This window comes from Magnolia sinica, chromosome 19 (genome assembly GCF_029962835.1).
Source record: "Magnolia sinica isolate HGM2019 chromosome 19, MsV1, whole genome shotgun sequence".
Classification (NCBI taxonomy): Eukaryota; Viridiplantae; Streptophyta; class Magnoliopsida; order Magnoliales; family Magnoliaceae; genus Magnolia; species Magnolia sinica.
This window is the reverse complement of record NC_080591.1, coordinates 50,968,679-51,040,767: the sequence shown is the minus strand read 5'-3', so window position 1 is coordinate 51,040,767 and position 72,089 is coordinate 50,968,679. Positions and strand designations below refer to the sequence as shown.

General features: G+C 38.8%; 2 protein-coding genes and 1 long non-coding RNA gene across 5 annotated transcripts; 1 reads left to right on the top strand and 2 right to left on the bottom strand.

The window, feature by feature from the left end:
- Window positions 1-37,102: 37,102 nt before the first annotated feature.
- On the bottom strand, window positions 37,103-38,011 carry LOC131234614 (uncharacterized). The gene is made up of 2 exons (XM_058231546.1): window positions 37,918-38,011; window positions 37,103-37,620 (listed from the first exon to the last, which is right to left on the bottom strand). The coding sequence occupies exons 1-2, from the start codon at window positions 38,009-38,011 to the stop codon at window positions 37,103-37,105; spliced, it is 612 nt and encodes a 203-aa protein (XP_058087529.1).
- A 2,073-nt stretch (window positions 38,012-40,084) lies between these two features.
- On the top strand, window positions 40,085-43,435 carry LOC131235441 (uncharacterized). 3 transcript variants are annotated; one of them, XR_009166132.1, is made up of 4 exons: window positions 40,085-40,300; window positions 41,288-41,366; window positions 41,593-41,764; window positions 43,221-43,435. It is a non-coding gene; the product is annotated as an uncharacterized LOC131235441 (long non-coding RNA). The 3 variants fall into 3 exon arrangements; XR_009166131.1 differs by having other exon boundaries at window positions 40,085-40,443; XR_009166130.1 differs by lacking the exon at window positions 40,085-40,300 and having other exon boundaries at window positions 40,477-41,366; window positions 41,519-41,764.
- Window positions 43,436-45,287: 1,852 nt separating this feature from the next.
- On the bottom strand, window positions 45,288-49,148 carry LOC131235497 (secoisolariciresinol dehydrogenase-like). Its single transcript, XM_058232683.1, has 2 exons — window positions 49,063-49,148; window positions 45,288-46,293 (listed from the first exon to the last, which is right to left on the bottom strand). The coding sequence occupies exons 1-2, from the start codon at window positions 49,098-49,100 to the stop codon at window positions 45,498-45,500; spliced, it is 834 nt and encodes a 277-aa protein (XP_058088666.1). The 5' UTR covers window positions 49,101-49,148; the 3' UTR covers window positions 45,288-45,497.
- Between the last annotated feature and the right edge of the window lie 22,941 nt (window positions 49,149-72,089).

Here is a 72,089-nt window from a genome sequence, read left to right as displayed (position 1 = left end):
GGCCCATTTGATTCGACCCATTGATTTGGCCTATTTGATCGACCCATTTAATTCGGCACATTGATTCAGCCCATTTGATCGGCCCATTTGATTCAGCACATTTGTTCGACCCATTTGATTCGGCCCATTGGTGCGGCTCATATGATGTGGCCCATTTGATGTATATGAGGCCCAATGAGGCGTATGTGAGGCCTTTGTGTGGGGCCAAATCTGATGTATGTGAGGCCCATTGGGATGTGAGATTCCACCATGATGTATGTGATGATGTTTTTGGCGGTCATGCCTTGGGAGCAATGATGGTTTGACGTCCACATTATAAGAGCAATGATGGTTAAATGTCCACATTGTAACTCTCCCTAGAGCCCATCATTAGGCCCATACTTGTAGTGTGTAGGCCATCTAGGCCCATCTTCATTATGAACAGAATCCATCACCATATAACATGTTTAGTATAGTTCCATAATTCATGCTCATACGCATCATATGTATGCTTGATATGAGGAGTTGTAAATGCTATGGTCTCATGCTCCTTTGGTTGTCAAATTTTGTGGTGTCAAAACCTCTATATGTGTCTTGTGTAGTTTGTTGTTGTATAGATGTTTAAGACACTACATCAATGCTTCAAGTCAAGTACGGTGATCTACTTCAGAAATGCAAGGTCATGTACTTGATCCTCTTCTGTAAGCTTCAATGTTCAGAACTACGTCAATCAGAAGAGTGCTTGTTCAAGTCGAAAGATGATGTTAAAAAATGGAGTACATTCTAAGAAGATAAATTCAAGCTGTAGAAGGATCTCAAGCTTCATAAGGTTCAAAGGTCAACCTTCATCTAATTGAATGAAGTTTCAATGTTCATACTTCATGTCTCAAGTATGATAGACCTTAGATTGACCTTAGGGTAGGTTATTTTGAATACATAATTCATATTGAATCACTTTATAAGTATTTGGTCTGTTCTAAGACTAGTCTTGGACCTTGTTCAACTAGTCCTAGCGCTGGTTCGACCAGTCCTAGAAAATCCATGACCAGTCCTAAGTTTGTTGCAATTGTTCAGAATTTTCTGTTCATCTACGACCAGTCCTAGACTCTGTTCAACCGATCATGTGAACAGTGTCGACTAGTCATCCGACCAGTACTAGTTCTTCGATTCAAACTACAGCAACGAATCCTTGAGTCCTACGACCAGTCATGGGTTTTCTATGACCAGTCGTAGACACCTTACGACTGGTCGTGTAACCGTCTGTTTCAATCCCGCTTGAAAATTCAAAAATTCATTTCATCTATGACCAGTCGTGGAGTACTCAGGGCTAGTCGTAGGTGTGATTTTTGCATCTATAAATAGACAACGAATTTCAGAGATTGATAACTCAATTCAAGTAAAATCAAAGCATCACTCTAAGATAAGTTTGTGTTTATTTTTAAGCTACATTGTGCTTATTTAATATTCTCTTTTGTTAGCTTATTTAATTTGATTTTGTTTTTATATTCCAATCTAAATTGAAAAGATGAATTGTTGTATTCCTTCTTCTTGGAATCAAAATCAAATATAGCTAGCCCAACTGGTTTAATTTAAAATCAATTAGAACTTAGAACCATATCAAAGTGAGTATTGGACATTGAACTTCACATTTGAACTTCTACTCCGATTGGTTCTTTCGGGCTACAACAAAAGGAGAAATCCAGGTATTTTACATTTATTATAAATTCAATTATTTTGATTTTGTTTAAGGTTAAGCCAAAAAAATCTCATTGTGTTGGTTATCTGAGGAGAGCTAGAAAATCAGAAAGTGGGACTCAGAAAGTCCAAATCCTCACAACCAAATTTGAAGAAATTCATATGGAGAAAAATGAAATGTTTATGGACTTCTACACTAGATTAAATGACATTGTGAACTCTATATGGGGTCTTGGTGATAAAATCCCAAAAAGTAAAGTGTGTATAAAGATACTGCGCTCACTTCCTGAACGGTACAATTCTAAGGTAACCGCGATCTAGGAACTTCGTGATACGGACAATATGAGGGTAGAGGAATTAGTTGGCTCTTTATAGACTTATGAGTTAACTTTTAAAGCTCTAAAAGGAAAATTGATTGCTTTTAAATCTTCTAAAAATAGTTTTCAAGAAAATTCTGATTTAGAAAACTCTAAAGATGATATAGCTCTTTTGGCGAAAAAGTTTTACAAAATTTTCAAAAGTAAAAAGAAGGTTGATTTTCAAAAAGCAAATGATAAGAAAAGATCTAAACCTGAATCTAAATCTTGGAAATCATTAAAAGACAGTCAGTGTTACAACTGCCAAGAATATGGGCATTTGGCAAACAAGTGTCCTAAAAAGGATAAACCCAAAAAGAAGGGTATGTTGGCTACTTGGGATGAATCCTTTGATTCTAAAGCCTCTTCTGAATCAGAAGATTCTGAAACCGAGTCGGGCAGTGAAGTTAAAGCTCTTATGACTCTAGCCAAATTCACATTTTCAGATAATGATGATTTAACAAGTGAAGAAAATCTGAATAGTGATTGTGAAAATGAAGATGATCTTCAAGATGCTTACAATGCCATATACAAGGAAAGTTGTAAAATTGCTGTCAAACTTAAACTTCAAAAAGAAAAATTTTCAAAGCTTAAAGAAAATTATGAGTTTCTTGTTTTAGAAAAATCCCATATTTCAGATTGTTTTGAAAAGACTAAATGTGATTTAGAATTCAAAACCTCCCTGATTGAAAATCTTAAATCTGAAAATGACAAACTTAAACTTGAAAACTCTTCACTTTTGAGTTTAAAGGATACATGGAGGTATGCCCAAGGAGATTCAAAGTTTGAAAAACTCTTATTCGGATCTAGAAAATGTGGTGACAGATCCAGGTTGGGTTATGATAAGAATATACCTTCTAAACAAAAGAATACTCCTCCTAAGTTTGTGAAAGGAGAAACCTCTAACTTAAAAGAGAAAAGTACTATTTAAGGTTTTTCTAAAAATGCTTTTCAAAAAACTAAAAGCAACTTTGTCAACTATAAAAATCAGAATCAAAATGCTTTAGCCGAAAAAATAGTTGATTTGCTTAAGGAGCTTTTAAAATCTAACTCAATAGGTCATTCTTACAACAACAGACAGAAGAAGACCAACTATTCTCCTAAACCCAAAACTGTTATGAAATAGTTTCCTAAGGTTACTTGCTTGGTTGCCCACACTGCTTTCAAAGCTATAAGTCATTTAAAGTGGTACCTAGATAATAGATGCTCCAGGCATATGACAGGCGACAAGACTTTATTTACCTATCTTAAAGATATGACTGATAGGTCAGTCACATTTGGTGATGGTAGCAACTGCAAGATTATTGGCCAAGGTACAGTTCAACTCTATAATCTTCCCTTATTTAAGAATGTTTTATATGTTGAGGGACTAAAATGCAACCTGTTAAGCATATCTCAAATATGCGATAATAATCATAGTGTGAAATTTTCAAATCAAGGTTGTGAAATCTTAAACAACAAGGGTTTTGTAATATTAACTGGTCACAGGACTTCTGAAAACTGCTATATTGTATGCGATGGTAGCTCATCTAATCAATTGTGTTACATGGTCCACACCAATGAAACAGAATTATGGCATAAACGCCTTGGACATGTACACTACCGTAATCTATATAGATTGAGCAAAAGAGAACTAATAAGAGGTCTACCTAAAATACAGAAAGTAGACAAAATATGTGGCGAATGCCAGATTGTCAAACAAACAAGGAGCCCTCACAAGAAAGTGAACTCCAATGCCACATCAAGACCACTCGAACTTCTTTATATGGATCTTATAGGACCAACTACGTCGGAGAGTCGAGGTGGCAAAAAATACATTCTAGTGATCATGGATGATTATACCAGATTCACATGGGTAGCCTTCTTAAGGGATAAATCAGAAACCCTTGATGAAGTAAAAAGAGTGCTCAAGCGGATTCAAACTGAAAAAGGTTCTCAAGTCAGTAAAATTCGTAGTGATCATGGATCTGAATTTGAGAATAGCAGTTTTGAGAAATTCTATAGCGATCTGGGAATATCGAATCAAAATGTAATTATGGAGAGGAAAAATAGAGTGCTTCAAGAAATGGGAAATGTAATGTTGAATAGTATAAAGCTCCCTAGAAATCTTTGAGCTGAAGCCGTAAATATTGCATGCTATATTATTAACCGAGTTTATACATGTAAATCTAATAATAAAACTACTTATGAACTTTGGTTTGATAAGAAGCCTACTGTCAAATACTTTCGAGTTTTTGGCAGCAAATGTTATATTTTACGTGACCGTGAAAATCTGAGAAAATTTGACACAAAAAGTGATGAAGGAATCTTTTTAGGATATTCTTTAAATAGTCATGCATATCGCGTACTGAACAAAAGGACTGGTGTGATTCAAGAATTTATAAATGTGGTCATAGACGATCATTTGAATACACCTGCCCCAAGTTCAGAAAATGATGTTCTTTTAATGACAAACCAGATACTTCATCAAATCAAACTAATACTGAACAGAGGTCTGTTAAAGATCATCCAACTACTCAAATTCTTGGAAACCCTCTCACTGGTGTGTACACTCATAGACAACTAGAAGACATGTAATTACATGTGCTTCACATCCCAGATAGAACTGGCTAATGTAAAAGAAGCTCTTTCTGACGAAACCTGGATAGTTGCGATGCAAGAAGAGCTTAACCAATTTGTGAGAAATGATGTTTGGTATCTAATTCCTCCTAGAGTTAAAGATAAATACATTATAGGAACTAAGTGGATTTTCAAAAATAAGTCTGATGAACTTGGTAATATTATTTGAAACAAGGCTAGACTGGTTGTACAAGGGTACACTTAAATAGAAGGCATTGATTATGATGAAACCTTTGCCCCAGTAGCTCGTCTTGAGTCAATCAAACTTTTTATATCCATTGCATGCTCTAGGAAGTTTAAATTTTATTAAATGGATGTAAAGAGTGCCTTCTTAAATGGTGGTCTACATGAAGAAGTGTATGTGGAACAACCAATGGGTTTTGAAGACCCTAAGAACATTGATCATATGTATCGCCCTAAAAAGGCTCTCTACGGTTTAAAACAAGCTCCCAGGGCATGGTATGAAAAATTTACTAAGTTTTTACTAAGTCATAATTTTAAAATGGGTAGTGTCGATAAGACGCTCTTTGTTAAGAAACATAATGATGATATCTTAATGGTTCAAATCTATGTTGATGATATTATTTATGGATCAACATGTACTAACATGACTGTTGAGTTTGCAGATTTAATGAAATCTAAGTTCGAAATGAGCATGGTTGGGGAATTAAACTATTTCCTAGGGTTGCAAGTAAAACAACAACCTGATGGTATTTTTATTTCTCAAACCAAGTATGCCTTGAACTTGATTAAAAGCTTCGGATTTGAGAATGGTAAGAACTTTGATACTCCTATGAGTACAACTTTAAGACTTTCAAAGGACTCTACAGGTAAAGATGTGGATCCTAGACTGTATAGAAGTATGATTAGTTGTCTACTTTATTTAACTACTAGTAGACCTGATATTGCTTTAAGTGTTGGTATTTGCGCTAGATATCAGTCTAACCCTAAAGAGTCACATTTGACTGCGGTCAAGTGGATTATGAGATATGTTACACGTACTATTAAATTGGGTCTCTGGTATCCATATGATACTAGTATTCAATTGGCTGGGTACTCTGATGCTGATTGGGCTGGTAATATCGATGATAGGAAATCAACCAGTGGTGGTTATTTTTATATTAGAAATTATTTAGTTTCTTGGTTCAGCAAGAAATAAAGTTCTATATTGCTCTCAACTGCTAAGGCTAAATACATCGCAGTAGGAAATGCATGTACTCAGCTTGTTTGGATGAAACGTATGTTAAGCGATTATGGAATTGCATAGGAATCAATGATATTATATTGTGATAATTCCAGTGCGATAAATATTTCAAAAAATCCAATTCAAAATTCACATACCAAGCACATTGACATTAGATATCATTATATTCATGAATTAGTGGAAGAAAAAATAATATCTTTAAAATATATTCCGACTGAGACTTAACTTGCTGACATTTTCACTAAATCGCTCAACAAAAGTAGGTTTAATAAATTAAAATTTGATCTTGGTATGTGCATTCAAAATTGATTATTCATGCATGTATGTATCATAGTGTATGTATATATATATATATATATATATATATATATATATATATATATATATATATTTGATACTTTATGTGGTTAAATTATAAATTTTTATGAAAAAAATACATATTTTTTCCTGTACACGACCAGTCGTGGTTATACTCGACCGGTCATGGTACGACTAGTTGAGGATGGCTCAAGACCGGTCGTGGAGCGCGTTGGGTCTTTTATAATTTGGGAAAAAATCTCATCTTCCTCATTTCCTATTCCCTCTCTAACGAGCCAACGCCCAATCAGTCGAAGCCACCGACCTAGATCTTCAAGGTTAGTGCATTATTTGCATTTTTCTTATAGATTCTAGTCTATAATACTTCATTTTCACTCTTGGAGTAATATATTTGATCTTTCATTGTAATTTTAGAATTTTATTTTGAAAAATCTGATCTAGCAAAACCCCACTCTATATCCTTTGTATCTTTTTGTTTCCTTGAGTTTCTTGTTACAAATGGGCTCCAGAGGAAAAAAGAAAATAACACGTGGTGCTTCCTCTTCTAGGTCGAATTTAACTCGGTGACATCTTCGGTTTCCCGAAGATGATCTCTCATATGTGCGGGATTTGCGTATGCGTAATGTCATTGTTGAATGTCCAGTTAATCATAATCATATTGATCAATTTGGTATCCTACCTCTACTCCAAGCTGTAGGATGGGATAACATCTTACATTGGGGTGGGCCAGCATTCCAATTTATTGCACAGGCCATGTTTGCATGTCTTTTTGACTTTTCTACTGAAAATTTATCATTTAAGATTGATGCTAGAGAAGGGCCATTTGATGTAGATCGTCATTTGATATCTGACCTTATGGATATTCCTATTAATGATGAGGGTATTCCTATTCATACTTTAACTGAAAAACCCTCTGAATCAGAGAAACGTATGCTAACTAGAGATCTATGCATTATGAATGTGCAATGGACGCATAAAGGGAATGCGCTCCCCGCAAATTATTTGTTACCCAGATACAAGGTGCTCCATAGAATTTTTATTTCAAATATGTATCCTCGTTCAGGTAACAAAACTGAACTAACTTCTTTTATGGTTCGGGTCTTACATTCTATCATTTTTGGTACTAAAGTTTGTCTGCCTTCCTTGATATGTCATTCAATTATTCAGTTTCGTCTCCATCCAGGTCATAGTGATATTCCGTTTGCATATCTTATGATTGTTTTAGCTAATCATATGCTAGTGGCTATGCCTGTTGGAGAGGCTCCTATCCATCACCTCATTTTCAACAACTCTAATATAAACAAGATAAAATTGGGATTAGATCCTGGCTTAATGGATGTTGGTGGAAGTGGAGCTGAAGCTGGGAATGAAGAATATGTTAGTGATCTTCCTCCTAATGATATTAACATAGATGACATTTTTGATGAGATAGAATCTAACTCTGGAAATGATCTTGATTATGAGCCATTTGAGTTTGATGAGCGTTTACATGCTTTGGAAGAAAAGGTAGAAAATATGAATGTTGCCCACGATTTAAGGTTTAAATATATGTGCAAGTATCTCAGGCGTATAAATAAGGGCCTTCATCAATTTGATCCTTCTATTCCTGCTCCTTCTTTAGGATCTGATTAAGTGATTATATTGGTCTGTATTAACTTTATTACTTTTTACTTTTGGTGGTGTATGAACCTTAAGTAACTATTTTTTTGTTTGAACTAGCTTATGGTGTGTGGACTTTTTAACTTGCTTATATCTTGACTAGTTCATCCATTACTTACTCTCCTGCTAATTATCCTTTTATTTCTTCCTTTGTCATATTATGACAAAAGGGGAGAGAATTTATTGGGTATATAGATTAATATTTGTGGAAGTAGTAGCATAAGCATTTCTTTTCTTTTTGATTTATATGTGCTACTCAGGGGGAGTAATATTTATGCTTGTTAACAACTTGTGCATAATTCATTAACCAGGATATAATATTTGTACTTGTTAATAACCGGTGCATAATTCATTAACCAGGCTATAATATTTGTGCTTATTAACAACTGGTGCATGATTCATTCAGTTAACAACGAGTGCATGATTCTTTAATCAGGCTGTAACTGGTTCTTTTATATATGAGTTGTGCTTTTCTTCTTTGGAGTGTTTTGTCACAAATTTGACAAAGGGAGAGATTGTAAGTGCTATGGTCTCATGCTCCTTTGGTTGTCAAATTTTGTGGTGCCAAAACTTCTATATGTGTCTTGTGTAGTTTGTTGTTGTATGGATGTTCAAGACACTACATCAATGCTTCAAGTCAAGTACGGTGATCTACTTCAAAAAATGCAAGGTCATATACTTGATCCTCTTCTGTAAGCTTCAATGTTTAGAACTATGTCAATCAGAAGAGCGCTTGTTCAAGTCTAAAGATGATGTTAAAAAATGAAGTACATTCTAAGAAGACAAATTCAAGCTGTAGAAGATCTCAAGATCAAGCTACATCAAGTAGAGATCTCAAGCTTTATAAGGTTCAAAGGTCAACCTTCATCTAATCGAATGAAGTTTCAATGTTCATTCTTCATGTCCCAGGTATGATAGACCTTAGATTGACCTTAGGATAGGTCATTTTGAATACATAATTCATATTGAATCACTTTATAAGTATTTGGTCTGTTCTAAGACTAGTCCTGGACCTTGTTCGACTAGTCCTAGCACTGGTTCAACCAGTCCTAGAAAATCCAGGACCAGTCCTAAGTTTATTGCAATTGTTCAGAATTTTCTGTTCATCTATGACCAGTCCTGGACTCTGTTCGACCGGTCATGTGAACAGTGTCGACTAGTCATCTGACCAGTCCTAGTTCTTCGACTCAAACTACATAGACACCCTATGACCGGTCGTGTAACCGTCTGTTTCAATCCCGCTTGAAAATTCAAAAATTTGTTTCATCTACAACCAGTCGTGGAGTACTCAGGACCAGTCGTAGGCGTGATTTTTGTATCTATAAATAGACGACAAATTTAAAAGATTGATAACTCAATTCAAGTAAAATCAAGGCATCACTCTGAGATAAGTTTGTGTTTATTTTTAAGCTACATTGTGCTTATTTAATATTCTCTTTTGTTAGCTTATATAATTTGATTTTGTTTTTATATTCCAATCTAAATTGAAAAGAGGAATTGTTGTATTCCTTCTTCTTGGAATCAAAATCAAATATAGCTAGCCCAAATGGTTTAATTTAAAATCAATTAGAACTTAAAACCATATCAAAGTGAGTATTGGACATTGAACTTCACATTCGAACTTCTACTCCAATTGGTTTTTCGGGCTATAACAAAAGGAGAAATCCAAGTATTTTACATTTATTGTAAATTCAATTATTTTGGTTTTGTTTAAGGTTAAGCCAGAAAAATCTCATTGTGTTAGTTATCTAAGTAGAGCCAGAAAACTCAGAAAGTGGGGTTTTTAATTTGTGTAAGCCTATATACAAGACACAATTGTGAAGGTTTTAGGTGAACCTGTGAAACCTATTTTGATAGTGAACGCTGATATCCCCTGTGTGAGGATATTAGGAGTGGAGTAGCTGTGTGGCTGTTATTTAATAGTTGGTGTACACATAGGCGAACCACTATAATTCTTTGTGTCTTGTGATTTGAATGTTCGTTTAATATTTCCTATCTTTTATCATTCAAAATTGTGGGATGTATGTGTGGATGTGAATGTTGTAATATTTACATTTCAATCATTGTGGGAATGTTGTAATAGTTTAGACTTTACTTTCTGCTATTTCCCTTTATTATTCCTCTTCAGTTTGGGATATTGATACTTATCGTTCTAGTAAGGTTGTTCTGTCATAAACCCTTGGTTTTTATGGTGCAAAGTTGTCCTTAGAACAACATTTGTATCAGCCTCTCAAGACTTTAATTTGAGGTTACTTTACATTTCTGTATTGTAATTTGTTTCATTTGTTGGCTATCATATTCTTTAGTTTCCGTTGTTAAAAGTTTAATTTGGCATAGTCCTATTCACCCCCCCTCTAGGACATATAGCTTGGCCTTTTCAGGAGTGAATGATCATAGCATATGCCTTTGGGCAAATTATTTATGGGCTCCCTGGTAGGTGGAGTTGTCTCGCATGAGCACACGGTATACGTAGGATTGATGCATGATTAGACTGTGTGACTCATACATCTCGCATTGTGTGATTATGATTACCATATGCCCAAGCGACATCAGGGTCGTAGCCTCCACAGGCATATCGTGGATGGCCAGATGGGACACTGAAAATCTGTTCTACATAGGGTGCTATAGATATCCCTGGGTGAAAGTCCCTAAACCCTCTTGGTTTTAGAGGTTGCTCCAACGTCCAGACCTAGTGGATGCATGAGCGCATTAGGGCCGTATACTGTTAGTCCACATCTCCCACTGTGTCGTGGTCGGTTGGAAGGGGGTGGGGCCTTACCTGCCCAAGAGGAGGGGGCAAAGCTAGGTTAAGTCTAACTAGCTCTGAGGAATGGGTCAGCTACGGACGAGCCGAGCCCGATATTAGCAGGCGGATAGTGAGGTCTCTTCCACTCACCTTATTGCACGCGACGGGGCGGCAATCTGGTTTAGAGTGTAGTAGACCCCGGTGATTCCCCTAGGGAGGAACCGTACTGATATATGGACTTATTAAGTAAGAATTGCATACTCATTTATTCATTCATTCACTATCTACTCGGGATGGTGGTGTGCAACTATACGTTACATGTACCTTCACATGGTCAGGATTTTGGTTGGGCGCGTGACTAACTTGAGATCAGGAGTTTACCACATTGAGTCTGACTATCCAAATTTAAGTATGGAACTAGTTTGCATAGAAGTCCCTTGTGATGGACTCCATAGCCTGTGATATTACGTACTATCATCCCCACTTCACACTCCAGCTTGGTCATTTCATTCGCATCGCATATTGCATCCGCAAGTATATGGCATTTTAGGTTGTTATGTTTTCTGTACTTATACAGCCTAGATGGACTTAACATGATTTACATATTGCATTATACCCTCGGCATCTGATATTTGGCACTCTATGATTCCGCATTTGTATAGCCGATCCGCATTGCTTACTTTGATATCGTATGATTCATGATCTTGCCAGCATTTTCGATATTGTATGATTATGGCATTGTATTGGATACTTAGCACATGCATCGCACACACTTACACCACCCTCTAAGCTTTCTATAAGCTTATACACGATAGATGCGTGCAGGGGGCATTAGGTTGTAACAGCATTGAGCTTGGAGCGTGCAGCAGTCTTCTGGAGCTTTGATTTTTGACATATGTATTTCCCTTTCAACATTGTATTCAAATGTTTATATATAGTAGATATGTGATGATAATGTTACCTTTTTTATTTAGATATACTTGTGGTTATGCTTATTACGAATTAAATGTATATTGAAAAATCCTCCTTATAGGATCCCAGGATCGGAATCTGGCGTATGGGTGCTGGGAGCCGAGAATGGGGTACTATCGAGGTTGTCGACACCGGATTTGGCGATCAAAAATTTTGTGATCCCGGTTTCCGAGTTTGGGGCGTGATAAGGTGGACCACTACAAACAAAAGATCTCAAGCCACCCTTTATCACATCTACCATGTGTAATAAATTTGGACCATGAGTAGTGTGCACGGTGAACTTGCTATAAAAAAAAAATAATAAATAAATAAATAAATAATTAGGCTACTATACTTAATTAGCCACACACATACAGTGAATTTGGACAGTTAATTTATTTTCTGTCTTCTTGTGTGTGTCTTGAGGGTATGCTGAGAGTGTAAACTAGCTGATGAACGGCTTCATCCAAGTGTTGGGAACTGGGCATGCACGGTGGCTCTGACGTGGGCCCATTCCAACCAACTCCCACATCAGATTTAGGGTTGTCAGTCCTTTTAAGCAATACTAGGACAGTTTGTACACCACTTTTATACTAATGGGTCCATGTTTCGCTGATCCAAACCATTAATATAGCTGGACCCACTTTCGGATTGCCTATGGGCTGATAATCTTCCACATGAAAAATTCCTGCCTCATTGATAAGCCAAATTAAAATATAAGGTTTGAATTTTGGCCTCAGGTGATAAAATCGAGGGGCTCACCTAATATACGAAGTGGATGTCACGATCAAACTCAGTGAGCCCACCGTGAGGTGCCTTACATCCAGTCCATCCATTAATTACCAAATCTCATGATAAGACCTCAGCCCCAAAACGTATCCATGATATATTAGTATCATGAAAGTAATCATTTAAGGTGAGCCATACATTTTTTTTTTGTTAGACAAACAAAATATATAATTCACGTGTTTTTTTATCATTAGATCTACATATACATATATGTGAATATAGTTTCCTTAATAATATTCTATTCACTATTGATGAGGAGATCATTAGTAATCGAAACGATCATCAATGATCAATGTTGATGATAGGATCCATCATCAACAATGATCATTACTGGTAATGATCGGATCAATCGCTAATGGTCAATCACTGGTGATAAAAGTACCCTCTTTATGGCTAAGCACTTCATATTTTTTATTAAAACCTAATGATAATGTTTAATATGTGTGACATAATTAGGCTTGATGTGATTAGATCTAAGCCCATTTTTCATTGGAAAATAGAAAACTTAGTGCTTGAATACTCCCTATATATAAAGGTTGTGCATAACCTGAGTGAGATTTTATTCTCCTCCACCAAATGATGTATGCAACCTGTAATGAAAGGTTGCACATTATACAAATATATTCTTATAAAAGTATCAATTTCATCTTAAAAAGAGAACTCGATTGATCTACACCGCCCATTTGGGTATGTGGACTTTTAGATCTACTTAAGATGTGTTGACTACTTTTATACTTTAAAATTTTGAATAACACGTAGAAATACTGATGATTAGTGTCAATGCCTTAAATCATAGCTAAATAGTGATACTTGATGCAATGTAAAGATGGCCACCAAAGCATTAATCATTGAATAGCTCAAAGGACAACAATTCGATAGTAACAACTACGAAGACTGGTCCCACGCAGTGTGAAGCTTTCTGAACGAGGACGACATATCACACACACTCAATGATGTTCAAGAGGAACCCATATTGGCTGAGAACAAAAATTTAGGAGAATATAAGGCTGCAATGAACCTCTACAATAAGTATCATAAACAGAATCATTCTGCCCGTAATGTCCTTATTAGCACTATGCACAAAGAACTCATATCAACGTATGAAGTGTATGATACTAGTAAAGGAATCTAGAAAGCACTGACAAATATCTATGGGCAGAAGTCAGATGCAAAAGTTTGGGCAACGGAATTAGAATTCTAGGAGTATAAGATGCCAGTCGGCTGCCCCATCAAAAATCATATCCGTAAAATGGAGCAGATGATAAGTGCCCTTAAGAATGTTGGGTGTAAATTGACTAAAAATCAAAAGATAATAGCAATGCACCGTTCCTTGCTTGAATCTTGGGCCACAATCCAAAGAATTCCGAACCATACTAATTCTATCACTACGTTCAGAGACTTTTGTAACCATTTGGTACGAGAGGTTGAAATGAATGCAATTTAGCCAGGTTCGGCGAATGCCTTTGCAGCAGAGACCCATAATCGAAAAGCTAACAAGAAACGGTTCAAAGTTTTCAAGAAGATGAAAGAGATTGACCAAGAATAGAAGTCCACAACACCTCCTCCAAATCTCAAGAATGGGAATGGAAAGAAGAAGCAGAAAAGACTAACATAATTTGCTTTGTCTGTGGAAATTCCAACCATTATGTCCGGCAGTGTGCTCTTAAAAAGATGGTAATTCCTAGGTCACTAGATATATACTTTGTCTGTAGGTGTTTGTTCTGAAATTCTTTCTATTGATACTATATCTAACAAGTAGATTTTGAATTCAGGCGCAATAAAGCACGTGACACGAAGTCATCGAGGACTCGAGGAATTCTAACCTGTAGCCAAGGGAAGTTATAAGGTGTATATGGAAAATAATGTCGTTGAAGACGTACTAAGGATTAGAGTTTACCATCTCTGTACGCGTATAAGGCGAACAATAATCCTCTGTGATACTCTTTATGCACCGAGCATACGTCGGAATTTAATTTCTATTTTTAGGTTATTATTTAATGGTTTTGGTATTCGTTTTTCTGGGATACGAGTTTCTTTAAGACTAAATAACCTCATGTTTGTATCAAAAAATTTAATTTCAGATTTATTTATTTTGGACATAAATAGTGATAATGCACATCTTGCTTTAGTTGTTATGTCGAATGAAATTGTAGTATCTGAATCTCTAAATGGCACGCGAGCTTAGGTCATATCGGAAAGGATCGTATAACAAGACTAATAGGTTCTGGCCTGTTCGATACTTTATCCAAAGTTGATTTGCCATTTTGTGAACATGTTGTTCAGGAAGACTTCGAAGAAATCATTTTCTAAAGTGGCTAGGTCCGGGCCCACTAGAGATAATCCATTCAGATATCTATGGACCCTTCAATGTACATGCCAGAAATGGATGTCAATACTTTGTCACTTTTATTGACGATTACTCGCGCTATGGATATGTGTATCTCATCTTACACAAATCTAAGGCTTTTGATTATTTTTTTAAATATAGAGCTGAGGTGGAAAATCATCTTGAGAAAAAGATTAAAATCCTTTAATCTAATAGAGGTAGTGAGTATACATCTGAAACATTCAAATCATATTGTGAAAACATTGGCATTGTTCGGAAGTATACAATGGCTTACACTCCATAACAAAATGGTGTTGCAGAGAGAAGGAATAGGAAACTATTAAACATGGCTAGATCAATGATAACACAAGCCAATCTCTCTACCACATTCTATGGAGACGCACTGTTAATAGTCGTCTACGTCCTTAATAGAGTCTCATCCAAATCCATTCCTAAGATCTCATATGAGATGTAGTTTGGGAGGATTCCTTCTCTAGTCAACTTACGCTTTTAGGGATCTTTGGGATATGTTTTGTTGCCTGCTCCTCATAGAGGTAAACTTGATAGTAAACTATGGAATGTGTGTTCATAAGGTACCTTATGCATTCTAAGGGATACGTTTTAGTTTATGAGGAATATGGACGATGGATTGAGATAGAATCTTGGGACGTGATCTTAGTTAAAGATAGATACCCTATCTGAATGAAGCAAAAGGTTCTAATAAAACTCTTTGAAATACCCGATGTATCTCAGGAGAGTGGAAATTCTACTTCTCAAAATGATGATGATCCTATAGTTTGTCAGGACAGTGGGAGAACATCTCAGCAGGCTTCTGAGTTGAGGGGCAGACAGTCTCATCCAAATCCATTCCTAAGATCCCATATGAGATGTAGTTTGGGAGGATTCATTCTCTAGCCAACTTACGCGCTTGGGGATCTTTGGGATATGTTTTGTTGCCTGCTTCGCATAGAGGTAAACTTAATAGTAAACCATTGAATGTGTGTTCATAAGGTACCATATGCATTCTAAGGGATACGTTCTAGTTTATGAGGAACATGGATGATGGATTGAGATAGAATCTCGGGACGTGATCTTAGTTGAAGATAGATACCCTATCCGAATGAAGCAAAAGGTTCTAATAAAACTCTTTGAAATACCCGATGTATCTCAGGAGAGTGGGAATTCTGCTTCTGAAAATGATGATGATCCTATAGTTTGTCAGGACAGTGGGAGAACATCTCAGCGGGCTTCTAAGTTACGTCAAAGTGAAAGAGGATTGATTCCCCGAAGATACTTCGATATTGAGGGGCAGACAGTCTCATCCAAATCCATTCCTAAGATCTCATATGAGATGTAGTTTGGGAGGATTCATTCTCTAGCCAACTTACGCCCTTGGGGATCTTTGGGATATGTTTTGTTGCCTGCTCCGCATAGAGGTAAACTTGATAGTAAACCATTGAATGTGTGTTCATAAGGTACCATATGCATTCTAAGGGATACGTTTTAGTTTATGAGGAACATGAACGGATAGAATCTCGGGACGTGATCTTAGTTGAAGATAGATACCCTAGCCAAATGAAGCAAAAGGTTCTAATAGAACTCTATGAAATATCCGATGTATCTCAGGAGAGTGGGAATTCTGCTTCTCAAAATGATGATGATCCTATAGTTTGTCAGGATAGTGGGAGAACATCTCAGCAGGCTTCTGAATTACGTCAAAGTAAAAGAGGATTGATTCCCCGAAGATACTTCGATATTGAGGGGCAGACATTCTCTTGCGTTACGATTGATGATGATGAACTTGATTCATATCAGGATGCATTATTATCTTCTGAATCGGCTGATTGGGTGACTGCTATGGACGAAGAGATCACTTCCATAGAGAAGAATAAAATCTGGGAACTTGTTGATTTGCCTTCCAATCGCAAAGCGATAAATAATAAGTGGGTACTAAAGGATAAAATAATAATAAAAAAGGCAGATGGTATAGTGGACAAGTACAAAACATGATTAGTTGCTAAAGGTTTCACATAGAAAGAAGGCATTGATTATGAGGAGACTTTTTCACCTGTTGCAAAGTTCTCCTCAATCCGCATGATCTTATCCATTGTCGCAAGTTTAAACTTAGAGTTATATTAAATGGATGTAAAGACCGCATTCTTAAATGGTGACTTAGATGAAGAGATATACATACAACAACTCATGGATTATGTGGACAAAAATCATCCAAAGAAAGTCTACAAGTTGTTAAAATCTATCTATGGGCTGAAGCAATCTTAAAGATAGTGGTACATAAGGTTCCACTTAGCCATCACTACTTTTGGAATCACAATGAGTGAAGAAGATCATTATGTATACATGAAACGGTCTGGAAGATCTTTTCTGATACTATCTATATATGTAAATGATATCCTGCTAGCCGGTAAAGACATACAATTATTGATATTGACTAAATATTGGCTATTCTCGAACTTTAAGATGAAAGATCTCAGTGAAGCCAACTTTATTCTTGGGGTAAAAATCATCAGGGATTGCCCTAAGAAATTTTTTAGGCTTGTCTCAAGCCACCTATATACAAAAGATCTTAGAGTGGTTCAGGATGAAAAATTCAAAAGCTGTTGGAGCCCATATGGATAAAGCTTCCAAGTTAGACAGAAAATTGTGTCCCTAGACGGAAGCCGAGAAATTGGTTATGTCCTCAGTACCTTATGCAAGCATAGTAGGAAGCTTAATGTATGCTATGCTTTGCACCAGACCAGATATTAACTATGCAGTTGGCATAGTTAGCCATTATCAGAGTAACTCAAGACAGTCTCATTGGCAAGCCGTCAAACGTATATTCTGTTATCTTAGAGGAACAAAAGACCTAATGTTATGTTATGAAGGCACAAGCCTCGAGCTCAAAAGATATTCTGATGTTGTTTGGGGTAATGACACCGATAATGGAAAGTCTACTTCAGGATATATATTCTTATTCGGATGAGGAGCTATCTCATGGTCGAGTAAGAAATAGACATCTACAGCTCTTTCATCTATGGAGGCCGAGTACATTGCATGTTATGCTATAGTTCAGGAGTGTGTATGGGTTCGTAGATTTCTACTAGGTTTGGGTAGTGTACCGAGCGTTCGTCAGCCTATATCACTGAAGATAGACAATACTTCTATCATTGACTTGGCAAAGGACCCTAAATAGCACCAGAAGTCTAAGCACAATGAGATCAAGTATCATTACGTCCGTGATCAAGTGAGAGATGAGAAGGTCGCCCTCAGCTATATTTCTACTAAGGAGATAATGACTGATCCTATGACGAAACATATAGCTAGAGATCTATTTTAGGTTCACGTCAAGCAGATGGGATTGAAGCAAACATGAGTGATATGCTTCTATTTAGTACCTTTGATCTTTCATCAATGATTAATACATTTCATTTATTCAGTATTGAATACTAATATAAACTAAGTAAGTAGATCATCTGCATTTACCTTGACAGTATGTAGGATTTCTATTTTTTGTCGGCAGGTCGGTTACCCACTCACACGAGTTGACCAACCTTGAATATACAAGAGAGGTACATTTGAGGCGATGTTCATACACTGAGATATGGACTTCTCTTTATTGTGAATAATAGATGATGATGATATGAGTGAATCGTATCCACCTACAATCTTAAAAGATTGAAAATGAGACTAATAAAGTCAAATAACATAATCGCATCATTCCTTTTCATGCGATCAATGTTATGTTCTGAATTGATAGTCAGGTTGTGAGATTATGAGATGAGTCGTACCTCATGTAGAATGACCTATGTTTTATAGACCCGACATACACTTAGTATTGTTTACTTTACGACGTGGATTGTAGCCACGTTGTGGGACCTATTACTTACAGATTACTTTGATTCGATCTAATCATTGCAACGTGCGAGTAGTCAGTCCTGTAAGTGACTCTCTGTGTCTTTAGCTACCTTCCTCTTACGTATAGGAGATGAGATTGAGTGTCACTACTTTAATGTACTATAACGAAAGATCCTTGATTGGCTAGACTCAATTACGCTATGTTTTTATTAGACTTTTGTAAACAATATTTTTTTCTTAAAAGCATATATATATATATATATATATATATATATATATATATATATATATATATATATATATATATATATATATATATATGTATGTATGTATGTATGTATTGCTTTAAATTGATTCTAGTCTAAGTTTGTGAAAATTTAAGTTTTCATAATAACTCGATAAGTTAGATAAGTGTGTATGTTGGCCGAGTACTTTAGATCGGGAGTTAACTCTATCCGGTGTGGTCATGCGAACTAGGAGGCATTGCAAAGCTTGGGTTATTGAGTACTAGTTGGGTAGTTACTTAGTGCTTAAACACCTTTGAGAAGATTACGGTGATCCAGCTAGTCCTACGCCTCTGATTCTTTTGATCGTGATGTTTGGTTTTGATTGTCATTAGGCGAGTTAGATGGACAAATTTTTTATGCCTATACCACAATGTGATTGAGTGAGAAATGTTGGACATAAGCCAGTGGGGCCCACTGATGAGCAATCACTAGTGGGTGGAGTTTAGGCCTCTTCTGGCCTCTTCCGTTAAGAGATAGTTTTCAAATTCAAGTTTGAATAAGATGGGGAGATAGGGATAAGACCAGATATATTTTTTTTCTCATCTAAACTCCCATCCTTTCCTATATATAGGATAAGGCTCTCTCGTAAAGAAATCATTAAGGAATAACAAGAGTAAAAGAATAAAAAAAAGTGGTAGATTAAAATTTGTCCATTTAGTTTGTCCCTAGGACGAACCAAGTCATAGATCGTAATTTGGGGCCATCTATACTGTAGAATCTAGGACTATTCACGAGTCAAGCTAGCTTGACTAACTCGCTCGACTTGGCTCGAGTCAACTCGGATTGACTCAGCTTAAATGGCCGACTTGGGCCGAGTCAAGCTGTTTTTTTGTAGCTCGTGTTGAGTTCGAGCCGAGTTCAACCAGGTGATATTTCAACTCGACTCAAGCTCGAACACGACTCGGCTCGAAGCTCGAACTCTAGTTCGGCTCGGCTCATTATTAATTTTATACTATATATATAACTCAGCAGTCCCAACCCCACCCAACCCTAGCCCTTTCCCTTTCTTCTCTTTCTATACCCGCCACATGCCCACCCGATGCCCGACCACCAGAAATCCACCGGACAACAACCACCGGTCCACTGGCGCACGCTGCCTGCCTGCCCGCTCGTTCTCACCGAGCGAAGAAGACCACACGGCCGCGCGCCCGATCCCATCCTATAAGATTAGCACTTACCTGTCTCCACATCCATGCCTTTATTTTAAGAAATTAATCTTTTATTTATTTATTTTCTCATCTCATCTCATAGTTTCCAAATCATCCTATTTTGTCAAGTGTAAGTTGTTTTTGTCTTTATAGTGCCCTCTCTCTATCTTCTAGATAATATCGTTAAGAATATTGGAAAAGATTACATCAAATATTATGCCGCTAAGCTTCCAGAGGTCAGATTCTTTTGTCTATCTATCACTGTTTGTTAAAACAGCAGTGGTAACGAGAGAGGTTTCGAGGTTTGCGAATTCGAGAGGATGGAAAGGAAGCTTCAAGGTTGAAGAAGCTGATGGGAATTGCTCAAAAGCAGCGAAGAATTCTGTGTGTTGATTCGCAAGGAATCTGGAATTTGATTGTGGGGTTTGTTGGAATTTCTCGAGTCTCGATTTCCATAGAGGTCGTTCTAGCTGTTATGATTATCATTGTCTGAATCTCGATCTTGATTTGTGGGAGAGAGATTTGAATGTGGAGAGTTTGGAACCCTATTTTTCTGATTTGCTTTGCTTGTCTATTCCTGTTCATGTGGAAATTCAACAGCATCTCTTGTAAAAACATTGTGCTTTTTTATGTATTTGGATTCCATCACCATCCACTGTGCATAATCTCAGAAATAGCTCCACAAGTTTATTAGAATCGGTGGGATTGAGAGTACCCATGAGGCGTTTGATGAAATGCTGAAACCAAATTTCATCCGCCGGTATTACATTCATTAAAGTTTGTTCTCTCATCAGTTGGGATTTGATGCATGGAAGTTGTAACAAAGCTCTCTTGGTCATCGTCTCCACCATGTGAAGCTCTCTTTCGGCAGGAAGAATGATCCATTCCTCCATCAACCTTGCAGCATGTTTTTTGGGCACCAATCAGACAGTTGAGATCATTTTCCTTATATATATATATAGGGAAAAGGTTCTATACTATCAGCTTGACACAACATGGCAAGGGGATTTTGATCACTTTTATATTTTGGAAATTCATGTCTTCTTTGTTATTTGCTTGTGTTCCCCGTGTGTCGTGTCCTTTCCATAAACTTTAGGTGGGAATTATGTTAAAGCCAGACTTTACAACGTAATTCTGCATGAGGTACTTACTGTGCTATACAATGCTCAGACTGAGAGTTTGTACAGAATATTCAGGTTTTCATTTTGTACAATTGTGGCCTGTGATTTTGTGATCGAAACCAGTCATACGATGGGCCTCATATATGGTGGCCGATGCCCCAAAATCCCCCAGATTCAAAAAACCTGCTGTAGAATGTTAGGCCTTTTTTGTGTTAATTTCGATTCATAAATGTTGGCTGCCTAATGAAGGATTAGGATTCTTTTCCATTTGGGAGATTTCTGGTGCATGCGCCATCTAGCATGGGGTTACGATGTCAACAGCTTCCTTGTGCACAAAGTAAAAGTCTGAGCAAAACTGCGCAAACTTTGACCAATGTACGGAATAGGAATACTGGTAGTAGAAGTGGAAAAGAAAAAAACAATCAGCTATGTTACCAAAAGGCTACTTATATTTCATGTTCATAACTAGGCTTTGTCTGATCCCTTCCTCTTAAGAGTTTTTATCTCCCTAGCCTCTAGAATTTGTAACTGCTGCTTATGTTTGTAATGCTCCCAGTCATTTACTTAAATAAAAGAAGCCTAAAAGAGTTAAAAATTTGGAAGCTAAATATGATTTGTTCTAAATGGTGTGCAAGAAGCAATGTCTTTAGATGATCCATCCACCGATATTTGGGATTATGGATCCCAAGTCTACTCTCCACTTCTAGAAAAATGAAAATCCAATGGAAATTGTGTGGGGCCAGATTTGTAAACAAAACAACTCGGCTTAGACTACACTTATCAGGTCGGGGGGAGATGCAAAACCATGTCCCAAAGCATCAGAGGAGACACGATTTTTATACCAGGCTCTTGTAGACTCCAACAAGAAGCCTTCTACTCCCTCCCCCACACCGAATACAACTAGCCATAGGATATACAATAACAGACCCGTTCTAATCAATGAAGATTCTGAAATAGAGAGGGTGAGGAAAATAAATAGGGAAGAGGAAGAAGAGAATACAGCTAGATTAAGACGACTGAAAGAAGAGTAATTACAATTAGTCTTGAAATTGAGCAAGGAAGAGGCAGATGCATCAAGATATCAACGATGTACTCCTCGACAACATGACACAAAAGCAGGACCGAGCTCGACAAGCAATAGACCATCAAAGTTTATTTCTAAGCTCGCCTCATTCTACAAGAACTTGGGTATTCCGTATAGATCAGCTCATAAAAAAAGTTTGAAAAAATTAGTTGAATCTATACAAGAGCATGGTGAAATAGTTTCCCCACCTTCTGATTCAGGGGAGGTTAATGATCATATTAGAGAGGATAGTACCACTAGCCCGAGCTTGGATGAGGAAAATTATGGAACTGATCTAGAGTAGAAAAATTAACTTTGATGTATTAATTTTTTTAGTTGTAATCTTATAAACTTGTAGAGTTATAGTTGTAGACTTATAGTTGTACTCGTATAGACTTAACTTTCCTATTAAATTGTTTTAAATTAACTAAAATGTTGTATGCTAATGATCATATGCATTATCTTCTTATTTGTTCTTAAACATTATCTTCTTGTAGAGTTGTAGTTGTATGGATAAACTGTTTCTTATATATTTTGATAATTGTTCTTTACATATTGACATATTGTCATGTTGATGTTTATGATTATTTGTGATCTGATGTTGTTAATTAATATTTAGGTCACTTAGTGGTTTGGCAATATACCCCTCGTTTAAGAATTTATATTGAACAAGTATAATTATTCCACTGAAAATACTTGTTCTTTATGAATTCTTAAATTGTCCCATTTTGGACATTTCTGTACTGTACCATATACTTAGGTTGTCATCATTCAATTTACATGTGGTCAGAATTTCGGTAGTGTTTCTCTATATTTTCTCCGGATATGTGGTTCTTTACTAGTTAATTTTCACTACATGTGTAATGGATTACATGTGGGTGTGACAACTAATTAGTATTGAATTCTACATATATCTGGAGAATATAGGGAGGTGCTGCCGAAATTTTGGCTTGCAGGTAAATTGTATGGGGATAGTACATGGTATGTTACCGAATGGGATAGAGACAATTTTATCACCTCTAGATAGAAACAAATAGGAATAAGATATTTAGAAACAATTAGTAAAAAAAAAAAATTTGAAACAATTATGGACAATTTATAGTTATGTATATGTATGTATCCCGGTAGATTTATTTATTAGGGGACTATTTGAGACACTTGTGTCTTACAGTTTTTGGAGGGGCCCAATATTGTTTGTATTACATATTTATATATACGTATAAATGTCGTTGATTGATTCCTTCAACCTATAAAATCCCTCATCTTACTCTACCTTTGTTATCTTGTCATTTTTAGATGACTACTGAAGAAAACTCAAGTACTCCTGGCCCTGGTCGTCAATCAATTCTCCTTTAGCCATGGATGAAGAAAAATTAGATAACAAAGTTGAAACAACTTTAGGTTCTTTGAAAGGAAAAAAACGATCGGCGATATGGGAATCTTTTGATGAGCTCACGCAACCAAATGGTTCAGTCATGATTAGATGCAAGTATTGTAAAACTCTTTACGGTAAGCATTCTGATTCTTCTACAATTCATTATTAGAGACTTCTTGATAAATATGTGAAGAGACCAAGAACATTGAAGGGTAGAGTTCAGTAACTGCTTTCATTTATCGTTTATGAAGATGATGATTCTAAAGCTGCACTCTCAACGTATAAGTATGATCCAGATAAACTGAATGAGTGGTTTGCGATATTAGTGATAGTCAATTTAACGAAATTTCTGATCAATTTAATGAATTTCTAGGTCAATTTCATGCACTTCGTGGTCAATTTCACGTAGTTATCGAACAATTTCACTAAAAAATGATCGACTCATTGGTCAAGTTCACTCACTTCGCTGTGAATTTTAGTCACTTCGCGGTCAATTTCACTTACTTCACATTGAATTTCATTTATTTCACGATGAATTCCATTCACTTCGCAGTGAAGTTCAATCACTTCGCGGTCTATTCCAATCACTTTGCCGTGAATTCCACTCACTTCGCGGTGAATTCCACTCATTTTGCGGTCAAGTTTAATCACTTCGTGGTCAATTTCACTCACTTTGCGAAGTGATTGAAATTCATCGGGAAGTGAGTGAACTTGACTGCGAATTTCATTCAAATATGACCGACTCATCGGTCAAGATCACTCACTTCGCGGTCAATTTCACTATGTTGTGGGAAACTACAATGATACTGTCAAGCTCAGTAAACTTTCTTGTACATGTCGCGAGTTTGACGTAAAATGGTTGCCTTGTTTTCATGTTCTTTCAGTCTGTATAAACTGAAATTGATAAATTGGGTGACAGTTACAACAAATTGGGTGGCTGAAGTAGGAGGCCTATTGAATTTTAGTCGTTGATGGTGCGGTCATCCATTTACAGCTGTTTATAACCGTGGCCTACCCATCAGCTGGTTAATCACAGTGTCCATCGAATTTAAGTTGTTAATTGTGTGGTCCACCATCCTAGCGGGTCCCATTTACAGTTGTTGATATCTGTGTCGTTGATAGTGCAGTTCACCAGCTAGATTTTGAATGGATCCAGATGGGCCAATTTTATCCATACTTGTTGATGTCAGTGGCCCACCAGTCAGCACTGAATAGTAGGGTCCATCATAATTTGCAGTTTGTTTTTCATGACTATGGTCCCCTGAATGCAGAGTGAAGGACCTTTAGACCCATTTGTCCCTGTTTCGTGCCATTATGGGACAGTAGTTATTGGTGGACCATCAATCTTACTTGCGCTTTGATTCAGTTAGTGGGCCATGGTTCGTTTGGAGAAAGTCCTTGAAGCTGCTCTGCTAATGCCAATACAACATCTTCCAAAATAACAGAACTAACAACAGTCTCTCTCCAGCCATGGGCCCCATTGAATTTTATTATCCTTAAAAAAAAAAAATGGTGATTAGTAGTAGTTATAGAAAATTGTGGTAAATTGAAGATTCTGCCCCCACATTTGCTGCCGAAACATGGGACACTTTGACTTAAAGTCGTCGATGGTGTGGTCCATCAGCTGGATTTTGAACTGACCGAGCCAGACCTGTCTGGCTGGCCCCCTTTACTACTATAGTTGTTGATGACCATGGCAATGTGGCCCACCAACTAGCTGCTGAATCGTGGGCCACTTAACTATAATCCTTGATGACATTGCTGTACGCATTGTGCACTATACAACTCTTCTAACAAGGTCAAAAGGTCGACGGACTTCAACAGATCCAACCATAATGTGGGGTAATACATACAAATAACTAATTAAGCAAGGGCATGCCATCATTGATTAATCATGTTTTGGATTAAAAATATTATTAAACCATGAAAGTAGGCACCCTAAAGTTCGTGTGATCCACTAACATGGGCAACATGAGCAATTCACGGTTTGATTTAAATAAGTTCATGCTATGCATATGCTATTATTTGTATGATGGATTGAACACATAGTAAATATATTTTGATTTTTAAATTTTAGTCTAAAATATTATGTTTTTATTTCTTTATATTTTTCAAGAAATATTATGGTTTAGTTTAGGCTACAAAATCTAATCTAAGTTAAAGGAAATGTTTTGTTTTTATTTTTTTCTTTCTTTTTGAAATTTTGAAATGATAAATGAATGATTAATACTCTTATAGGTACCCGGACCTATGTATGGGTCTTTCGATGGCATCGAGCAGGACATCTAAAGTGTTCAGCAACCAACATGAGAACTTTTGAATTTTTCCAATGGCATCAAGCAGGACTTCGATGGCATCGAATTGTCATGGATAAACTTGTTGATTTACAGATTGAAGACATCAATCGACACACACACACACACACACACACATAAAGATAGGGTTTTAATCTAATCCCTAATTCCAAGCAAAACTAGTCCCTAAATCTAAGACATAGGAAAGGAAGGAAAAACAAATACAAAGTCCAACTGACCTGAAGATTTGAAGAAGCAAAACGGAGGAAGGGAGAAATTGAGAATATTGTCTTTCATAATAGTTAGATTCATTTCTTCCTTACAAATGACTCCATTAACTATTACTCTGAGATTTCTGGCTTTATATAGGAGATCTTACATGGATGAGGGTAAGCCAATGTACAATTCAGCTATGGTAATTTTGTAATTTCTAGTCTCTCTTCCCATTGTTATAGCTATGGAATATTATCTGATTCTATGTTAATTTGGATGCGGATTATTAGGTCTTGGTGCTGCTATCAATCTTGTTTCGGTTTCTCTCAATCAAGTGATTTGGATGCAGATTATTATGGGGGTTTGTTCACTTTGTATTTCTAATCATTTTGCATAAAATGTTGCAACTGGCTGGGATGGAGCATGTGCTCAAGTGGACCACACCACAAGAAACATGTATATGAAGATTGAATAAGATACATTTGTAAATATTTTGTGAGTAGCAATTAATTTATTATTATTATCAAAATGAAAGTGAGTTTAACTTGCATACTTCATGTGTCTAAATGTATCAGGATATAAGCGATGGTTTCAACCTCGAGAAAGCACTTCTTTGAAATCTTTGTTGGCCACGTGATTTGGTAAAATCACAATTTCTGACGACTTGTTAAAAATCCTAAAAAGAAATTATTGGCCCTTGAAATTATTCAAGGATTTTTACCTCAAAATTCCCCTGGCATTTTGATTTCACAACAATACCTTGACTTTTTGAATTAGTGAGCGAAATAACTAAAAATACAAACTATGATCTCTAATGCATAATTGATATTAACTAAAATTAGCTGAACTTATTTTTAAGTGGCGACAAACATGCCCTTATTATTATTATTTTCTGTTGTCTTTTCTGAAGAATTCTCCACGTCATGCTCAATTAAAAATGATGGGTCATATATGACACTCAACTTGAAACAGAGCTGCTTTTGTGAAATAGATTGAGGGGTTACCTTTTTGACTTGATCTGTCAGTGATATTCCTCGCAGAATTGCGTTGCCCAGTGTGTAAAGAAGTAATGAAAGAAGTTGCCTTTGACTGGCAAGTGCTGTTTCGGGAGTTTCTGGGATGAATGTAGGTTTTCTGATCTTTGGAACTGTCCCTTTTATGTTTCTTTTTAGCAGCAAGTGATAATTTTAATTTTGTATGATATTCACCGGTCTTTCTTTTTTTTTTTGAATTTGGCAACTTAATTCCTTCTGCTGTACTAGTTACCTGTTTTCAATTGCAATAGAGCATGCTGTTAATTGTGCACGCACTTGTACAAGACTGCATTTGTTTTCAGTTTTGATTCTAAATTGACTCTATTTGATATTTGGAATCCCCGTTTCAAGATTGTGTAAATCTTTTACACCAACTAAAGACTAAGGCTGCATTTGAATTCACAAGTGACTTGAATTCTGCAAAAATCAGTTTTATCATATGGAAATAACAAAAGTCAATAATATTTCATAGTAGTCGTGATGAGGAAGTATCCTTGTGGATGGCTCAGATATTTCACCTGTCTACCTTGCTGGCTCCCACGTGTGGACATAGCGAAGCTTATTATTGTACCCTAAATGACAGGCCTATCATGCAATGGTTCTTAGGAGTGCTTGTGCTCTCACTACCAAAAAAACTAATCAACGCCGACGGTTGTATGGTTTTTACCGACGGCTTTTAGCCGCCGGAAAATAATAATAACCTTTCCCAGTACCCAAAAAAAATGGAATGTAACGCCCACCACAATATTTCTATTTTATCTAAGCCGTCCATCTATTTTGAAAGCGCATTTTAAGACATGAGCCAAAAAAGAAAGTAGATCGAAGACCCAAATCAGGAAATAATAGATATTGAGCGTCTAGTGGATAAACAATGTACATCACGGTGGGCTCCACGAGGCCTGACTGGACCGTCCGTCTCTGGCTCCGCCCCGCGCGCGGTACGGAAGCCGATTGGTTGGTGTATCACACACCAGCAGCCCATCGTGGTGTGTTGACCTCGCTAAGTTCTGTGGGTCTCATCATAAGGCATGAGTTATATCCAAACCGTCCGTCCACTTGGTGAGTTAGTCATAAGGCTCGATCCAAAAAATAAGACAGATCCAAACATCAAGTGGACCACAATGTAAAAGGCAGTGAGGTATTAAACGGCTGCCATTGAAGCCCTTTTGGGGTCACCGAAATTTTGGATCAATATGATATTTGCTTTTTTTCATTATCTAAGTCTGCGTGACCTTAATCATGAACAGAATGGATAGAAAGTAAATGTAACAGTGGGCCCTATGAATGTTTTAATGGTGAGAATCATTGTCTATACTGTTTTTTGGGGTGTGGTCCACTTGAATCTAAAATTAATCATTTTTTGTATCAAGACCTAAAATGGTCTCACCAAATGGATGAACGGTGTAGATATGATAAATACATAATCACGGGCCAATGTAACTTTGATTTCCTTTGAACCGTTTGTAAACTCGGAACTCGAGGAACATCAGTTAGCAGGATACGGATGACCTACTCCCCTTGCCACGAGGGAATGGCTAGTGGTCGGTGCTCCACGGATGTGAATATGATATATGTGTCTCATCCACACCGTTCATTCAGTTTTTCGCATAATTTTATGATATGATCTCAAAACTGAGGTAGATCAAAGTAATCCGTCGGTAAAAATATGAAAATTTTAATGGTGGACATTAAATTACCACTATTTTCCTGTGGTGTGATTCACCTGAGATTTAGCTCTGGCTCATTTTTGGCATAAATCCCTAAAATGATATTAAGAAATGGATGGATGGCGTGGATAAAATACATACATCATGTTGGGCCCACAGAGCACCTGGCTAGTGGTAACGCCAATAACCGAACGGAAGCGGATTGGCTAGTGTACCACACACCACCAATCTAACCAGTGTAGGGACGTGTCGTGCGAAGACCGACGCTCCTCGGGAAACGGATTGGCTACTCCCCCCTGCCACCTGCCAATGGCTAGTGGTCGGTGTTCTGTGGGCCCCACCATGATGTATGTGTTTCATCCATGCCGTCCATCGATTTTTCTAGATCATTTTATTTTATGAGGGAAAAAATGAGTTATATCCCAATATCAAGTGGAGCACATTATAGGAAATAGTGTTGAATAAATTTCGACCATTAAAAACTTTTTGGAAGGCATAAAAGTTTTGGATCAAGCTGATATTTGTTTTTTCCCTTCATCTTGGTCTGTATGACTTAATCAACATATAGGATGTCAAATAAACAGTACAGTGGGCCTTAAGAGGATTTTAATGGTGGATACCCAATCACTGTTGTTTTCGTATGGTGTGGTCCAACTGAGATTTATATTCTTATATTTTTTATATCAAGCCCTAAAATTATCTGTAAAAATGAATGAACGGAATGGATGAAGCATATAAGTTATGGTAGGGTCCACAAAGCACCGACCACCATCAACGGGGCTGGTGGCAGGGGTGTAGCCAATCCGTTCCCTTGTCCTGTCTCGAAGCCTTTTCGTAGAAACCCTCGAAAAAACACAGCCCGGCATTGGTGCCGGCCGGTTTCTTCCCAATAAATGCTCTTCCAATGGATATCTATTAGCGGTTGTTTTTACGTTTAGGCCGTGAACACACTCGGCCACGCACAAGTAGTTGTTTATCTTTAAGAAAAAAGGGATGGAATTTCCGGCCAAGGACTTTCGCACGAAGTTCCTGCCTTGGGAACCAGGTGGGGTCCATTGTGATGTTTGTGAGAAATTCTATTCGTCCATCTATTTGTTAAGTTCAATTCAGAATATGAAATTAAAATTGAACCGTTTCCAAGGCTCAAGTGGGCCAAAAACGCGATAATTAAACATCTACAGTTGAAATATTCATAGGCCACAAAAGTTTTGAGTCATGCTAATATTTTTTATTTCAATTCATCCCAGTAGGAATGAAGTTATTAACAGTATAACTGGCTTGTAAATATTACTGTCGAACCCACGTAGATTTTAATGGTAGGGATTTCCTTAACCACATTTTCCGTTATTACGGCCCACTTGAGCTTTGGATACCGTTCATTTTTGGCATCATATCCTGAAATGAACTCAAAAAACGGATGGAAGGAGAGGATTTCTCACAAACATCATACTGGACCCCACCTGGGTTCCCAACGCAGGAACTTCGGCGTCTAGAAACAATGTACGTGGAGTTTACGGTACGTGGCCAAGGGAAGCAAATTGCGTACTGAGTAAACTCTGTGGTGTCCAACGTAATTTATGTATTTTATCCTGTCTGTCCATCTAATTTATAAGATAATTTTATGGCCTTAGATCAAAACCTAAGTATATAAAAGGCTAAAATCTACCACACCAAAGGAAGTGTGAATTGAATTTATAATGTTGAAAAATTCTTGGGGCCGCAGAAGTTTTAGATCAAGATTATATTTGTTTTTTACCTTCGTCCATGTTTTTTTATCCTTTAAAAAGTTTGGATGAAAAAGAAACGGCTTGAAAAGGTTTTTACGGTGGAAATCATTATTTCCATTGTTTCCTTTGGTATGGTCCACTTGAGATTTTTATAAGCATCAATTTTGGGCTCAGCGCCTAAATTAGATGGAAAAACGGACGGTGGGTGTGGATAAATCACATAAATTCACAGTGAGCCCAACCGAATTTTCTCAGTACGACGATCCGATTTCATGGCCGAGTGGGTGCACGGCGGAAACGGAGAAAGATCCGTTAACGGATCTAACGGAGTAGCATTTATACCAAGGGAACATACCATTGGTATCTGACCAATGGCGTTTTTCCACATCACTTCAGTAGCGTTTGGGCTACTGAATCGTTCAGTATCCAATCCGCTCCCAATTCGCGCGCTCTCTCTCTCCAGTCGTCCCCATGCCTCCGCCTATGACGAATCCTCTTATAGAGAACCCTCGAATTGCTAGAGATCCTCACAATCTCGGCAGCAGGTCAGTACTCACGTTGCTTTGCGGCCTTCTTTTATGTGCAAATCGGGTTTTTTTTTTTTTTTTTCTTGCAAATATGTGGGAAACTCGGTTTTTGGAGGTCGTGAGCCATTGGAGGTTGAATTTTAGAAAATGGTGTATAGTTTTACTTGTTTGGAGAATAGGTTGGGATATTAGGTTTTTTGGTGGATTTTGGAAAGTTAAAGAGTTTCATATCTGAGGATATAGGAATTCCTTCTATTGTATTTTCTCGTTGATTTTCACTAGACTTGCTTTGCTTATCAGTGGCTAGTTTGGATGATGTTTGGTGTTGTAATCTTAGATGGGAATGATAAGAAACACGGCTTACAAGGGAAACTGATATGCCCCATTGATTGATAATCCAAACTACAAGGGCATTTGGAAGACACATCAGATTCCAAATCCTGATTACTCTGAACTTGAGAAACCTGACTTCCCCTGGGTTTCTTCTCTGATGCGGCGGTCTCAACACATCAGGATCTATGCTCTACAAATGGTGGGATCAATTCAGGCATTTTGGTGGAGGGTTGGTTGATGGCAGGTTGGCAAGACATGGCTGGCTCATGGTGGGTGTTGCCTACTCAGTGGGCTCCCACCTTTCTATTGAAAAAAAAAAAAACACTTGAGAAACCTGACTTTGAGCTTGTTACAGCCATTGGCATTGAGATATGTACAAGGCAAGATGGGATCCTGCTCGACAATATTTTGATAGCAAGTGGTGAGAAGGTTGCTAAATCATACAGGGAGATGACCCTAAGTTTGAAGTTGAGAAAGAAAAGCACAGAGGAAGTAGTAGGGGTTGCTTCAGATGGGCTTACAAGCATCTAGGTGATGCTTCTGTTACATGTTTATTAGCTCTCCTTGTTATTCTTAAGTTATAAATATTGGTTATGATCGTGACATTTCTTTTGCAATCTTCAAAAGAAGGTATTTGATGTCCTCTACCGGATAACAGACTTCCCTTCTTGGAAGCTTACGAGATCAAGATAATTGTAAGTGTAATCCCTGGCTTGTTCAGAACCATTCTAAGTGAATATGCTCTTTCGCTATTGTTAGATTTTGAAATACTGGTAGGGTTTTGGCATAAATGAGATATTCTGGTTCTCACAATCTGATTCTTGTCAGCTTGAAGAGATGGATTTCCTTGGTGTTCTTCAAATGCTTCCTTCATGTTTTCAACTAGCGATGACATGTAGGTATTAGCTTGAGGAAAAGCAGTTTTAATATATGCTCTTCTATTGACAATGTGATCATTTAATTACTTGTGTAATTCATTACTCATCCATTGCTCTAACAATATCTTGTCCAGTCATTAAGCTATAGCTGCATTCTCCTATGTGTTTGAGGGTGTAGATGCGTCTCTTTTTTTAGTTTTGGAATTCAGTCTGCCTAGAGGATCATGCTGATAGTTCTTTTATCCAGAACATTAGTCTGTTGGGCTCCACTGGATGGACCATTTCATAATATCTCCCAAGGTTAGAGATCCTAGCATTTCCTTAAGACCTTTGTCCTTGTGTGCTTCTTTACACATATATGCACGTATTTTGGAGTGTAGAACTCCGTAGCAGCCATGAGATGAACATGTGTGCTTGTCTTGTACTTTTGTACTTGTGTGCTTCTTTACACATGTGTGCTTGTTTTTGAGTGTAGAACTCTGTAGCAGCCATGAGATGAAACACAAACTTCATTCTTAGTTGAGATCCAAGAGGCAAGGACACAAGACTTAATAATTTAGAAAATTATCTGGTATAGGACAATTAACCACTTGCTCTAAAAGCTCGAACTGTTAGAGTATGGCGAATTAATCCCTTTATCTCATTGCCCAGGCCCCACGTCTCATGGGTTAGGCCCTCGGTTGAACCCCCCTCGTGGGCCCCAAATCACATGGGTACCGCCTCACACGAGCCACCCAAGTCACACGGGTGGGGCCCGCATCTCACGTGCCACTTGCCTCACATAGGCCGCCCACCACGAGTGTGCCCCTTCATCTCACAGGCCACCCCACTCAAGCACGGTGTGAAAATGCCCCCGCATTAATCACCCCCGGTGAGGAGTCTCGAACACGAGACCTCCCGCTCTGATACCAATTTGTTGTGAGACAATTAACCACTTGCTCTAAAAGCTCGAACTGTTAGAGTATGGCGAATTAATCCCTTTATCTCATTGCCCAGGCCCCACATCTCATGGGTTAGGCCCTTGGTTGAACCCTCCTCGTGGGCCCCAAATCACATGGGTACCGCCTCACACGAGCCACCTGAGTCACACGGTTGGGGCCCGCATCTCATGAGCCACCTGCCTCACACAGGCCGCCCACCCCGAGTGTGCCCCTTCATCTCACAGGCCATCCCACTCGAGCCCGGTGTGAAAATGCCCTTGCATTAATAAAATTTGATGTAGGACGACCTAATACAACCTTAAATGAGCATGGTATATGAAAGGGGCAGATTTATGCAATGTAAAAAAAACAAATAAAATATCAGCCTTATACATCATAAAACAAGAACGAAATAAGGTTAATATAGTATTGATTATGGCCATCCATCACAAACATGAAGTATTGAATCTTAAAATCTGAATTTAGTTGGATCCGGTGAAAGATAGAATTTTCGTCTTGCAATAGGTCTATCTAACGATCCAAGTGGATTTTCTAATCCAGAAAAATAGGAATTTCCTGGATTGGGAAATCTGAAAAATTCAGAAAAGAATTGGTGGTTCTTTAGGTTTAGATTTGAGTGATGGGTTTTATGTAGGGGATGAAAATCTTTTCAGATCTAATGATTTAGATAACAAAGAAACAAGATTTGGCTTCTAGATCTAAAAGTTTTAGGAGAAAAAGAAGAGAATGAGGTTAAAAAAAAAGATTACCTTGAGAAAAGAGAGAAGGAGAAATAAGTAGGGGATGAGAAATCGTTTACCTGGGTCTCACGCTCTCTTTCAATCACTGGAAGTCGAAGACGAAATCGTCAGAAGCAAAAAACTCTTTTTTCTTTTTCATAAAACATCACATAACATGCTATGGGTTTAGGGCAACCCTTATAAATTCATAATTACATGAAATTACCAAAATAACCCTACTAAAAAGAAGTTTCAAAAAAAAAATTCGCACAAAATTGTGCACAAACTGTCTCAAAACTTAATTAACTCAAATGTTCATAAATTAAATGTAAATTTAAGATGCCCGATGGGCCCCCGATGATAGTGCCGTGAAGGTGGTGTAATGAAGGTGGGCCGTGACGATCCAACGTCCAATCACACCATCCTCGCGATCCAATGGTCCAAATGTCTCCTCTAAGTAACTTATACATGTCATGAACACATGTGTAAGGTCTTCAACCTCTAGAGACCCGACCCGTATCCGTCATCTAACCACATTGACAAGGGTAATGCACGCCTCTTGCGTTGATATACTTTGATGGCCTGGTGTTCGCATCAACTCCCCTCGGCTGAGAAGATCTCGACTCCGGCGAGATAAAACTCTTGTGCTTTTCTAACAAATCTGGATCTAGTCGCTGCAACTCTGCTTCCGTCAACCATGTACAGTCGGATGATGGTCTGTTCTTCCACTTCACTAAGTACCTCTGAAATCCACCGTCTCGAGTGGAAACAATTTGCTCATCTACAATTCCTTCAATTTCTTCTCTGATCTCAGGTATAGTAGGCATAGGTGGTGCAGGTTGGGAGGAAAATTTAGAAATTGGCCAATGGTTTGGAACAAAATTAGGGTCTATGAGATGGCTTGAACAAGGCATTAGATCCTCCACATTGAATGTTGAACTAATCCCCATGCGAGGTGGAAGATCTATCACATACGCATTGGACCCAATCTTTTTCAGAATCTTAAATGGTCCAGCACTACGTGCTTGTAACTTCTTAACGGTACCTTGTGGTAGCCGTTCTGACCTCATCCTAACCATTACATAATCACCCTCGTTAAATTCTTGAATTCTACGATGTCAGTCAGCTGAAATTTTGTATTGTTCATTACTAGCATTTATCCGCCTCCTAATCTCTGCATGCAACTCATGAATGTGATGAGAAAATGCATCGGCTGACTCTGAGGTCCTTTGGGTGACTGACATAGGTAACAAATCTATGGGTAGTCTAGGTTTATAACCACTAACAATCTCGAATGGACTCATACCCGTAGACCTATTAACTGAACTGTTATATGCAAACTCGGCGACTGGCAGGACTAAATCCAAAGTTTTAATGTGTTCACCCACCAAACGTCGTAGTAAATTTCCGAGACTTCGATTCACAACCTCAGTTTGGCCATGAGTTTGAGGATGGTAGGCAGACGAGAACTAGAGTCTCGTACCCATCATATGCCATAATGTCTTCCAAAAATAACTAGTAAACCGGACATCCCTGTCAGACACTATGGTCTTAGGCAAACCATGTAATCGAACTACCCCCTCAAAGAAAATCTTGGCTATGTTGGACGCATCTGAGGTTTTAGAACAAGGGAGAAAGTGAGCCATTTTTGAGGAACGGTCCACGACCATAAAAATGGAATCGTGCTTTTTAAATGTCTTGGGAAGTCCAAGCACGAAATCCATACTAATGTCTTGCCATGGTGCGTGTGGCACCGGCAATGGCGTGTACAATCCTGTGTTCTGCTTCTTCTATTTTGCCAGTTGACATGTTCGACGTTGTCCTAAAATTTTGGCTACGTCTTGCTTGAGACTTGGCCAATAAAATCGATCCTCCACTAAGGTGATGGTCTTATCTCGACCAAAATGGCCAGCAATACCTCCAGCATGAAGCTCCTAAACAAGGAAATCTCGGAGGGAAGTGCGGGGAATACAAAGTCGGTCTCCTTTGAAAAGGAAACCATCTTTTAGCACGAACTCACCCGAACTATGCTGGGCACCTAAGAGTGACACGTATGTTCCCCCAAAATCTAGACACATGGGATACTCGTCTTTCAATTGCTCAAACCCGACAACTTCTACACTCAAGGAGTTGAGCAATGTCACTCTCCTACTAAAGGCATCGGCTAGTTTGTTCTCGATCCCGGCTTTATGTTTCAGGACAAATGAATATTCCTGAAGAAACGCAGCCCACTTGGCATGCCTTGGGTTAAGCTTCTTTTGGGAATTCAAATACCTCAAAGCCTCGTGATCAGAAAACAAGACAAATTTTTGCGGTAGAAGATAATGACGCCAATGACGTAGCGATTGCACTACTGCATAAAATTCTTTGTCATAGGTGGAATACTTCTATTTTGCCTCATTCAGTTTCTCACTAAAATAGGCAACTGGATGACCCTCTTGGCTTAGTACTCCTATACCTATGCCTGAAGTATCACACGCTACTTCAAAGACTTTAGAAAAATCTGGAAGACGCATGACGGGAGCCTCTATCATCTTACCCTTAATATCTTTGAATGCCTTAGCTGCGGCCTTAGACCATATGAACTCTCCCTTTTTAATGCAATCAGTAATGGGAGCCATAATAGTGCTAAACCTTCGAATGAACCGACGATAAAATGTGGCTAAGTCATGAAAGCTTCTCACTTCATGTATGTTCCGCGGTTCAGGCCAGTCAACTATGGCCTTGACTTTTTCTAGATTTGCTCGCATCCCTACAGACGACACTATGAACCCTAAGAAGATAACTCTATCAAACAAGAACGAACATTTCATAAGGTTCGCACATAACCTCTCCGCCCTCAGGACACTACAGACCTGCCTCAAGTGGTCGAGATGCAGCTCTTTAGTGGTACTATATATGAGTATGTCATCAAAATAAACCACTAAGAACTTCCCCATAAAGGGTCTCAAAACTTGGGTCATCACACACATAAAAGCACTAGGTGCATTAGTCAAGCCAAAGGGCATGACCAGCCACTCGTACAACCCATCTTCATCTTGAAGGCTGTCTTTCACTCATCTCGTGGGCGTATACGTATCTGGTGATACCCGCTCTTGAGGTCGATCTTGGAAAAAATGGTGGATCTGGCCATCATGTCTAACATATCATCAAGCCTCGGTATTAGAAACCGATACTTAATCGTGATCTTATTAATGGCCCTACTATCCACACACATCCGCCACGTACCATCTTTCTTTGGCGTTAATAGCGCTGGTACGGCACACGGACTCATGCTTTCACGATTGAAACCTTTTTTGCAGGAGCTCATTTACCTGTCTATGCAACTCTCCATGCTCTGTAGGATTCATCCTGTAATGAGGAAGGTTCGGTAAAGTAGACCCCGGGACGAAATCAATGGCATGCTGGATATCCCGCATAGGTGGAAGCACATCCGGTAAATCCTCAGGGAATACATCACTGTACTCCTCAAGAACCAAAGTCACCTCAGGGGGTAATTCTACATGAACCTCGGGTGTAACTTCCCCAGCCATTAGGGCGTACACCGTCGAATCATCCTCTGTCTCTTTCTCAAACTCTTTTGCATTTATGATATGTAGAGACTTCTGAATAGATTTCCTCACATCCTTCCTTGACTCACTCGTTTTCACATCCCTAACCTTGTCCATGTGGCTCTTGGGTGGCAACGGATTAATCTTGATTTTCATGCCCTCATGCATGAATGTATACATGTTCGAGCGACCAAAAATCGTGACATCTCCATCGTATAACCACGGCCTCCCTAGAATGATGTGACCTACATCCATAGGTAAAACATCACACCACAACATGTCTTTATATGAACTGATTTGGATGGGGACTAAACACTGCTAGGACACAGGCATAGAAGACGTGTTAACCCAAGAAACCTTGTAGGGTTGAGGGTGAGGAATGGACTTCAAACCCAAACGAGTGGCTGTGCTAGCTAAGACCACGTTGGTGCAACTACCACTATCCACGATGACTTTGCAATTTTTGTCACCGCTCTTGATAAACATGTAGAAAATTGTGCTTCTGCGCCAATCATCACTCTCTTTAGCCTGCGCTAAAGCACATCTAACTACAGCTAATGGTGCAGATTCTGGTTCTTCTGCATAATCATGAGCACCTATCTCTGGATGATATTCCTCAACTTCATATTCACCCATGTCATCCGCATTTTCATTTGACTCATCTATGACTAAGGCTTTCCCGCGAGTTTTTGCCGTGCACTAGTATGCGAAATGACCTGTACCTCCACACTCATAACATCTCAAATGACTACCACTGCTAGGATTGGCACCAAGGACACCTTTTCCTTTATCGTCATTAGGCTTAGGCGGTGCACTAGCCTGTGCCCTGGGCTGACTTCCAATGTTAGGTTTGGTTCCCTGAAAACCAGATCTAACAGTAGAGTATTGGGACTCAAAGCGCCTCGTGACAGGAGACTTTAGTTAAAGCTCTAACTCCTGTACAACTTGGTAAGCCTGATCCAAGTCACTCACTGCATGGGTCATAAGCTCACGCTGCAGATCCACGCGAAGGCCCACCTTGAAACGTGCCAGCGTTACTAAGGGATCTTCCTGAATATCACACCGAATTATATACTCCTCAAATTTTGTGATGTAATCTGCAACCGACATAGATCCTTGGCGTAATGCTTGCCATTGATCTAGGAACTTTTGATGGTAAGAGAGAGGAAGATATTTTTCCTTTAATAACACCATCTCTACCCAATGTGCGACTGGGACACCTCCTGATCTCTTGATCTTACGCTCCGTATTTGTCCAAAACAATTTAGCTTGACCCACAAGTTTCATTTTCACAAACCGCACCTGTCGGTTCGCAGACATCTCATACCATTCGAAATAATAGTCCATATCCGCTAACCAATTAAAGAATGCTTTTGGGTCAAGACGCCCATCAAAATTATGAGCATCTACTTTAACACTCTTTAAGACCCTCTCATCGACATCATAACAGTCTTGATACTCGACAGCGGGCTGCGGATTTCGCGCCCCTCCACGTCCTACCCCTCGGTCACGTGCTCCACGACCTCTACCACGATTTCCTACCCGTTCCTCAACTACTCCCCCTACGTGAGACTATTCATCCCCTCCAATGTCGGAGATTTCTCTTAGGGATGCTTCTATCTGATCCATACGGGTATTCATGTTCCTAGATTGTGCCTCAATGGCGGCCAAACGTTGGTTGATCGTGTTCAGCATCTCAGTCAACTGTTCCATATTGAAAATCGGGTGTAAACCAAATCCTCTACCAGTCCAAGTGGGCATACACAATAAGACTCAACTTAGGTTTCCTAAAACACGACTGTAGGAGATTGTTGTGACACAAGACTATAGACACCAATGATCCTAACCTTTAGAATGATGCAAATGTGGAAAAATTCAGATCTAGACTCTCTTTCTTTTTTCTTTTTTTTTTTGCAAATCTGAAAATTTCTGATCTAGACTCTATATGCGATGCATGAAACCTTAAAAGAAAATCAAAATAAAAATAAAAATCTAGACTCTTGTTAACTCGATCTAAGACGACCCAATGCAAGAACCTAAGATCTGATACCAAAATTTGATGTAGGACGACCTAATACAACCTTAAATGAGCATGGTATATGAAAGGGGCAGATTTATGCAATGTAAAAAAATAAAATAAAATATCAGCCTTATACATCATAAAACAAGAACGAAATAAGGTTAATATAGTATTGATTATGGCCATCCATCACAAACACGAAGTATTGAATCTTAAAATTTGAGTTTAGTTGGATCCGGCGAAAGATAGAACTTTCGTCTTGCAATAGGTCAATCATGAACAAGTGACCAAATTGTAGGGTTTGGAAGAAAATTTCCTTGTTTCTAGAATAAATGTTTTTTTTTTTTGGAGACGGGAGGGTGAAAATTGCTTCATTTCTTTAAACTTTAACATAATTGTGAACATTTAGATATTAACTTAAAATTGAATTTGAATAAGCATGATGTGTTTTTTAATGTTTTTTTCTCTCGTAATGCCTTGTGGTTGCAGGGTTTGTAATTTGTAGGCACTAAAAAGGATTTGGAAAGTTTGATCTGACTAATGGTATTGGAACTTTCTTATTTTGTGCTTCTCATTTTCTTGTGAGGGGAAAGAATGATAGGAAAAAAAGAAAAAAGAAAAAAGAAGGTATTCTTCTAGTTTTTTCTTCCTACTTTTGAAGTCAAAATCATTAATATCCTTGCTTTTTTTATTTTTTATTTTTATTTTTCTAATTTTTAGTTATAAGCAACTTGTTCAATTTGGGAGTTCTCTAATTCCCATTCTTCGTTGCATTTTCTTCATCTGAATCTTTTATGCATGAATAACAAGTTTCAAGTTTTGGGGTATCTGGTTGTATTTAAAATTTGGACTTCTCATTCTCTATTGAGAGGAAAATGGAGATATTAGAGATGACCTTCAGGAAGGTATTTGTCCTCTATCATATATTAGATTCTAATTTTCGAGGGCTGTTGTTTTTCTTAGATTCTAATTTTTGAGGGTTGTTCATCTATTTTTTCAGCTCATTGTAGGGCATTCTGTCTCAAGCTGCCATCTCCCCTCATCTAAGGTGAGTTGCTCTCGCTACATGCCTTTGCAGATCACACATGCTCTAAGGTTCTTTCCATCGAGTTTGAATTTCATTTTCATTGTCGTCAGCTAGGGTTCTTTTTTAGTAGAATATGATAACAGTTTCAGGGTTTGGTGCTTGAACCCTGATTCATGGAGAGCTCATTGAAGATTGGGATTTTTACGTGGATTTCTTAGTGGTTTTATTTCTGGGCAGAATCATGGAATTTGTTCAGTTCAATTGAATAATTTGTGGCTTTTTTTTTTTTTTTTTTTTTTTGGTTTGAAAATTTATGAAAGATTTGATTTTCAATTGTTTGGAATATTGTTTAGGTCAGTTTGATTTTCAGAGTAGGATCGATGCATTGTATGGAAACAGTAGACACTAAACAACTCACTGGTTACCATCCCTTGTCTTCACACACAGGTGGCCTACTTTGTGGACTAGCTGGATTGTTATGCCACTGCATCAACTGAATGGATCCTTTTTTAAAAATGGGATTCGAGGCTTTTGAATTGTGATGTGTACTGAATGTTTGACAAAATGCCAAAGGAGACACGCATACCAAATGTTTGATATGATTACTAACAGAAACTTGGCTTTTTGTAACATAGGGATTAGGGGATGTTACTTTGTAGTTTGTGAACTTCTGCTTGTATATGCCGGTCACAGGTGGCCTGATTGCATCATCATATTGTTTGTGAATGAAGTTACCTACCCTGTTTAATTTGGAATGCATCAGTAGTCGTCTGCTCTTTCCTGCCTAGAGTGGGTCCTCTGTGACCACGGTCCTCATTTCTGCTTTAAAGATTCTGACTTAAATCTTGTTTGGGGCTCATTTTAGGTGTGAAGTTGCTATGATGCCTCTTGCTTATTTATAAGAAAGTATCTAGTGCTAGATGCTACTATCTTAGTTATCTCAGGTACGTAAGACCCTTAACATAGCACATATGTATGAGATCAAAACTGTTCATCTATTGTACCCTACTGTGCATTTTTGTTTCCTTTGAATTTGAGTTCTTTACAAATGATTTTCAAACTGATATGTACGACGTCTAATAGAGCTTTGAATCAGGTTCAGATCAGAATCTGGTTTCTTTTTCTTTTTCTTTTTTCTTTTTTTTTTTTGCCTTTTACCCTTTGTTTCAGGTTGAGAAGTTTTTAGAGATTTTAGAGGATAATGCTTGTTGATGCTTCAGCTGATGAGAGTTCACCTCAAAGAGGAGCATGCTGCTATTTTTTTTTTGTTGCTTTTTTAAACTAACCAGCTTCTATAATCAACAGATATGCTGTATTTTCTACTTCGAACTACTGTGACTAGGTAATCAAATTACTTGTAGGTATTTCTTAATTATGAATTACATTTGATTGTTGTGTGAACATTATCTGGAATGTGCTCGACTTCTTTTGTCGAATGAATTTTTGTATTAGCATTAACCTTCAATGTAGCTCTTCAACTGTTAAGTTCTTGAGTACCATGTATAAAGCATAGACAAAAAAAAAAAAAAAAAAAATCACAATTGGAAGGTAATATGATCCATCTGAATTTTCCCTTTGCATTTAGACCAATTGCTTTCTTAATTTTTAATCATTTTCTGTAGCCATAAATTAGGTAGTTAGGATTGCTTGATCAGTGTGATATTTAGACATGCCTCATCCACAATGGGACCTACAATTTGGATGGTCTAGAGTAATACATTAGCGCAAGATCTAAGGAGGATGAGCCACCCCAATTTTTCAAATGGTGCAAACTAACATTGGACTCTGGGCTCTTTTTTTTTATATGATATACATCCACATTCTTTCATTTTTTTTCAATGATTGTGGTTGCTATGTCACCAGACCAGCAAATCTCAAACCTAGGTGATGAGCCAGCGAGTAGGTGTCATGAGTCATGACCATGGTCCAAAACTTTGAAGAACATACTAAAATTTTGAAAGACACGTGTATCTTATAGTCTTGTCTTAGAGTGCATGTTGTGGCTTCACTACTATTTGCTGAATTGCTTGGCGACTTGTTATGCCTCAAGAGAGGTCAATATTCGTCCACCATCTAGCCTCCACTACTTTCTGGCTTTGAAACCTTCCTAGTCTCTTTTTTGTTTTTTTTGGTCATCAGTGCCATGCTGCATGGGCCTGTGTTCATCATCCTAAGCTGGCCTTTTGCATTCTGCAAGGGTTTCTGACAGAAAAATAGAAAGTGACTTCCCATGTGGCGTATCTTTTTCTTCAGATGTACCCTTAAGCTGCAGCAACGTTCTTGCAACCTAACAGATGATGTTAAGTTTTAGACATCAGCGGTCGTAAAGAATTGTGTTGTAGAAATTCCGGAGGTGTTTGTTTTGAACAAGCAGAACAGTCAATTTATTAAACATCTTCTTATATTCTTTTAATCCAAGTGATTGGGTATTTGAGAAATCAGTAGTCTACTATGAATAGATAGGTGATGTCTATAAAATGGAGAAAGAAACTTTGGTATTCTCGTGACAAAATGTGCTTTCCTTGTAACGCATCCATCTTTACCTTGAAACTAATGGTATTCTGTGACTATGCCATCGAGGAATTTTCACATGGCTCCTTGCACTCTCCTTGCACTCCTATGCAATTTGGTGAACAAGTATTTGGGGACGTTTGGATGCGTATGAGCATGATATACATGCATTCGGAAATATACTGAATCCCTTAACAGTTGTATGCTTGTTCATTTCAATATATTAATTGATTTTCATTTTCCGTAGTCCTTTCATTTATGGTGTTCTCTCGTTTCGTGGGCTGCAGGTTAAGAAGATTTGCTAGGATTCAAGGTATTCAATGCTCATTGGGCCCATGACCAGCCTTATACAGACCAAACACAACCAACCATGCAACAATCCTTTAGTGCAGAACTTTTTGCTGATATTTTTAGTTGAACAAGAGAATTAGGAATTTATGTCAATTCAATCTCTCTTTTCATTCTTTTAGTGGAAATAGTTCTTGGGCAATGTTTTCTATTAGCCAGACTAATCTCATAGGAAACAAATAGATGAAGTACATTCTATCATGGCTAGGTGGCAACCTGGGATTGGGTAATATATAATCAATTTTTTATGGAAATACAAAATTTATATGTTTGGAATTTTGGTAGTATATCTGATTTTGATTTCATCGACTTTCTCAAATAGCTTGGTTGGTTTGTCTTAGGAGAAATAGGTATATCTAGTTTCGGATGTGCGCGTTGACAAGGCAATTCATTTTCATTATATATATTTTTAAATTTAATGAGAAATGTTTAAAACACCGACGGCGTCGCCCACAGCCGTCAGAAACGTTGAAGGGGAAACCAGCATAGGATCTCATTTCCCGACGGATCGTCCGACGGCTAAAAGCCGTCGGAGAATGCCATTGCCGACGATTATTAGCCGTCTGCGTTGCCCTTTTTTTCGTAGTGTTTCCTTGTCTACTGAAGAACCCAAGTGTGGAATTGGGTTCAAACAGTTTAAAGTCAAGGAGTGGTAGCAAGCCTACATCATGACAATGGTGGCAATAACAAGTGACCAATCAAATACGCAACTGCAGCCTTCGAGGAAGGCAATAAAGTGTTGGTCACGAGCAATAGGCGCTTTGAGAGAGGAAATAGGAATTTGAAAAAAACTTATGATGTACCATTGCCTTCTTAATCACTCTTATTTAAAAAATGATATTTTTTTGACTTCTTGACATGTTTGTTCTCTTAAACTTGCAGATGGGTGCCAATGCTGCTTGGTTGAATGATGTGTAGACAGAGGCTAGATATAGCTGTATTGGCCAAGTTAGGAGTGGACCACATGGATGATTTATTTTTAATATATTCAGACTATTTTCAACTTATTGTTGTAAATATTATATATGTTTTATTGTAAAATCGTACAATATTTGTTTAATATTCATTTTTAATTGTACTGTAATATTTTTTTAGGTTTCAAACATTATAAAAATATAGATTTCAATCGAAAAATAAAAATAAAAAAAATTTACTGCCAAAAGTAAGTGGTTGCACAGCTTTTATTGGTGGGTGCTTCCTAAATAAGAAAGGGTTCAAAACTATTCCTAATAAGGAAAAATATCTTTCCTAAAATACTATTCCAAAAATTTAAGAAGGGTTTAGAACTATCTCAATAATTGAAAGTTCCAGTGATATAATAGATCGGTGACCCGACATTTGTAAAAGAAAAAAAGGGATAGGTCTTTTCAATATTCCTTGATCTCAAGGAGGATCTTTTTCTTGATTTGTTCAGCAGAGATTTGATTGTTCCAATCAATTTTTTATTCATAGTTGTAAGTTCTCACGACCTAATAGCCTGTTCTCCCCTGTCCGAATAGGAGGGTCAATTCCTTCCCTTACAACCATACTTCAAAGCTTTTGAACTCATACAGCTTAGCATCTTAATCTACTATATCTAAATAAATAAGATTTCTTGTAAATCTCTCTCATTTTTTCTTGAGTTAACTAGAAGACGTGGTTTATTAAATTTGAAACGGTACCCAAAATGGTTTTCAACCTTTCCTAAATAGCTTTGGTGTACTGTATTAGATCCTGTGATTTTTTATTATTTTTTTTCTTTCATTTTGGAGGATTTTTAACGTAAAAAATCTTAGTGCCTCTTTTACCTGTTATATATTGGATGATATACTTGTTTGAGTTAGAAGTAATTATTTTTCATCAAATCTCACCCTATTGTAAATCTTATTTGATTTACACATATTAGGGAAATGAGTTGTTTTCCCCCACACGTTTTCTTTAGTTTAGACCACCTGAGATTTCCATCTGCTTCATTTTTGGGCTCATTCCCTGTTCTAGAAGAACATATGGACGGCCTAGATATAGAATGCATGCAACAATGTGGGCCTCATAAGTAAGGGCCGCACGTCTTGGTTGAGCCCGGGGCGCACCTAATCTGCTCCCTCTTACTTGAAGAAGTTCTCGAGACCCATACAAACCACGTACTGATGATCATGACCGTTGGATTATTTTAAAACCATCAATGTATAACATCACAAACAAACAATTCCTGTAAAGTATCATGGAGCCTTGCCCACCTATTGAGCAGCTTCAACGTTCTGATTGAACAGTCCAAAAGCATGACTAACGGCGCTGAAGCCCCCATCAATCACGAAATTTTGGCCACTCACGTATCCAGACTCATCGCTTCCAAAGTAGAGAGCAGCCAAGGCAATGTCCTCTTCCTTTAGTGCAACCCCATGCAGGTTAGTTAAACCACGCATCCGACGGTTGATCTCTTCCGGGTCAATCTTAGCGTACGGCTTGATCAATGATGAGACGATAAGGAACGGTGAGATGCAGTTCACCCTAATCCCGAACATTCCGAGCTCGGCAGCGGCGCTTTTCGTGAGCCCTACAAGTGCATGCTTTGATGCAACGTATGCATGAGATGCAACGCCTCCGATGACAGACGCCACACTTCCATTGTTGATGATGCTACCTCTTTGGGCTGGGACCATGACGCGGGCCGCGTGCTTGGTACCCAAGAAAGCCCCTCGAACGTTGACGTCGAGGACCCTATCGAAGTCAGCTGCTTCATTGTCAGTGATCTTCGACTTCCGTGGGTCCAGGGCGCCGGCGTTGTTGAACATGATGTCCAGCTTACCGAACTTGGAGACGGTGCTGTCGACGGCGTCCCTGATGTTTTCTTCAATTGCGACGTCGCAGTGTACAAATGATGCGTCGGCCCCGATGTCGTTGCACACCGATTGGCCTACATTGTCTTGGATATCGGCGATGACGACTTTGGCCCTGTGTTTTGTGAACAATCTGGCCGTGGACTTGCCGATCCCGGCAGCCCCACCGGTGATTAATGCCACCTTCCCTTCTAATCTGTTGATTTAAATGACCATAGTCATCAAGTAGAGCGGGTCCCGGATAATTTCATGGCTAAGATGACTAGAAAAGGCCAAATTGGAGGCGGAAGTTATCCGGACTGTCAGAACTTAAAACAGGCATACCTCGCAAACCGGATTGAGTTATTCAACATGTGATCTGGACTATCAAAACTTAAAACAAACTATCAGAACTTAAAAATGGGCGTATCTCACAAATATACCAGATTGAGTTATTCGACATGCCATATATGATTTTGGGTAGGACGTACTATTTTAGCCACCCAACTGCTATGCTGAGTTGCCCAAGCAGAATTTGCGAGATCCCATCGGATCATCAACGGTCCAAATTCCTTATTATTGTCATTTTTATTATTTTTAGTAAGTTTTAATTTGGAAAGTTCTTTCAAAGTTTAGTATCCCTATTTAAAGGGTTGTAAGCTCTTTTATTTCAATCATCAATTAATTTACTGATTTTCTAAAAATTATTTTTTATTTTCTTCTTTTCTTGCTTGGAACAGTTATCCTTTGAGGAAGACCGAGCTCGACCTCAACACGTCCTTCCCAAGTCATCATCCATATTGGGTGCAGTTATCCCCAAAACCAGCATCAAGTGAGCCACGCATGGATGATAAAAATCCATGATCAGATGTAAAGATAACCAATGGTCTATGTTCAACGTACAATTGTGGCCCACATGTGGTCCATGTTGTCATATGTGGCTCAGATGGCCTTCAGGAGAGAGGCGAAGGGTGAGTTTGGTTGCACCAAATATTATGTTTTAGTGTAACCAAACTCACCCTAAACAAACGCTCATTTTATGATATTTTATGATACTAAAGGAAAATAGGGAAATTTTCAAGTATGCTTGTGGTTATACATGAGGATGTATGGACCGCCTAATAAGTGGAATTTTTTTTTGTACGTTCATCTATACAGTATGGGGCTACCTTATGCACTGCTTAGATGGGTAAAAAATTTGTTAGGTTGGCCGTTGGCACCACTTAGATGGCACCATTGCTGCAAGAAATGGTGGGTCCGAACACTCTGGGGGTTTTAGAGTGAACATGCAAGTAGGGTCCATAGCCCAATTTACTCAAACCGTTGATATTGTGGGCCAAACTATGTGGGCCGTGAAACAAAATTCTCTTACATGGGAAAAGTACTATCATTCTTCTTTTGGATGGATAATGGTAGCCGTAAATCGTGTGTTTGTCAGACAGTAGATACACAGTAGGGGACGCGGATTTCCTGCCAAAGCCTTTGGCAGCAAGTTCCTGCGCTGTAAGCGTTAGTAGGACCACCGTAATGTTTGTGAGAAATCTATCCCGTTTATCTGTTTTGTGAGCTTATTTTAGGACTTGAGACCAAAAGTGAGCAGGATTCAATACTCAAGTGTCCTGCACTAAAGGAAAAGGTGGGTAGGGAAATTCCTACCACTGCAACCTCCCTGGGTTAATGGTGATGTTTACATGCCATCTATACCATTCATAATGCCATTCCTACTGGGATGCCCAATGAATATTTCAACTAAGGATGCTCAATCCTCACGCTTTTCGCCCACTTGAGTCTTCGATGCGGCTCATTTTTGTCCCCATGTCCTAAAATGAGCTCAAAAAACGGAAGTGTGGATTTTTCACAAACATCACGGTAGGCTTCACCTAAGCTCCTTCACAAGGATGCTGGGTGGTGCCCAATGTGAGAAATCCATTCCATCCATCCGTTTTTGCAAGCTCATTTTAGAACGTGCGACCAACAACAGGTATATAGAAAGCTCAAGTTAGTCGGACTAAAAGAAAAATTGGGGAAAGAAATTTCTACCGTTGAAACCTTCCTATGATCCACCTTGATGTTTATATGCTATCCAAACAGTTTATTAGGTCTTTTCCAATGGGATGAAGTGAAAAAACGAAAAAGATAGCCTGATACAAAACTTTCCTGGCCATGAGAATGCTTCAATGGTGCTCATTGAATGCCCACTATTTCCTCTCGTGTGGCCCACTTGAGTGTTGGATACACCTAAATTTTGGTCTCACATCTAAAATAAGCTCAAAAAATGGATGGATGGGGTGGATTTCTCACAAATATATCGGTGAGCCCCACCTAGCATCCTTGCGCAGGAAATCAGCGTCCCTTGCAAACCCATGAAGAAGCCTTGCTCGTAAGGCTCATCTTAGGGGTGGCAGCTAGCCCGGCCCGGGCTTGAAATCTAGTCCTAGTGTCTGGGCTAGGACAGGCCCAGAGCCAACGATAAATAGCCCAGTGGATTCATCAAGTGGGCCACCATGATAAAATAAAAATGGATGGTTTAAAGACACTTGTCGAATCCGGGTCATGTTTCAATGATCCAAAGCCTTAGATGATGGGAGTCTTTAATTAGATGAAGTATACCAAAAAGAATTCTTCGATGACTAATTTCAAATCATTGATCATTTAGATATTTTTATCCCTACCGGCTCGACCTAGCCCTCAGTCACTGTAATTACTGTGATGATGGGCATTATAGTCATGTTTTTATACCATTGATCATTCAGAGATATATATATTTTTTCTACTGACCGAAGGTGGCCCGTAAAACTCTCGGTATTCAATAACAATAACAATAGCTATAGCAGTCACTGTAATTACTTTTACGCTACAGGTTCAATCCTCATTAGGTGTGGTAATGGCCTCGTTTGGGGTGGGCTGGGAAAGGCCTAACCCCGGCTCACCCCATGCGGGGCCATTAGTACACCTAATGAGAATTGATGCTCAGGGAAGTGTTTACCTTCTTCCAATGGAAGCTAGAATTTTGCTGCCACTCATTTTCTTCTACTTGGTACAAACTTCTTCTTCTGTGTGTTTGGCTTCTGGTTTTCTTTTCATTTTTGGGCTTATTTATTGACAAATGAAGAGCCGGAGGGGCTGGTCCAACCAACAATTAGTATAGGAAAATAATCAAGTGATTTTATTATTATTATTATTTTGCAACCATTGTGGTGCAACTACCTTTGTGGGCCCCACCATAATGTGTTGATGACATCCACTCCGACTATATATAATTCACGCCTTTTCATGTTTGGCCATGTACGCCCTTTAATGTTTGGCCATGTACGTAAACATCATGTATCAATCCATGACTCAGGTGGGACACACCGTTAGGAACACTTGGGAGGGCATGTCCTCCTCCTCCCAACTGTTCTTAATATTGTGGCCCACCTAAGTCATGGATTGGTCTGTTTTTTAGGCTGATAGCCAAATGAAGAATGGCATGCGTGATGATGGGAGTGGATGTCATGAACGCATCATGGTGGAGCCCACATAAGTCATCTGCACTAGATCATTTAGAAGCAATGCTTCATGTACACCTTAGTAATATGATGGAGTATTATACAAGAAAAATGTGCACCACGTTCTACACTTTCTTTCCCGCTAATGCTGCCTTTCGTGTTGATTCTGTAGAACATCTGATATGTGCAAAAGGTGGACCCACCGTAATGATTACCCAGGGTGAAAACCAGGATGGTTTACTCATCAGACGGTCCTCCACAACGTCAAAATCAATGGACAGATGATGACCCAAGTCAATCTAAGGTTGTGGCCCACATAATGAATTGATCGATCAGTTCTTCACCACATATGATCTTTACGCTGTCACCCACCTTTTGTACTGCTCGGATGTTCCAAACAGTTGCCACATGGGTGGGAAAGAAAGCCTTAATTTTTTACATTGTACCGCTTATATTTTAAGTTGGCATAAGTGGGGCCCATGGTTCCGTGATTTGATACGATGGGCGATGCATTAAATATCTCTTGACAAGAAAACTTAACCCTTAAAAGATGTTGGATCAACGGCCACGAGGCCTTTTGATCCCAACCACTCATGGTGAAGATATGGGTAATCCCATGCATGTGTGTGTGAGATAGGTATAAATTTAGAATTTACTCGGATTTCTAATGTGACATGATCCGCATACCTAGCAAGTTACAAAGTATACATCTTTCGTAAGCCTAAAATACTCTATGCTCAATTGATATAGATGATATCATGTGAAGGCACATATCTAAAGTTTATCTAGATCCAATGAAACTCATAGCTAAAATCAATTTACCCGAACCTCGTGGAGGGGTTGAGAAGAGAGATTAATGATTTTAGGTGCTTTGTTGATACGGACAGTAGCGTATGAAGGCCCAAATTCAAAGTATATCTAGAACCAATAACTAAGACCTCCATACCTGAACCTCACATAGGAATTGAGAAAAAAAACTAATAATTATACTTATATCATTTGTAACCTCTCATACAATATGCTCGTATCCTCGAACGATGAGACTCGGGGGTACTTGGTTTGTAATAACCCAATATGGTTTTAGGTTGTACACTACCTTTCATAAAATGGATAGAATGGCTCAACTGAGCACTATTTTAGAGTTGCCACCAACCAAAATTAAGGCTCTTGAATCCATGGTAGGCTAGAATCCATGGAATTACCTTGAGGTCGGAAAAATCGAAGAATTTTTTTACTCGAATGACTCCTGCTTTGAATGGTGTCATAGATTTTAGGTAAAGGCCTTAATTATAGAAAATGAAAAGGTTAGGCACACTTTTATCGCTTATGCGAAACATGATCTTCATTTTGCTTGTCTATACACATTCAAAGGGGATTCAGAGAAGTTTTAGTGAAATACTAAGCTTTAGATATCTAAACTACAAATGATAAACTGAAAACGAAATGATAACTTAGAAAATTAATTTTTTTGATAGAAGTACGAAAAGGAAAAATAATACAGAGTTTTTAATCACTCATTTAGGTCATGTATTCTAATATAAAAGATCCTCGAGATATATAACTGTAGAACATACTTTATGTGATGTCAGAGCATAGCCTAGTACTTCATGTGTTCAAAGTAGCGGTGTTGGAATATATAGGCTAAAAAATGATAGATCGAGAATATGGTGTTGCGTTGAGTGTCAAATATTGGATATTTACCTTTGTTTATATCTTAGTTTTATGAACATGATAATACGTAATGGGTATATTTTATACATGTTTGTATTGCGAGGTGAGTCTAAGAGCTTGAATTGAAAATAATGTTAAAAGCATGTATTTGATGCTCAAGAATTACCAAGGTAAGGGATAGATCTTAGGAGACTAAGATTAAAGATTTCAAGACCTCAAGATTCAAAGAAACCAAGTAAAGAATGAATGAAGTCGAAAGTGTAAAGTGCAAAAATTCAGAAAATCTGAACTTCACTGTCTATAACATCGACAACCATTCATTGACATCAAAGTAAGTATTCAATGACATCGAAGGCAGTTCGATGACATTGAGAATTATATGAAAATCAAGTTTGGTTGCTGGACAAATTTGACGTATTTCTCGATGATATCAACAACCTGTAAAATTGCTTGAAGACCTATTCAATGACATCGAAGGCCGTTCGATGACATTGAGATTTTTGAAGATTTTTTGAGCAACTCATTTGAACACTCTGGACACTTTTTTGATCACTTGAACACTCTTCGATGGCATTGAAGGTCTGTTCGATGACATTGAAGGTATATTCGATGGCATAAAGAGTTTCGCAGTATAAAAGGTGTTACGCAGTGCGAAAAGGCACGACTTCCGGATTCGATTCATGTTTGATGACACCAAAGACTATTCAATGACATTAAAGGTGTTACGTAGAGTGTGTAAATTTGAGGCGGATTGTGAATTTTTCTAAGGCAGTGTAAAAGTTAGAGTTGTAAAACTATTTATATGAGTTCTTAGGCTACTCCAAATCATCTTTTAGGGTTTGGAAAGGGAGAGAAGGCCTAGTTGGACCACCAACAACGTTTTTCCATTTCGATTTCTTCACGGGTTCTAGTTGATCTTTTTGTTTTTCTTCTAAGATGTTAGTCTTCTTAGGTTAATATTTTAGCTAAGGCTAAGGGATGAAACGTATAACATATTTTTATGTTTAGTTTGCTTTAATTTAAGTATATGTTGAACTTTCATTGAGTTTTAGTCTAAAATTAAGATATATTACTAGTTTTCTATGATTTATTGTGACCGAAATTATAATAGATGCTGTGAAGGTTTTTGATATGATCTCATTGACTTTGGGATTATGTGATGTGTAAAAGTCATTGTTCACCATCATTTCCTAGGCATGATGGATGATTGATTTCCCTACCATCATTACAATTAGACGGATATTTGAGAATTAAACTAATGAAAAGTTCAGATTCTGTTTTAACCGCTCCATCATTCAATTGGATAGGATAGGACTTCGATTCCAATAGGGTTATCATTGAATTAAGTAAATTAATATTGAGATTGCTATAAGTGGATTCCTGGATCCTTAGTTTTTTATCTTTATTATTTCAAAACTTTTTTCTAAATCTCTGTATTAAAAACCCAGACCAACTAAGTTAGATTTAAATTAGTTCTAAACCGTGTTCCCCATTCCATGTGGATTTGACCTCGGTCTCACCGAGTTATTACTACATCGTGACCTTGCACTTGGGTTTGTGAACAAGTTTTTGGCGTCGTCGATGGGGAGTGGCGCTGAACACGATTAGTTTAGGTTTTTCTAGGTTTGATTTTTGTTTTAGATTAGATTTTTCTTGTTTTATGAATTTTTTTAATCTAGGGTTTTTAGAACTTTTCAATTTTAGAGTTTTGTTTTTAGGATTCATCTTAATTTTTTTCTTCTCTTTTTTCTTCTAACATTACTAACATAGTTTGATTGTTTTGATTTTGTAGGATTTTCTTCTCTGTTGGTAACTTCTTCCCTCTGTTTACTTTCCATATTGTTATACGAATTTTTTTAGAGGATTTTTTTAAGGATTAAATTCATAATTAGGTTTTCACCATGTATATGCAAGAGTGTGAAAGTGCCCTAATTTGTCAATTAGCATGTATGTCAGGCCCCAAACTTGGAGACCGGACTCACAAAATTCCCGATCGCCAAAACCGGCGCTGACAGCCTCCATAGTACCCCATTCTCGTCTCCCGGCATCCATATACTAGGTTCCGATCCTGAGATTCTACAAGGAGGGTTTCAAATATGATTTTGATTCTGTATAAGCATAACCATAAGCATAACCCATGAACAATAACCATATGAACACTATCACAAAATCTATTATGATAAAAAACTTTGAGTACAATGCGTATGAAAGGAAAATACAATATAATGAAAGTAACAGAAACTCCAGAGGCTCGGTTGCACACTCCAACTGCGACGAGGCTATAGCTGCGTCTTGGCGTCACTTGCACGCATCAATCGTGCATAAGCTTATAGAAGGCTTAGAGGGTGGTGTAAGTGTGTGTGCAATATGAGCGTGCTCAGAATTCAAGGTCAGAGTAATGCGAAATTATGCTGATGAGTACATGAATGGAAGCAGTCGTACCAAGGCTATGCGGTGCAAGATATGAATGTTATCGGCCATATCAAGACCATGCGATGCATGATGCAACTCAAGCATACCAATCCTCATCCAAATCCACATACAACTCATCAAATATCAGTACAATTCTCATTCTGGATAATCACCAGGGTTTAGTATACTCCAAATGGCACTGCCCCTCTCCCAGTCGCACAGTCCAAGTGAGCGTAAGAAACCTCACTATCTGCTTGGCCAATAGTCTGCCAATACCTATCCGACACATTGATAGCAGACCCATTCACGAGCTGGTCAAACTCAGCCTAGTAATGCCCCCTACCCTCTGGTGAGTAAGGCCACACACCCCTTTCTAACCGACCACGACACAGCGGGAGACGCAATCTCCTGGTATTCGACCTTCGTGCGCTCATATATCTACTCGGTCTCAACGTTGGAGTCATCCTCTGGTACTATCGGGTTTAGAGATTTTCACCTAGGGATATCTATGGCGCCCCGATGCTTAGTAACAATATTTTCGGTGTCTGATCCTGCCATCCACAATGTGCCTGTGGAGGCCACAGCCCCGATGTCCTTAGGGCGTATGGAAATCATGTCATACAAATGTGAAGTGCATGAATCACACTACCAGTCATGCAGCAATCCTACGCGTACCGCGCGCTCATGTAGGGCAACTCCGCCTATCAGGGAGCCCATAAACAATTTACCCGAAGGCATATGCTATGATCAGTCACTCCTCATATCAAGCATACATATGATGCGTATGAGCATGAATCATGAATCTATACTAAACATGTTATATGGTGCTGGGCTCTGTTCATAACAAAGATGGGCCTAGACGGCCTACACACTACAAGTATGGGCCTATCAATCGGCCCTAGGGAGAGTGACAATGCGAACATTTAACCAACATTATCATTACAATGTGGACATCAAACCATCATTGCTCCCAAGGCATGGCCGCCAAAACATCATTACATAAACTATGACGGAATTATACATTACAATGGGCCTTATGTACATCCCGTTGGGCCTCAGGTACATCAAATGGGCCGCATCACATGGGCCTCATATATATCAAGGTGGGCCTTAACAATGGGTCTCATATATCACATCGGGCCTAGTCAAATGGGCCGAACCAATGGGCCGAATCAAATGGGCCGATTCAAATGGGCCTTATGTATACCAATCGGGCCCACCCTTATGTGTTTTGAGATCCGACCTATTCATAAGTTGACATAGAGATAGATGAAGTGAAAACAAATATCAGTTTAATTGGAAACTACTGTAGCCCTTAGGAGTTTGAACGGTGGATGCCACCGTCCACTATTTAAATGGTGGGGTCCACTTGGACTTTAAATTTGAACCATTCTTTTACTCAAGCCATAAAAATGATATCTCGATATGGTTGGATGGTTTGGATACAACATATGCACCATGGTGGGCCCCACCGTCGAAACAATGGATGGTGGAAATACATACATCAATGCGGGGCCTACGGGCTTGCTGCCGTCAAAAGGGGCAGCTATATCACTGCTGCACATGTAGCTTGTTGCACTAAAAGGGTAGAGGTGGGTCCCATGTAGGGCCCACCATCAAGTATATATATATATATATATATATATATATATAATATATATATATATATATATATATATATATATATATATATATATATATATCACGTGAGTCCCACAAGAGTGGCCCACCTGCATTAGGATGAAGCTGATATTCGTGCTTTCCCCTCCATCCAGCGTTTGCTCAAGGACGGTAGTAAGGTAAAAAACAAATTTTATAATGATCCAAAACTCCTGCGACACCCAGAAGGGTTTCAATGGTAGACGTTCAATCCAACTATTCCTGTGACGTGGGCCACCTGAGTTACGTATATGGCTGATTTTTGGGTGGCCCATAGCTAGGAGGGAGGCCCACCAAATGCATGGTATTGATGTTCAACTCACATCATGGTGGGGCCTGAGGTGGGGCCCACTGACCAGCGTCTGTGCAAAGCAGCGGACGCTGCTTACTGCAGTGTCCAGAGACGCTGACAGCAACAGCGTCTGCTGTTGCATTTATATATATATATATATATATATATATATATTGTTTTCTATTTTGGGGTGGTTTTTCATAGGTGGGGCCCACATCCGGGAGATGTAACCCACTGGTTAGGTTCTATGCCTCATGACGGACCAAACGAGCCCAATATGCAATATATTTTGGTAGGTAGAAACATCAAACTGAATTGAATGGTAAAAATCCCTGTTTCTATGTTATGGCCTACCAGAAAAATCGAATTGGCCTCATATTTCAGCTCAACGTCTAAAATGGATAGAGAAATAGGATGGACGACATGGATTTGGTTTATTTTCATTACATGTCCAGCATCCCTGGACACTGGACGGTTTGGGCATAATGCATACTTAAGGTGGGCCCTACTCAGGTGGGCCACCATATGGCTAGATGGTGTGGATAAGACATACACCATGCGGGGTACATCTGGGTGGGCCACACAGCCGCATCATCAAAAAGAAAATAAGGAAAGAGAGAGAGAAAGAGGGACAAGAGAGAGGTGGTGAATGGAGGGGCCCCGCCACTATGAGCCCCTCATGATTTCAACACATACATCATAATGGGTCCCACCTGTAAGTGGGCCCCAAAATAAGAATCAACGGTGGATCACCCACCTCTTGCATTCCTCCTTGATCCCTTAGCCTCCTTAGCTCCTATGCTCAACTTTTAACGGTGGATGATAAAGTTTTGATGGTGGGGATGAGAGATGAGAGGGTGGGCCACACTTGTTGATTTGGGAGAGCTTGGGAGGGCTTGGACATGTAGTATTTGGGTTGCTTGGGGGATTTTTGAGAAATGAGAGAAAAGGAGAAAAATAATAGATAAAAGGATGGATGGAGTGGTGGGTGTAAGGAAAGGAGATGGGGAAGCATGGGCTTAGTTGAAAATTGTGTAAAAGAGGGATAGTGAGGGGAGAGAGAGGGTTGACTTGTGGGAAAATGAGTGGGTTGGTTGTACTTGGGGTAAAGTGGTGTACTTGACTTGATTTGATGAGACATATTGTAGAGATTCCCTCGAAATTCGCAACGCGCGGCGTTTCTTTGGAATAAACATTGACCCACATCTCCTGTCTTGGGTATCGGTTCGGTGCGTGAGTCGCGGCGTTAGAACCGTGGCGACGACATGGTCGCTAAGGTGCAAATTTCAGGTCGAGCCGACTTCGATATACAGGATTCAACTTAGATTCACGCGCAAATGTTGGATATAGGCTCGAGTTGTCAGAATTCGATCGGGAGGACCGCGGAAGCCTACGAAATGGTACGGACTAGGATATGGTCTTACAGTGTATGTTGAGTTAGCTAGATGGAAGAGCCGCATAGGAAGATTGATCAAGTGTCTGCCTCAACCGGATGTGTGCCCGAGCTCACCTCAGGTAAATCTTAACCTCACATCGCATGTCCCAAAACACTAGGTTATTAAAACCCTTAAAACTGATTAGAATATTATAGGATTTTTGGGTTAGAAAACTTTTTCAAACTTCAGGAAAAATCTTTAAGTTTTCTACCTCTATCGATTTATCAATACATGGTTCTATAAAATCAACCCTCGTTATCGATGTCCTCGAAGCTCACTCGATATTATCGAATTGAGGATATAAGATGTCCATCAACCACATAAATCTCTGGACAGAATTATCGATATATCGATAGGCGTATCAATATCATCGAAATTCGAATCTCGAGTCTATCGAAGTTGACTCGATAAAATCGACATCATATCTTCTATGTCCAAAGTTCTGCGATGACAAAACTTGAAATCTTCGATATATTGAAGTACTCCTCGATATCCTCAGAATTCAAATCTCAATGATATCGGAAGCCCTTCAATGATATCAGATTGGACACTCTGTTATCCAACAATATTTTCAGGTTGTTTTATCTTGAATCGAGGGTCACTCGATAGAATCAATATTCAAATATCGATCATATCGAGGCTAGGTCGATTGCATCGAGAATGGACATAAACTGTCCAGCAAGCTTACTGGAAAATCCTTTGGATTTATTGATGTATCGACACTGCTATCGATATCATCGACATTGAAATTCTGATGATATCGAGTGTGCCTCGATTAGGGGTGCACATTTAACCGGTAGAACCGTAGAACCGGACCGGAACCGACGAAACGGTCCGGTTTGGTCCGGTTCTAGAGTGCACTGGTTCCGGTTCCGATTCCAAAAATCAAAGAACCGGTGACATCGGTTCGGTTCTCGGTTTGGGGGTATGTAAAACCGAACCGAACCGTGAACCGATCCGAAGAACCAAACCATGGATCCGATCCGTAGAACCGAACCGTGGAACCGAACCTTGAACCGAACCGATGTATTTTTGCATACCTTATAATTATTTTCTCTAGAATAATTATTTTCGTAAATGTATTTTTGAACACCTTATACAACATATAAACCATTCATCAAATGGACCACAACATGGATGGACATGGGCTTGCAATTGGGCTGGATTATAAAAAGCCAAGAACCGTGGAACCGATCCGGAACCGAACCAGTTTTAACGGTTTGGTTCCGGTTCGGTTCTAGGGTGCCAACGGTTCGGTTCCGGTTCCAAATTTCCTAGAACCGTTAGTAACGGTTCGGTTCCGGTTTCACCCAAAAATCGGACAAAACCGAACCGTGTGCACCCCTAGCCTCGATCATACTTTTGACTTAAAATATTTCAAAGGCAAGTCTCTCTCATTTTCAAATGTCGAGGAATCGATCCTTGTGTCGATGAAATCAGAGTTCGAAATTCGATGACATCGACACACATTTGATTTCCTCGACCAGCTGGAAAAGAGTTTCAAAAGCGTTCAACATTTGAGTTCGTGTCATCGAGCGGCCAGTCAATGGTATCGAGAGTATACGCTCGATGATATCGACCCTGCTCAATAATATCGAACTCTGTCATAAATGTGACTGTTTTATATCCGTTGGAACCTTTTGCCTATTTAATGAGAGCTTGCCTTTGCTTGTTGGACAGAGAAAAAGAGAGTGCTTTTGTGTGTTTAACCCTAGATCATATACCCTAAGCCTTTTTTTCTCTCATGGGAGTTCATCCTCCAATCCACCCTCATCATTGACATTCAATAGAGTGGATTGGGGAATGAACTTCCGCATTCAAGGATCCTGCAACTACCACCTTAATAACAAATCATTAAGCTAGGATGCCTTGAATGCATAGATGATTGAAATCGCTTTATCTCTCTTATAGAAAAACATTTAATAGAGTAAGATTCCATTATAACCTTGACCCAACTCGTTGCCATGTATTGGTACATCTTCTGAGTTGTGGTTTAAGGAAGCTGAAGATTCTTCGTCATTAAAGGAGGAGATCTTCATCAACGCGCTAAACTGGGCTCATCTACTTATCTGTAAGTCATTAGAGTCCAGAGGACCCTTGTGATCATTCCTTCTTAGGATTGGGTCAAAGGTGTTTCTCACCCCTTTCAAGTCTTCGCAGGAGGCCTCCGGCAGGAGTGTACGTGGGGGTGCTTTGATAGGACCCTTGCTCTGTGGAGAGCATAAACTGGTTAGAGGTGAACCTATTTAAAACCTTCGGTTAGAGGTGAACCTGTTATGAAACCTCCGTTAGGTTCCTTGTGTGGATCCTTGGCCAATGGGGCCTAAAAGTCGGGTGTTATGTGTTGACCCTTGCTCATGGGAGCATAAACAGTGTCGTGTAGACACATTATGTCAGCCTAAGTGTAGGTTGTACTGGTTAGAGGTGAACCTAATTTAAAACCTCCAGTTTAAGGTAACCTGTTATGAAACCTCCTTTAGTGAAATCCGGTACACTCAAAGGTTGAGTGCGTTCGCCGGGAGTGAAGTAGACAAGTAGTTGAACCACTATAAAAATGACTGTGTTTGTGATTGATAATTGTCTTTGATTACTTATGTGATTTCTTTAAAATGCTTTCATAATTGAATATCTAAGATCACACCTCATACACAGTCATATCCATCATAATCTACAAAATGCATCTTATTTATCTGTCAAATAGTATTTTAATTGGATCCTCTATTTGGCTTGGAAGCCATTAGAGTTACCTTGAAGAAATCCTGATTTATACATATTTTTTCAGGATAGGTTTGATAGGATTTTAAATAATCATAAAAGATTTAAACAAGTCCTATTCACCCCCCTCTAGGACATATTGGTATATTCCTACTTCAACTAAAGCGGTCATTACAGCGATTTCAGAGTAGACACGTAAGTATGCTAATATACTTCTAGAAGATGAGAGATATCGAGAAGGATTGTTAGATGATTATGTTAGGAAACAACGTATGTCTCAAAAAAAAATTTGAAACCATTATCGAGAACTAACCGGAATATAATACTCTAATAGTTAAGAAGTCCCTACAGGATCATAGGCGGGAAAATAATTATACTCCATTAATTAAGAAAATATTATGTAATTATTAGAGTGAGGACAATTATCACCCATCCGGTACGAAGAAAACAATGGGCGATTATATTATGAGTGATAACGGGTAACAACAACCATCAAATTCTCTTACATACGACCAGTATGACTATAATCAGTGAAAACATCAACATTGGAGAGATGGGCTAACAATAGATTATAGTGACTATTCTCTTGGATCTCCTACCTTTTGCTCCGTGAAGCTGTGCGGAGTGGACTGGGAATATAACAATATGATGAGACTTATCGAAAGAGGAGTTTCATTCGATTTTCTTGTATTTTTGTAGAATTCGGCCGATTGTGAAATTTTTTGCCGAGGCGTATTTTGAGGTGAGATAGAAACCACATTATTCACTAGTGCTTTACCTTTCTCTTTTCTTGTCCATCGAGTTTTCATAACAGGTAGTGTCGGGAAGTCTTGTGATGTCAAAAAAGGAAGAGATCTCCCTAAATACAAGGCCGGAGGAGCGAGTTCAGGATTGTTTTTAGCCGTATTTCACGTTTCCGGTCCCCTAACCTTATGTGGAGATGAATTCATCTTGGCAGTTCCTATATTTCGTGTCCTTGTTCTTCGAGATGTTACGACAATCCAATCATTATCATTCTCTTATGCTAATGGCAAAGTAGATATGACTATGTCCATAACTTGGGGCTTGTCATTCTTGTTTGTAGTAAGCTGGGCTTTGTGATTTATAAGCTGCTTCATTGCATACTCTACAATAAGCCCGATCGTTGTGAAGTAAAAGTTTGTCTTCTTCATTACGCTTGCCATTGATCATAATTTTAAAGTTTAATTTTCTAACCTTCAAGCAAAAATATAAGATCACAATTAGTATTTAAATAGTAAAATATACTATCTTAGAGATGAAGGGGAGGACGTTCCCGTTGAGAGTCGCCATTTTAGCGTTGGTAAGACGCCAAACTATGATAAAAGTTCTCAAAATTTTCTCAATGTTAATCTTAAATAAGACAGTTCCCCAACAGAGTTACCATTTTGTTTCGACAAGAAACAAATGTATTTCAGTTTGGGAAAACTATCTTATTTAATCATAACAGAGAGAAAGTATAGATAACAGTCATCATATTTATTCATATACTGAGTTCATTTACATCCTTTGATTCCCTTGATTCTAAGATAGGTTATTTAAATATAGAAATCGCAAGAGTTCGGATATCGAATCTGGATATCAAATCCGGTAGCATTTCAGCTTGCGAATTGATCATCTCATCAAGAGGAATGTTATGCGGATCCGATCATCTGATCTTTCCTTCTTGAACTCATGTCTTTGCACAAAAGGAAGATTGAAGATTGTGAAGGCTTCAGGAATCAAATTGATTAGGAATTTCAGCAGCATGCTGGCTCTCGATTACTGATGGCCACGCAACAGCATGTTGTTGCGTGGCCTGGAAGGGAGTCCTGAAAAGGCCAAGCTATATGTCCTAGAGGGGGGGTGAATAGGACAATGCCAAATAAAAACTTATAACAGCGGAATAATAAAGAAAATGATAGTCAAATTAAATAACAATGCAGGAAAGAAAAACAACCTCAAAATTCAGATCTTGAGAGGTTGATACAAACGTTATTCTAAGGACAACCTTACACCAAAAACAGAGTTTATGGTAGGACAACCTTATTTCTAGAAAGGTCTTTGTATCAAGTCTCGAATCGAAGAGGAATACAAAAATAAATATAAACTGAATTGAAATAACTTGTAATTAAAGATGTATTGTTCTAGGGACAGCCATACACCATAAAAATGGCAGGGCAACCTTGCTGGAACAACTTTCAAATGAAATTGAAAATCAAGCTTATAAAGGAATAGCAGAAAGTAAATTCTAAGCTATTACAACATTCTCACAAAGCTTGAAATAATTACAACATTCACCACCATACATACATCCCACAAAAAGAATAAAAAATTAGAAGAATAAAACAATCAACCACAACTCAAGGGATTATAGTGGTTCGCCTGTGTGTTCACCAACTGTTAAACAACACCACACAAAATGCTACTCCACTCCTAATATCCTCACACAGGGGATTTTAGAGTTCACTTAAGATTGTTTTTCCCATGTTCACCCTAAACCTTTACAATTGTGTCTTTGTTTGTTGGCTTACACAATTATAAAAACCCCCACTTCTGAGTTTTCCTGGCTCTCCTCAGATAACCAATATAACAAGATTTTTCTGGCAAATCTTGAAAGAAACCAAAATAATAGAAAGGAATTTACAATATGTAAAATACCTGAAAATCTCCTTCGTTGTAGCAGCCCGGTAGAACCAAATCAAAGTAGATGATTGAATGTCCAAGTTCAATGTCCAGTACTTGATTACAATGGTTCTAATTCTAATAGATTTTAAATTAAACCAAATAGGGCTTGCCTTAATTGATTTTGATTCCAAAGAAAGGGAATAATAATTCCTCTTATCAAATCGATTGGAATATAAGAAACAAAATCAATTAAATAAAGCTAAGGAAAGAAGAATATTAAATAAGCACACTTAGCTTAGATGGAGCACAGAATTATCTCTCAGAAGTTCGACGAAGATTGGCTTGAATACTTTAATTAAATCGATAATTTCTTCTGAGATTCGTGCACTATTTATAGGTGAGAAGATCGGGTCTTCGACTGGTCTAGAGTGCTCTTCGACTAGTCGAAGCAACAACAGATATTTGAAAAATCCGGCGGGATATGCTCTGACTGCTTCTATGATCGGTCGTAGCTCACCTACGACGGTCGTAGGTCACCTACGATCGGTCGTAGGTCCTCGTAAACCATCGCTAGACTTCGAGTCGAAGGTTGTACGATTGGTCGAAGATCGGTCGACACTCTTTTAAATTCACTTGATTCTGGACTAGTCGAAGGCTAACAGATTTTATCCGAGTTTATAACAAACTCACGACGATCGAGGAATTTCTTAGATCGGGTCGAAGCAAGTCTAGGACTAGTCGAAGAAGGTCTAGGACTAGTCGAAGAACAGACCAATCACATGTAAAATAAAGATTCAGTTTATGTATCCGAAATGACTTACTTCTAAGGTCAACCTATGGTCAATCAAACCTCAATCATGAAGTATGGACATTGAAGCATTAGGAACAAGTGACCTTGAAGTATCAGTCTTGAAGTCTTGATGTAGTTGAACTCTTCATGTAACTCAATCTTGAAAGTGGCTTGAGTTTCAGCTTGAGTCTTGAGTTCAACTTGAGTCTTGTCTTGTGAGCAATTCTTTCATTCCAGAGTCTTGTCTTATGAGCAGTTCTTTCATTCAAGATCTTGAGTCTTGTACTTGAGAGCTTTGCTTGTTGTGAGCTTAGCTTGTTTATGAATGTTGATCCTTGAGAGAGCTTCACTTATGCAAGTTATATATAACAGAGTATAATAGTGATTTTGACACTACAAATTTGACAACAAAGAGGGATAGAAACTATAGCACTTACAAGTCCTCCCTTTCTCCTTTCTTCCTTCCTTCTCTGGTACCTTCAGTCTTCTCTTCTTCTCCAGAGCTCTGGTCTTTCTCCAAAATCTTCGAAGTACGCAAAGAGAGGGGGAGTGAGGTATTTATAGGCCTCCACACGTGTGGGCCCTCGAAGTTCGTGCCATGGGCCCCTCCTTTCATCAAATCTGAGTCGTCCACATCAATATATCCAAATCCATATCAGTGTACCTGAATCCCTACTTAAGCAGACGTGCACAACACCTCTTCAGCACTTGCACAGACCCATGCAACACTATAGTGTTGCGCGGTCCACCAGATCAAGCCAACACCTTTGCATTCAATCTGTTGAACCCCTTTGCGCAGACCTGCACAACCTTTACCTTTTGCACGGGTCAGCTCAAAACCCTATAAATTGTCTTCTTTCTGCTGATTTTCATCATACTTCTTCATGATTCTTTCTTTTATTTTCCCATTTCTAATCCATCCTTAGTTCTTTATTTTTGTGCCTTAACAATGAAGTAACTATTTGCGACATTCAATCCCAAAAAAGTGATGTAACATGCATGACAATTTACTTACATCGATTGTGCACCATGCCAACCAACCCATGGAATTACGTGCCAACCAAGAGGGCCACTCCCCGTAACGCATTATGTCCACGATAATTATTGAGTCACTAGTTGTGATACCTCTAACACATTACTTGCATTGATAGAGAGAATTCAATTAATGAGGGTTTTGGAATTCTAAGGCACATGCCCAAAGTATAAAGTTAAATAACATATGACTAATAAAATAAGGGGGAGAGTAGCAATGGCTAACTCAACCAAGAGGAGAGTAGCAATGGCCAACTCTAAAGAAGAAAGTAGCAATAACTAACTCAACAAAAAGAAGAGTGGAAATGACCAACTCAATAAAGAGAAGAGCAGCAAGGGCTAGCTTAACAAAGTTGGTGAAAGCAAAGACAAGGCTTGTATCCATCACCCCACATAAATTAATAAAGATCACATGTAATTAAAAATGCACCTTAACCATAATTCCCAAAGGGTAAATAATTGTTAGTGATAAATAAAACAATTGCAAGGAGAGAATCATAGTAACATGAAACATAGTATATAAAAAGCAAGATAAAGCATAGCAACTTAAATTATTGTAAGCTTAAAGAAATCCCTCACATCTAATGTCGAATCGTTCTCATCCAATGTTAGGTGTTTATACACACTCCTTCAAATCCAATCTTATCCTATATCACAAAATTTATAAGGTCAGGATTAAATCTAAGGTTATGTTTATAACCTAGGTATAGGGCTAAACTAATTAACTATTTAAGTAAAACTTGAATCAAGATATTAGGTAAGCAAACAATTTACATCATTCAACGTTTATTATCAGCATGTCAATCCCTTAACTCCGCCTGATGAATGCTCTCCACCAGGGTTCCTAGCACTGTAGGACCTAAAACTGACTCAAACCTAGCCCTGACTCAGTCTAGGACTCAGCACCCAACTCTCTCTCTTTCTTTCTTTCTTTTTTTTTTCCTCTCTTTCTTTCTCTTTCTCTCTTGCTCCAGAATTTGTCCAGCAAGGGACTGGAACTCGGCACAGCTGGTTTAGCTCAGTGAGTCACCCCATCCTCTCATCTCTCTCTCTCTCTCTCTCTCTCTCTCTCTCTCTCTCTCTCTCTCCTTTCATTGTGTCTTATTCTCCTCTCCCACCATTGGATGTGGGAGATTTATAGGTGGAGAGTCTCTAGACTCTTCCTAGATTTCCTTTATGCAACCCCATCAATTTATGCAGCCCTTGTTGTGCAGCCATGAATTGCGGAAGAGGTCTTTACGCAGCTTCTGCTTGCGCAACCAAATGACGGAATGGGTCAGCGGGTTTCTTTTTAGATCCTTCCTCTTCCTTCGGAAGATCATTCGTATTTAGACTGGTCTGTTGGGTTTGATTGGCCCACCAGACCAACGTCCCGTGTTCGTGGGTTTTTCTTAAATCCTAACTTTTGCTCACTGTAGTTTGCGTCCGTGGAAAACGGTAGAACGCTAGTCTCTCTCTTCTTTCTTTCCTCTCCTGCCAACGTGGGAGTGGTCGGAATCTCCATCTCTGTGGAGAGGACGGTTCGGATTTGGTCCATGATCCACGGTTGATCATCCAGCGTATCGAAAACTTTGGGTGCATTCGGGTTTCTTGCGCATGAACCTGGCCGGTTCCGCAGTTCTTCTAGAAATCCCAGCATTGTCGGGATTCTTCCGACTCTTGATGCTTAGGTTGCGGTCGGAATTTCTTTTTGTGGAGGTTGGATGGTTCAATACGCATGGCATTTGGAGGTTTCCTCTCTCGGTCAAATTTGATCGTATGACTTGTGGGGTTGCTAGAAGCAATGTACGGCTCTGATCTCCTTGCGCACCTAACCCACCTTGGTCAGATCTTGGAATGGTGGCCCGTGGACGGTTCTGATTTCCCATCCACCCGTGATGGTGGCCCATGTTAGATCCAATAGGAGGTCCTTCATTCTCGCAAATCCTTTTGTGTGAGGCTCCGTTTGTCGACGTGGTGGGGATGCACCTAATCCTCTCTGGATGAGTTTTTGATTGGGTTTTCTTTGAAGGTGGGTTCTGCACATGATGGACGGTTTGGACGGTTTGGATCATCCTAAGGGATGATCATGGTGGGCCATGATACATCCCAAATGGATGTTGTCCGTCTGTCTGTTTCGGCAGGAGCGTATTTGAAAGGAAGTAGGAGTTTTCCTTCTTTGGTGTTCTGGGTCAAACCCGGTTTGACTGTGTGGCAGTTTCGGTGCACCTCGGTTGTGCATAGTAAGTACACATGCATAGCCTCAAGTGGGGTCCACCGTGATGAGTCTGATAAATCCTCCCCATTCAGCCATTTTGTCAGCTTGAATTAATACCTAACTTAAAAGGTGAGGCAGATCCTATGGCTAGTCAGCTATCTTTAACTATCGGTATATAGTTAGTTGAACGGTTGGTTATGATGGACAAAAGAAATATTTGCGTGTAAGCTAATCTTATTTTGAATTCAACGGTCAAATGGTCTGATTTATGAATGGAGATCATTCCCAACAGTCAGATTCATGTCAGGGACTAAATGTAAGGTTTGGATAGTTATATTAGTATTGTATACATCTACATATTATGTTAAATTTCATGGTAACACTCCAGAACTTTCAATACTCGGGTATTGAAAAGTTCGGGGTATTACACTTTGCCTAGTGGAACTTCGTCACTTTGTCTAGCAATTCGGTCACTTTGTCTAGTGGAACCCATCACTTTATCTGGTAGAACCTTTTCAACTATATACAGAGTTAGAAAAAAAAAAATGTATATGTTTGTATGAGATGTGACTTTTAACTTTGCCAGAGGCCACCATGATGTTTTGGTAAGATCCACTATAACCATTAGTTATCAAGCCCTTATTGGGCTTAGAGACAAAAAAAATCAAATTGACATGTAATTCTAGTGGGCCACACCAAAGGAAATAGTTGGGAGAGAGAGTTCTACTCTTAATTTTTAAAGGGTCAGCCATGATACTTATTTGAAATCCACTTCAACCTCTTAAATTGCGCAAACAAAAATTTAGTCATGTGCCCTAAAATTTGTAAGTATACATAAATTTTCAGGTCACCCTGGATCATATATGGAATTGATTTTTAGGCCTATAGCCTAACATAGGGTGACATAGCTAGTAGTTGGGGTTTATTTTACATAAATATCACAGCGAGGTCCCCACAAGCCACCAACCATTTGCTTTTGTGGGTGGCTACATGAGGGATAAGACTCAAATTGCCTAGGGTTGCATGCACCATTGTCGGTTGTGTGATATTAGAAAAGCTCTGTAAGCCCCCACCATGATGTATGTGCCTTTCAATTTTTGGGATCATTTTAGTGCATGAGAATAACATTGAGGCAGATCTAGATCTCAGGGTGGACAACACCACAAGAAACCGGTGATTGGACACCCATCATAAATGATGGCTACAAATTTTTGAATCAAGGTGATATTTGTATTTTCTCTTCATCCATGTCTTTGTGACCTTATCAAATAGGTTGGATGACAAATAAACATTACAGCAGGCCATAGAAAGTATTTAATGGTGGGCTTTCAATCACCACTATTTTGGTGTTGTCCACTAAAGATTTGAATTTGCTTCATTTTTGGGCTCATGCCCTAATATGTGTTGAAAAAAATGGATAGACAGCATGGAGAAGACGCATTTGTCATGGTGGGACCACAAAGATTGTTTAGTACGTAGCACAGTACCGGGGTGAGTACTGCTTGTTACACTATGCAATCTGCTCTTGAAAAAGGATGGGAACTTTGTTTTTTTTAACACACGCACACACGCCACCACACACTCACACCGTAGTGGGATTTCACCACCTATGGATGCTCGAACCCTTGACCGGTTGTTGAAACTCCTGAGAGTCTACCACCCGAGCAAGAGTATGGATCCAGGAACGGAACTTTGTTGCAACCATAGATCGAGTAGGACCTTACCGTGGGGCCCGCTTTGATGTATGCATTGTGTATGTATGCGGTCTGTCTGTTTTGTCAGCTCCTTTTAGGATTGAAAAAAAAAAAAAAACCCAAACAGATATGCATATCTCAGGTTGACAACACTGTAAGAAACAATAGGGATTGACGATTTTATTTATTTTTGGCAGGCTGCAAATGTTCTGAATCCAGCTGATATTTGCGTTTTCCCTTCACTTCTAGTCTGCATGACCTCATTAACAACAGGTTGGATTTCGAATTAACATGGCGGTGGACACTGGAAGTTTTCAATAGTGACCGTTTAGTGACCATTGTTTCCTGTGGTGTGGTTCACTTGAGATATAGATCTGCTTCATTTATATGACAATGACTTCGAATGGATGGCATAGATATACGAAGCATACATCAAAGTGGGCTGATGTTATGGTCTCACGGACGTCACTCGATCCTGAGTTGAAGCTAAGACGCGGCGTTGAATCAAGTGCTAGGAATAGACTGTAACCTTTGTTGTTAATCAAGCGGTATTTTGTAAATAATTATTTGTTTCATTAAATGCTGTCCTGCCGTCTGCGCAGATGACGTGGACCAATTAAATTCCAGGGCATCGGGAAGTCCCTGTGCGCTGGAAACAGTAGATCCTTACTTTTACCTATTATTATAAATACTACTTATTTTCTAAAGTGCATCTTCAACCGTTAAAATTAAAAGTTTAATTTGAATTAGTGTTTACAAAGCATGAGCGAGGTGTTTCTTTTTGGATCAATGGCCATGAGCCTTCTTGATCCTGACCATTCACTGTGGAGATAGGAAAGAAATAGAGCACGACTCCATACACAACCCTAAAATGTTTTAAAAGTTTGATACCGTGAACGCTCAGGCTGTCTAGGTCGGGCTGTATAATGATTACACGAATCGAATTATATATATATATATATATATATATATATATATATATATATATATATATATATGGGAAAAGGTACTATGCGCTCGAGCGTAAAGCGGTCTCCATGAGGTCGAGCTGGGGTGGGCCCTACCGTGATTCCTTTCGAAGATCCACACTGTCCACCAGATGTACCACTCCAAGTGGGACCCATACGGCTTGAAATCGACCGTCCAAGGAACTCAGGTGGGCCATACCTTCTGAAAACATAAGTATAGACGCGAAAACATGTAAAATCACTTGGTGGGGCCCACCTGAGATGTGGATACTACTGAAAATTGGTCTAAAATTACATTCAAGTAGGATACACATGATGGACGGTGTTTATAATCAAAAAACGTCTCAAAAGTGGGCCACAAGTGGTTTTGAATGTTTGAATGGTGCACGGCCCCTCTCCACTTCTGGACGTGGCGTGGCCCATAAAAGTCTCGGATGGACGTGATTTTCAGCCGTGTGGGCCCGTCCAGGGATAGTGCATCTGACTGAGGGGATAGATGTTCGAACGGAATCACGGTGGGGTCCACCCCAGCTCGACATGGGACGTTCCCATCAACTCAAGCGCATAGTACCTTTTCCTATATATATATATATATATATATATATATATATATATATATATATTTATATATATATATATATATATATATATATATATATATATATATATATATATGGTACTAAGAGGTCATGTATTAGTGTGAGCTGTTGGATGATAAACATTCAAAATGTACGGTGTGACGGGAAGATGTGACAGCCTCTTGGAGAAGATTAATGTGATAAGAAGCTAGTTAGAGCCCACCATTATGCTGTGAGAAATCCACACTGTCCATCTGTTTTTCCATGTCACGTTAGGGCATGAGATAAAAAGAGGGGCAGATATGAAAATCGTGTGGGCTTCACGACAGGAAATAGTGAGGAATGGATGTCTGCTGTTGAACATTGGTGGGGTTACAGAAGTTTTGGATTGAGCTAATACTTTTGTATTTTCAGTACATCCCAGTACAAATGACCCTGTGAATAACATGGATGACATATAAGAATAACAGTAGACCTTAGGAGGTTTCAACGGTAGGCATTTACCTACTCATATTTTCTTGTTGTTGACGCAGGGAAGGACGTGAGGTCGAGCACCGTCTTCCTCAAGAGGATAACTATTCCGAATCCACGGAACTTCTCTGGACTCCTCACAGAGACTTCTCGAATCCACGATGAAAGAAAGCAGAAAATAGAAATAAATTCTAATAAATTCGAAATTGATTAATGAATGAATAAAAACGAGTTCACAACCCTTTAAATAGGAGTACCAAGCAATGAGAAATAAATTAGAATCAAACCACAACTAAAACTCCTAGAATTCGCGACTTACTATAAATAGTAAACTTATTATTTATAGACGGTCGTAATGTCTACTAGTGCGTAAGGTTTTTGGCCAAAAAATAGTAAGTGTCCTATTTGGCTTCACCAAACCGTTCTCCTAATTATTCTGAGTTCCTTTCATGTTGGACGCAACTCCTAAAGCCCAATGGATCAAGAGTTATAATCAAACTAAAACTTACTATTTATAGTAAAAACGAAATTAAAACAGGGAAATGACCGTCGATCCAGGGGTATTTTGCAAATCCGGCTTGCGTAACCCGGCATAGCGGGGTTGGGTGGCTAAAGTAGTTCGTCTTACCCCAAAATCATATATTTTATGCCCGATAACTCATTCCGGATTGTGAGATACGCCCGATCTAAGGTTCGACGGTCCGGATCACTTCTGTCATCGACCGGGCCTTTTCTGATCCATCTTGGCTATGAAACTATCCGCGACCCACTCTACATCAGTTGTGTGGCCCGGTGAATTATAGATATACCTCATTATTTTTCTCACGTCCTAACATGACCAGAAAAAATGAATGAACGTAGTGCATTTTTAACAAAATTATAATGGGCCCACCTATCCTTGTGTAGATAAAAACTTCTTCCCACGTAATCCAGACAATAGGCTGTCTGCGTGGGTAGTGTATTAGGTGCGGCTCAGGCCTGACCCAAGACGGTGCGGCCCTTATTGTAGGCCCACATTGATGTATGAATTTTATATCTACCCATCTGTCTTTATAGATCATTCTAAGATATGATTCAGAACCTAAAGCAGATCCAATTCTTTGGTGGACCAAACCATAGTAACAGGTTGTGATCAATTAATGGGTCACTTATATTTTGGATGAAGTTGATACACACACACACACGCACACGCACACACACACACACACTTCATCCAGGTTTATGTAACGTATCAACGGGTTAGATGGAAAATAAGCATGATGTAAGCATTATAGTGGGCCATGGGAAGTTTTTAATGGTAGAGTATTCAATCACCACTGTTTCCGATAGTATGGTCCACCTGAGAATTGGATCTTCTTTATTTTTGGAAGCAAGACCTAAGATTGTCTTCCAAAACAAATGGACCGTGTGGGTATAAAATATGTAGATCAAGTTGGGCCCCATGATAAGGGACGTACTGTCGTAGGTTAGGCGGAGGCCGCACCTAATCTGCTCCCTTTCGTGTGGGAAGCGGAATGGCTATTGTGCCACATCCCACCAACCTTGGTGGTGTGTTGCCGTCGCCAAGTTCCATGGGCCCCACCATGATACAAGTATTATGCTTCTTTTTTTTTCAAGAAAAAGGACGATTTTCATATATAATGATCAAATTTTACAATTTTTCGAGTTGCCCAGAATGAAAAGAAGCTGGGGGAACCTATCGTGAAGGAAAGAGAAGGCGCCATACCCCAGGGGGCAGGGCCACAAAACAAAGGTAAAAACTACATAGTTCTAATTGATCCTAGGTCCACCTTGTCCAAGAAGATGAGGCCTTTGATGTGAGGAGGAATATCTACTATGCTGTTAGAGAAGAAAGAAGATTGGGTCCCACTGCCCATCCTTACCATGGCATCCACCGAGGCATTTCCTTCCCTTAGAATGTGGGAGAAGATCACTTGAATAGAAGAAAGCATACAACGAATTCTGGAGAGCCAGGAGTTCCATTT

Coding starts and splice junctions, on each gene's coding strand:
- LOC131234614 (XM_058231546.1), bottom strand. CDS start 38,011: ATGGGTGAATATGAAGTTGAGGAATATCATCCAGAGATAGGTGCTCAT. Junction 37,621..37,917: donor ACCATTAGCTGTAGTTAGAT/GTGCTTTAGCGC, acceptor CTATGGATGTAG/GTCACATCATTCTAGGGAGG.
- LOC131235497 (XM_058232683.1), bottom strand. CDS start 49,100: ATGAGTGGCAGCAAAATTCTAGCTTCCATTGGAAGAAG. Junction 46,294..49,062: donor CTAGCTTCCATTGGAAGAAG/GTAAACACTTCC, acceptor TTAAATCAACAG/ATTAGAAGGGAAGGTGGCAT.